Here is a 72,089-nt window from a genome sequence, read left to right as displayed (position 1 = left end):
AGCGGTCCTTGGGTTTGGGGCGTTACAGATATCATTATTTAAGATGATATCTTCCCTTCTGGCATTCTGAGGTTTTTCAATCTCGGCACAATTTCCTGAGATTCCTCACTCCCGCCTTGGATGGTCATCGTCTGCTGCCCGGGTTTTGATTTTCCCTTCATAGAAATGCTATAGCATTCCCTGGCAGCGAGCTGATCACCTCGAACAGTGCATATCCCCGTGGAAGAGGGGAATTTTAGCGCGAGGTGGCAGATGGAGGTTATGGCTTCAAAGGCTATCAATGTGGGTCGGCCCAAAATAACATTGTACGCGGTGGGACAATCGATGACCATAAACTCGAGGAGTTTTGAGACAGTTCGGGGTCCCTCTCCCAAGGTGATCACCAGCTCGATTGTTCCTATTGTTGCCGACCCTTCTCCAAAAAATCCATATAGCATCATGGAGGTGGCTTTCAACTCGGTGACAGATAAACGCATCTTTTCCAACGTAGACCGGAACAACAGGTTCACCGAGCTCCCATTATCGACCAGTATCCTCCTAACTCTCCAGTTGGCGAGCTGAGCGGCTATGACCAGAGGGTCGTTATGAGGGAACTGGACGTGACTGGCATCTTCCTCAGTGAATATGATTGGTTGCCTCTCCAGTCGTTGCGGTTGCTGTGGGACGAACTCCACTACTCCACTCCATTATGAACTTTTAGTTCGTTGACATATCTCTTATGGGCACCTCTGCTCGTGCCGGCCAAATGGGGGCCTCCGGAGATCGTGGAGATCTCTCCCCCTATCATAGGAGGAGGGGTGTCTTGATTTATCCGAGACCCGGGCTGGCTTATCGGAGCTTCTGGAGCGGGTTGACTGGCGGGAACTCTATTCCATGCATACTGAGCCAAGGGTCAGGCTCTGATGAGAGTCTCGATCTCATCCTTCAGGTGCCTACAATCATCAGTGTTGTGGCCAATGTCGTTGTGGAATCGAAAAAACTTAGAGAGGTCTCGCTTTGCCTTCTGGTGCTTCAAAGGCTCCGGCTTCTTCCAGGGGAGGCGAGTAGAGTTCTCTAGGAAAATGTTCTCCCTAGTGTTTGTGAGCTCGGTATAAGTCGCGTAGACTGGCTTAAACTTTTCTGCAAGCTTGTTCTTCTTCGGGCCGTGCTGACCGCCCTCGCTGCTCCCTTTTCTCTTGCCTCCACCAAATTGATTATTCTGTGTAACGGTTTGGGTTGCTGTCACGACATCCGTTCCCACTCCAGCGGGCTGGTAAGAGGCTTGGCTGGTTCCCGCGGCCGATGCTCGCGCCTCCTCCAAGTTTATCCATCCCTAGGCCCTATTTAGGAATTTGTTCACGGTGCTGACATGTAACGACCTCCTTTCTTAACATACATATATATTGTGAAAAAAAAAACAAATTTAACCTGAATACGACAATACTAAAATTCTGAATTTACAAAAACTTTATTAAACAATACATAAATTAATGTTCATAACTTCAAACCATACAATACCCACAAACTAAATAAAAACTTTATCTTGCATACACATCTTAATACTTTTATAAATAATTTTTCGTGGCGTTACTACACCTTAACGTAGAATTAGAGATGTATCCAGCTGATAAATTTAAAAGTTTTATGTAAATTACAACGTTTATGAAATAATTTTAAAGCTTTATGTAAATTATAAAGTTCACAAAGTACTTTTTATGAAATATAAATATAAAATCAAGTTTCTTGTTTATTTATAAAATAGCATAGCAAAACTCCACTCCCTTCAGGTCAGCCCCATATGTACAGTTATGTTGGCTCCACGTATACTCATCAATAATTTATATTTGGGGCCTCTTACCTACAATACAAAACATTATCTGATGAGCTAAGGCTCAGTAAGTAGAATAACTACCGCATATGCATTAAAATAAACGTGCAACATGCTATGTATTTTCTTTCTTTCTTTCACTTTCCTTTCTTTTGGGCCCTAGAGGATGCTGCTGCCGGCATTACATAGGGAATCACATTCCCACCTGAACATAAACATGATAATAGGGAATTTCTCCCTCATAAACATTCATTATATAGGGAAATACATCTCCCTCCTTACATTTTTGGGACGTAGGTCTCCCAAGCAGCACCTCTACTTTAACGCTTTCAATAACTTGTTTGTGAACATTAAGCGTGCTTATGCATAAGAAATATAACATTCTTAAAAATAACTTATGCATAACAACATGGCAGGATAACATATAAAGCATATAAATGCACATAAGGCACATAAATGACTTGTATTGTAGATGAGGATTCTACTTACCTTGCGCATTGATAAAACAACCGAAATTGTTAGCTTCCTGATAAAACCACAAACTATTAACTTACATATAATCTACATGATGTAATTTTAGTTTATAATTGTTGTTATTCTATTTTTTCTTTTCTTCTTATTTTATTGTTTATTTTATGTCCAGGCATATGGTCATACTATAATTGTCCATGGCAAGATCCCGGTCTAAAAGTCGTGGTCATATTCATACGGAAGTTCCTCAAATACAGTTTCCTGGTGGTACGACGTGGGGGTAGAATTCGATGTCGAGGGTCTGAATGACCGACTGGGCCTGGACCGGTTACCTCAGCGGGACTTATGAGTCCCACCATGCCTCTTTCCGACGTTAGCGTCGGTTGTAAGAGGGGGTAATCGGGCCAACACCTCTTCGATCTGCTTGTTTGCTTTCGCCAGCTGACTCCTCAACTGTGCATTTTCCATCTCTACCGCCGTGTAGAAATCCGAGTTCGGATTGGGCGGCCGGGGAGCCAAACTTCCAATGTCGTCTTGGCCCATTGGCTGCTTTCCCGGTCGCTGATGAACCTCAGGGTTTTGCTCATTGGATATGGCGGCATGGTGGGCCTCCTGCCCATCACGTTGATCCGCTTCGTTACCATGCCTTGAGCGAGTAACTACCATGATTGGGTTTCTGCAATAGCACCAATCTAAATCCTCTCAATGAAAGCACCAAACTGTTGACGCGGTTCTTCGGCAACAAATAATTATATGAATAAACGGGAAGGATTAGTGCTCGATAATGAACCATAATATGTAAATATTTATGTGTTAAACGAGTGAGAATAGTTTAGGGGGAAAGATATAACTCCTTTCCTTTTAGGTGGTTCGAAGGTTAAAATTCCTCTAGTCCACTAGTCAATATTATTGATATATCTCTGGTATACCTCACAGGGTGTTTCTTTACAAATTAGAAGCCAACCATTTGCAATGCCCAGGGTCTCCATATTTATAGGGAGAGGACACTTGCGTGTTGGCAAAGGGGGTCATCCCGTGATCTTCTTACCCAACATGTCACTTCTGTGACACTTATGATTAATTCCTAAAACCTGACAATGAAGTGTTTTTTAATCAATAGGTAAGGGGATAATGGGCCGCATGGCCCAAACCAGTCGTGGGGTGCCTGAACACGCACGTTTATGCTGCGTGTCCGATAATTCAGGATTGGAGTAAACATGTGATGTCTGATATGCGCACTTTTACATTTCGTGGTTGACTTTATAAAGGATCGGAGGTGTCAACTCCAGGTCGTACCTCGAGCTTGATGTAGTCCCAGCTCGTGGTGCCCACACTGCTGACCTGATGCCTTCGAGTATTCTTACTAAACCTTTGACCACCTCGAGCTAAAGAGGTAGAGATTCGTAACAACAGCTCCGGGTAGGTGGCTTTCACGTGGCTGATAGGATTATGCCATTTTCCAGCTCGCTAATAACCCATGGATGTTTAGGGCGTACAAGTCAAAACTTCCTGAATTTCCCCCTGATCTTACTAAACTCCCAATATATCATCAAATTCTTATTCCCATTACCCAATAACCCGGTAATGCTCTAAATACCCCTTGACTCACTCCGAGTCAAGAACAAATCCTGTTGTGACTTTCCCACTAGATTACCTCCTAGGATCGTCTCGTGCTGAGTAACCCTAGGATAACCAAATAATAATAAAGCACCATACACATATCACATATATGCCAAATATGCCTGAAATGTCCAAAATATGAAAATCACCCAATTAAGCAGAAATGGTTTCACATGCATATTTAATACACCTAAACATGCATATAATCATTTAATAACATAATAAAGCAATTATGGCCCTCCCGACCTCCTAATCAAGGTCCTAAACCTTATTAGGAAATTTGGGGCATTATAACTATCCCTTCCTTACAGAAATTTCGTACTCGAAATTTATCTGAACCGCCCGGAATATAAATTCCGCACAACTGATTCCAGTTTCCCAGGTCTTTTCCTCGACCTCATTTTCTTTATAACATTACCTTAACTCAAGGTATAACTTTGTTCCTCAAAACCTTATTCTTTCTGTCTCATCTCTGGACTAGCTATCCCTTACAAGATAACTTAGCCTCAAATCCTCAGATTCTCATAACTCAACTCATGAGTTTCTTTTAACCCATGTCCTCAGCATGGAAACACATAATACACTGTATACTTCTGACAATGCCAAAGATAAAGCCGATCCAAAAGCAAACTGACCGATCCAATTCAGGATTCAACTGTCAAAATAATCTAGGCCTCAACTTGCCCTTAACTCCTCACCCCTTTCCATGGTGATATTTTAAGGAAGATACAATCTTCTACCTAGAACTCTATGTTCATGCTTTTCAATTTAGTAAAAATTTTCCATTTACTCTGAGAAGTGAGCAACCAAGCTCTAACCTCTAATAAACTCAATGGTCCCCTGAATTGTAGCGACCCAAATTTGCTAATAAGGCTTGGGGCCTTGATTGGTGTGCCTGGAGGGCAATAATTGTTATAATGTATAAATTTATGTGAATTTAATGAATATGTGGTTAGAATGCATGTTTAGATGAGTAAATATGCATGTGGGCCCCATCTGGTTGTCAGTGGCATATTTGTAATTTTAGCTCGTTGATGGCATAAATGTGATATATGTGACATAATGGTGATTTATTTGTGATGCACGTTCTAAGACGGTCCTAGGGAGCTGTTTAGCTAAAAAGTCACAACGGGGTCAAATACCCGACTCGGGAGGAGCCTAGGGGTATTTTGGGAATATTATAAATTTAGTTTGTGAATTTTGGGTAATGGTCAATGGCACTTTGGTAACTTGGGTAACTATAGGTAACTCTTGAGGATAGTTACTTTAAGTGAGAAAGAGGTATATTTGTAAGAGGATAGGAAAGGTTTAGTTTGCCCTTAAAGATTAGCTAGAGTATAGGTTAGATGGGAGGGAAAATGGGTAATTTGGCTTTGGGAAGGGATAACTATGGCTGAGAGAAAGTCATTCACGTTTTCTACACTTTGACAAAATTCAATTCTTGCTGAAAGTTAAGGAGAAGTTAAGAAGCAAGAAGGAAGGAAGGGAATCTCTGAATTTTGTTGAATCAAGGGGGGAGTCAAGGCCAGAAAACTTAGAGGTTGTTCTACATATTGAGGTAAGGAAATCCTGAGTAATTATGTTGTAGAATTCAGCTAAGAATGTTATGGTTTGAGAATTGAAGTGTGTATTTTGCTTGATGGATTCTTGGGGTGAATTGTGGTTAGGTTCAGCTTGGATTTAGTGAGTTAAACTTGGAATTTGATTGGGAAAGTAGCTTAAGGTCGAATCTCCACTTAAGGTAAGAATTCCATGCATATCTGAAGTTTATTTCTGGTTTGGTTTAAGATTTCTGAAGGTTGGTTTAAACTTTGCAAGGACTAGTTTAAGTTTTGAGAATTTTGAACTATGAAGTGATTTTTGGGTATGATTGTGTATATAGGCTTTTTGTTGATGTTTATGAGTTGTTAGATGGTTTATTTGGGGTTTTGAATTGAATTTGGGATATAGGTATGCCTTAGTATTGATTTGGGAGTGTTTTGGCTCGGGGAAAACATTTGGAGAAACCCAGATTTCTGGGTTTGCGAAGGGGCGTCGCGACCCTGTTCTTCTGCGCCGCGGCGCTAGGCTGCATCAGGGGAAGAGAGCCACGCTGGGCGCCGCGGCCCTTAAGGGCTAGTGCCGCGGCGCTAGGCCATTTCTGGGCAGGGGAAATTTCAGTTTTTAGGTTTTTGCCCAGGGGGCTCGGGGGACGCTCCTGCCACTTTGTGTGGGGATCCGGGAGGTCCCGAGGGCTCGGGATTGGTTCCGGGAGATGCTTTTGAATTGGTTAGTAATGGGAGTGCTATTTATGTGTTGTGACTAGGTTCTCGGTGAGGCTCGGATTAGAGGATCGTGCTCAAGGGTTCAGTGCTCAAGAAGCTCAGGACACAGGTAAGAAAGCTGTTATACCCATAGAGCAGGGCGAGGCCCCATAGTTGCGTTGTAGGGCACGACCCCATATGATTATGTGTTGGGTGTAGCCCATTGATTATGTTAGTATATGTTTAATTTATGTTTTAATTATGTTGTGTATGCATATATGTGAATGATCGGCAAGGGCCGGGAACGGCGAAGGCCAGGAACGGCAAAGGGCCGGGAGTAGCGTTTAGCACGCGGAGTGCAAGCTTCCAGGGTAAGACCCTGAAGGATACCTGGGATATCCTTACGGTGTAGACCGCAACTCAGGGCCTAGTAAAGCGCCTGAGACGGCATGGCCGTATGTGTTTAGTTTGTTGACAAAATTGGTTATATGCTAAATGGTTCGTATGCGTATGTTATCTGTTTATGTGGAGTTTTCTTGCTGAGCTTCGGCTCACGGGTGCTCTGTGGTGCAGGTAAAGGCAAGGAGAAAGTCAACTGACCATGAGTATGGGGAGCGTGACGCGGTGCGTACATGTCTGGTCTGCCTGGCTGCCACGGACAGGGGTATTTTTGGAAGTTGTTTGTAAAGAACCCTATTTTGTCGTATAGTCGACTTAAAGTATATTTTGAGTTGTAAGTATTTATAAAAAGTATTTTTGGATCCCAAATGTTAAATGTTTTATGATTTTCAATAAGTGGAATTATTTTCAATGTTTATGTCTCTGTTTATGATTTGATTACAGGTTTGCCTTAAAACCTCGATTAGCGAGTTAAAAGCAATTTTTAAACTCACTTAGTAACGGCTCTAAGGAGGTAGGGTGTTACATGAACCACCTCAGGATCCGGAATCAACACCTCACCCATCTTATTCCAATGAACGGGTGATAAACATTCTCAAACATACCTCAGCTCATAAGGTACCTATCCAATACTGGATGACTCTCTTTCTCTCTCTGACTTACCATCAGTATGAGAATGATGAACTGTACTGAATTCCATCTATATATTCATCGCCTTCATTAACCCTTCCATAACCTGGAAGTAACAATAAAGTCTTCATCTAATAAGATAGACCTTGACTTCTCAAGAAGGCGCACTATCTCTTTCACAAAAAGATCTGAATACTGATCAGCTGTGTTACCTGTCCTTACTGACAGAAGTGGCTCACTTTAAATACTGGTCCATAATGACCCAATGCCAACTCATACTGGCCCACTATCCTGGGCAGCCCCACCGCGAAACCCATCGCGATGCTTTCCTATTTCCATTATAAAATACTCAAAGGCTGCAATGGCCTTACTAATTTATGACACTCTATCTTGACCTGCTAACAAGTTTAGAAGTTTACCACGCATTCCATTACATCCTTCTTCATCTCAGGCCACCACTATAAAGCTTCCATATCCTATTACATTTCCATGATGCTTGAATGAAGAGAATAAAAGAATAGGATGAGATTCATCCAACATCTCCCAATTAATCTTAGTGTCCATCGGATCCCAAGTCCGATCCTTATACCATAATAAATTCATATCTGACACTGTACAATTCTTAGCTAATCCAGCTAAGACATTCCACTCAATCTTTCTTATCTGTGGTTCACTTAATCTTCTTTCCTTTTGATCTTCTCTGAGATAGTAATCTCAAACATAAAACTGACCACCTGGCCCACCTAAAACTCTACCCTAGTTCTGGCCAAACACTCCACTGGTCGACAAGTGTTTGTATTCCAAAACTTGTAAGGGATATGTGATCATTGTTTGCTTATATGTGGATGACATGCTTATTCTAAGTAATAGCATGAAAGGGATAGAAGAAACGAAGAGGTTTCTATCATCAACCTTCAAGATGAAAGATCTTGGAGAAGTTGATACCATACTTGGTATCAAAGTAAAGAAACATGGTGGGGGTTTTGCGTTAGGGCAAGCCCACTATGTTGAGAAAGTATTGAACAAATCTAACCATCTCAAGGTTAAAGATGCCAATAATCCATTCGATCATAGTGTAAAACTAGAGAAGAATGAAGGAAGAGCGGTGGCTCAATTGGAGTACGCTAGTGTATAGGGAGTCTAATGTATGTTGCCCAGTGTACTAAACCTGATATAGCATTTGCGGTAAGTAAACTTAGTAGGTTTACAAGTAATCCAAGTGTGGATCACTGGAAGGCAATTGGAAGAGTCCTAGGTTATCTCAAGAAAACCAAAGAACAACATGGTACTAAAACCAATCAGTATAACTCAAAAATCAGAACTAAAAAAAAACTGATCTGCCACCCTTGAGGAACTAGTCTCAGACTCAAGTTCTGACTGCATTGGAACGAACACTCGAGCTGGAGTCGAGCTGTCCATCCCCTTTTTCTCATCCTTCCTTCGCATTGGGCAATCCTTCTTACGATGTCCAAACATTTACATGAGAAACATGTTCTTGCTTGGCATTCTCCTAAATGATGCCTCTTGCATCGAGCACATACTGGATAAATTTTCTTCCAGCTTTCATTCTTGTTTGCTCCAATAAGTGGAGGTACCACTATCCGAGCTCCGTGCTCCCTAGCACTCTTCTTCTCATCTCTTATGCTCTCAACAGCAAGAGCCTTTTCTACCACCTGAGCATAGGTAGAGATTTCATGCACTAGGGCAACTCTAATGCCCCGAGCTATTCTAGGATTCAATCTCTGAACAAACCTTTCCTTATGAGCTACATCTGTGGGTACCATGTCAAAAGCAAACTTGGCCAACCCATCAAATCTGTTAACATACTCGGTTACTGTTGCATTTCCTTGAACGAGATTCAGAAACTCATTCACCTTAGCAGTCTTGGCTGCATCACAGTAATACATTTTATTGAACAGTTGCCTAAATTCTTTCCATTCCATCACAACTGTGTCTCGTGTCTGGGATATCACTTCCCACCACATCCGGGCATCATCCCGCAACACATATGTAGCACAGATCACCCTATCGTGACCTACCAGCCCCATACTGTCAAGAATGGAATTGATCATGCCCATCCACTGCTCAGCTCCGAATGGATCTAGGCCTCCCTCGAAGACTGGAGGGTAATACTCCTGGAATCTTCCACAGAGCAATTCCCACCTGCTCTCAACCCTAGGCTGAGCCAAAGCTGATGCCACTCCTGGCATAACCAAGGAAGAAGTGTTTCCCGACAGGTTCCGTTGTTGCTTCAGACACCTGATCTCTTCGTCATGCCTCTGCAATCTTGATTGCAAATCTGTAAACATTTGCTGAAAATTCATAGGAGTAGATGAAGAACTAATACCCTAGCTGTAACTCCCAACCTCTGTATAACCACCACCAGGCCTCATTATCTGCCTTGAATATAAACCTGCTGATTGAATCTGCAGTCAATAACTTGATCCATTAAACATGATGAGCATATCAAGAGCTTTCCCCATGGGATCAATCTTACCACACCACATTCACAAATCACTGTAGTGCTAAAAATATGCCCATGGCATTCATACATCAATCATAATCCCTGCTCTTCCTACATTCATACCATGCCTCCAACTCCAGCATGCAAATATTACAATTATATTGTAATGCTCCAAATTCTCCGATATGGTTTAATGGCGGGATTAGTAGGTCAGGAGGGCCATACTTGTTTAATTATGCCATTAAACGAATATATGCATGTTTATGTGAATTATATTATAATACGATGTTAAATGCATGGATGTGGGTCCTCATTTTAATTATAGGGGTGTGATGGTAATTTGGCCTGTTGAGGGCATAATTGTATATTTGTATGCATGTCGGTGGTATATTGATGAGACCACATTATAATGTGGGTTTTTTCGAGCTATTCGGCATGAGATGATCTTGGATTTTTAGTTAGCGGTCTAGTCATAACAGGTTTAAGTTCGGGGCTCGGGATGAGTCTCGGGGTGATTTTGATGATTAGAGTGTTACTGGGAATTAAAGGGTAACGGGATATAAATTATTGGTGTTTGGGATTATTGAGAATAGCGAGAATTGGAGAGCATTAATTATGATTAACGAGATAGGTCGGAAAGGACAAATTTGCCCTTGGGAGCCTTTAGAAACCCTTAATTGACCTAGGGGTATAATGGTCTTTTTACCCCTAGGATAGATATAAACCCTTTATGGATGTAGAAATGAAGAGAAAACAGAGTGTGATCAAGAGCTTACCGTACCTTCCTTCTCCTTCATCTTCTTTGTGATTTTTGAGCTCTTCTTGAGGACTCTAGCTTGGGAAGTAGACCTTGGGAGATTGGGAGAATGTTCCACCATTGGAGAGCATCACAACCTGAGTTTGAGGTAAGTTTCCAGCCATTAGTTTTCTGGTATGCTCTGTTTTGGCTTTAGTTTTCAGCTTGTGATTGCCTGTTAAACGCTAGCGAATGTTGATTACTTGTATATGTACTAACTAGTCAGGGACACTGACCTAAGAGTCGGAAATGGCATAGCGTCATGAACGCAGGGCCAAATGAAGATTAGATCTAATCGATATCAGCGTTGAATGGCTCTAAGGCATTAACGCTGGACTGACCCTAAGGTCGATGAACTTATAAGCGCTTGTCTAGTCTAAGACTAGTTACTAGAGCCAGGGCTTAAGGCCCCGGTGACTGCTTATCACATGGCTAGGGAATGCTGTTCCAGGGTTATGACTCTAAGGTCATGAGGAGGGTTATGTTGGTGACCAATCACCATGCACCTATCCTGTACGAACTAATAAAAGTTCACTTATCTATAAAGCCCCAGTGACCCTATCGTCACAAGGCTAAAGGGAGCTGGACCCAATTTAGTGACTTTTGCAGCTATCACCTATTTGTTTGGACTGATGGTCCTGAATTTATTATTATGATCATTGATGATATTATATCATGCTTATTTGTGTTTTCTTGCTGGGCCTTGGCTCATGGGCGCTATGTGGTGCAGGTAAAGGGAAAAAAAAGCTCACCCAGCCTTAAGTGGAGAGCTTAGGTGGTGATGTGCACATGTGTCACCGCTTGACCACCACGGCTAAGGAGTTCTCAGAGGAACTAGGGGGTTTACCCTATTTTTGCCGCTTAGGTCGGCGGGTTTGTAATTTTGAAACTGTAATGACCATTTTGAGTTGTAAATAACTTGGGAATGTTTTTGTGGGCCCATGAACAGTTTTATGTATTTATTAAAATATATCATTTCCTTTTTATTGATTTTTCACCTTAACCTGTTAATGACACTTAGAACACGTTTTTAACCAAAGGACTCGGATAGCGGGTCAAATTTCCGGTTCACCGTAACTGTTCTGGGGTAGCCAAGGCGTTACATATATATTCATGGAGCAGGTAATCATATGATCACATTCATATATATATATATATATTCACGGAGCATATAATCATATAGTCAAGAGCCAGGCTCTATCTGAATCTCATGCTCCCTAATACAATGTGCAGGTAAAGCATTTACATTCTATTTAAGCAGTTAAGCACATAACTACAGAAATAGGTACCATCCCCTGAGTGAAGCTATCTTCAGTGACGAGTGTACATGCCCAGCTTATCTTCAGGAACCATAAACCTTGGCTCGCTCTGATACCAAGTTGTAACGGTCCCTAGAGTTTAGGACATTATAATTATCATTAGTCTAACCAATAGGATTAGAGCATTTAAAACACATCATTTGGAGCATTTTACGTAAACTGTACGACCCAAAAAGACTGCCCAGGAAACACGTCGCCTAATAGCATGCTAGGGTATTTGAAGCCCTTTGCATTTTGGCGATGCTACGCCACTTAGGGGGCAACATATCACCACCCCCTCTGACTTTGGACCCTTCCAACGGTCCTAAAATTGCTCCGAATGCTACCAAACCTTTTGGGAATGTTTGGATACCTCATTGTATCACTTTAGACCCATAAAAGTCACTTCTAGATACCTTATACACAATCTCATGTTTGCACTTCTCTTTAAGTGAAAACCATTAAGTGTTTTGCATCTTAACTTGTAAACATCTTAACCATTATATTTAACCAATCTTAACAGAAGTCAACTCATTGCACACTAACATGTTTTTTAAAAAAATTCAAAATATATCTGAAAATAACTAAACATTAATTAGACATCAACATAACAACTGAACCAATATACATAAACTTAAACAACATGGAAATAACTATACGTAAACCTAAACAACTAAAAAACAACACAAAAGACGAAAAACATACAAAACCGTAAAAATGTAAAAAATTTCCTTAAAATCGTAAAATTGAAAAGAAAAAAAACTTGTCAGTCCTTAAAAAGGTAATTTTTTAGCGAAATTACGTGTATTATGAAAATTTTCCCTATATATTATAGGAAAAATACCAGTTTGGTCCCTGTGTTTTGCCTGAATTCTCGATCGGCCCCTGTGTTTTGTTAAATGACAAAACGGGCCCTGTGTTTTGCAAAATGGAACAAATTTATACCCTGAACACGATTTTGGTTAAAAAAATTTCAATATGACTAAAATACCCTTAGGTTTTTGAATTAATGAATTTATTAAATAATTAAAAATAGATTTTAAAAAAACATATATTTAATTTTCCTTTTCTTTTTTCTCTTCTCACTCTTCTCTTCCCCTTCCTTCCCGATCTTCTCCTTCTCTTCTATTCTTCTTCTTCTTTGTTCTTATGTGTCTCTTCTTCTCTCTTCTCTTTGTTCTACTTCTTCTCAATCTTCTCTTCTTTCTCCTGTTCCTCTCTCTGTTCTTCTATTCTTTCTGATGTTCGTCTCTCTTCTCTTCTTCTTCTTATTCTTCTTCTTTAAGAGCTCGTGGCTCGTGGTGCACATGGGGAGGCTAGGTCAATGATCAAGATCTAGTTTTGCGCAACTGATTTGCAAAGGGTTGTTGCTAGGAGGAACGTTGCTTAAGATCTTGCAAGGACAACGAGTGGGCTGGGGTACGAGGATTCAAATCTTGTAAGGACGGTGGCGAATCTGGGGGTTGGACATTCGGATCTAACACAGGGAGTGCTCGCCGGACATGGGTGGTCTGATTGATGCTTGCCGGACATGGGTAGTCCGATTGGGCAGAGAAGAATGTGAGTGGCCAAACTAATACTTTCCCTTGTAATTTTGCTTGTGTAATCTGGTTGTGTTTTGTTGGACTTTTGACATTTTTGTTCATGATTTGTGTATGAAATTCAGTATAGAATAAGTGAAATGGATCGTTTTTAGTTATGGGTTTTGGATTTTGATTTGTGATGTTGATGAAGTTTTTTTTTCTTCTTAAATCTGGGTTCAAGATGAACTCAAGAACAAAAATTCAAGGGTTCAATGGTTAGAATTATTTTTTTCCCACATTGAATTGTTTTTTAGATCTGTTATTGACACATGAGTTTGACTCTTAGATTTTCTTGGAGAGTGTTATGTATTTGGTTTTTCTCTTTTGTAGTTTTGCATTTGTAGCTTTGGATGTTAATTTTTGCATTTGATTTTTATGATTTATGTTGAGAATATGAAGAACACAACAGAAGAAGGGAGGAAGAGAGAGAAAGAGAGAGGAGAGAGAGAGAAAATAAGTTTTTGATTGGATTAGTTTTTTTATTTCTTTTAAATATTTTTTTTATAGTTTAAAATTAATTTTAGTCTTAAATATTTATTTTTAAAACAATTTATAAGTGAGAATAATGAAATTATGACATGTGGCATTGTATTTTTTAAGAAATTATTATTAATTAAAAACATGAGAGTGTTTTAGTTATATTAAAAAATTATTTAAACAAAATCAGATTTAGGGTATTACATTGTTCTATTATACAAATTACACGTTTTATCATTTAATAAAAAAATAGGAGCCAAAATATTATTTTTCTAATGTTTTCTTACATGTTTTCAACACTTATCCTAATCATCAAATTGGGCTCTCCATTTTTATTTAGTTATATATAAATTTGAAAAAAAAAAAATGGAGCTGTGATCACATGATTGAGTAATCATTACTTTTTATTATGCATATCTGAATCTGATTACCCATTTTCTTAGTAAAAGTACTACATTATGTAAAAGACAAGTAAAAGTAAGGCGCCATTTTTTTTCTTTTCAAAAGCTTCGGAGAACTGAAAGTAGGTTCCTAGTTTTCAATTACAAGAGTTTGGTCCCTTATTATGACCTATTAGCAATAAACTTAGGGAAACTTGAATAACATATAGCCAATTTTGAAAACTTATTATAATTTGAGATTGATATTTTATTTTATTCAGTTTAAATTCTTGAAATCTAACATAAAACTCCTTTAAAAGCCCTTTGAATATACATAAATAATAGCAATGGAGGTGGGTACTAGTGTTTTTATTATATTTTATTTTTATTTAATTTTATTAAGGTGACAGCTATATTGGAAAAGCTGTTACATGATCTTTAAATGTCACATCTCCACCAAGCAAAATCCACTTCGATTAAAGCAAAGTGTGGACCTCATCACTTCTCCACCAACCCACACATTGCAGCAGCCAAACCTAGTGCTAAAATATTACTCATCAGATCAACTATTTTTAATCCCATAAATATAAATATTAAAACCACAAGTACTGAATCTTCTAATCCTATTATTTCTTCTACAGACCATTTAAATTTTTAACTAAAGAGGATTCGTAATCTGTACATATTAACTATGTTAAACTAGTTTCAGTATAGTGGCACTGATTGGATGTCCTGTATTTTTCATTATGTATAGTTGGAGTGGAGTTGAGTGGAGTGCAAAGACTGTAGATTAAGACCCGAAAACAATAATACTCCTTGGATTTGGAACAAGTGTAAGTAGAGCTGTACACTACAGGTCTACAGCCACGGGGTCATCAAAGCTCATCATGGCATGGGATTCAATGGAAGAAGAAACAAAAACAAAACTAGGAGAAGGGACAGAAGAGCGAAAGTAGCATTGTATGGACTCACAAGTCACAGCATGGGAACCCATCTCCATATATTGACTTTGAATTTGATAGTTTGCTCAATTTTGAAAGCTTCCCATCTCTAGATTCCAATTCTGGGATTGGAAGGATTACCAAATCAAGATGGAAAACTCAAACTATTTCTTGGAATTTGGAAGAGATCTACAGACATTAAGGGCGTTTGTCTATTCTTTTGCATTAAAAAGTGGTAAATAGACCAGGTTTCTTATGTGTGAAGCATTGTTAAAACATATAGAAGGAAAGCAGAAAAAGTAAATAACACATGGTAGGACAAATGTATATATATTTATCATTAAATTAGACAAGTCTCCGGCTTTTCGCATATCTAATAACTTGGTATTTTTTTCCAAAATGCAAAGAACAACATTTTAATAGTCATGAATGAGCAGCTTTATCTGCAGGTACATTTTGTATTAAATTTTTTGAAAGAGAATTCATTATAACTAAACACTAAAGAAAAGACGAGACAGAAGATCAGATGATATTATCAATATCACCATCACCACTTTCATATGCACGTAAGAAACAGATCAGGGAGCAAATTCAAGCCTTGGTTCGAAGCAGAAACCAGTGAAAAGCTGAAGTGGGAATCTCTTTGTGACTGGGCACTTCTGTGACCACTTCCATTGTTTCTGATTCATGTCAAAAATGAGAAGAGCAGGAGCTCCATAGCTCTGAATGTATATGAGATCATCCGTACCACTGCTAGCAAAAACATCATCAAACTCACCAAATCCTTGGAAAAACTTATGTGGCATCCGAGCAATCTCTTGCCACTCCTTCCCAATCAAAACCCAGATGCCGATTCCCTTGATTATGTCCGGTCGATCATGTTTACCAATTCCTCCCACCATTACCAGTTTCTCCTTCAAGTTCATCAAGCGACCACAAGTAAGAGCACAAGGTACTGGGACAAAACTCCTCGCCAACAAACCATGGGAATATCGGGTGGAAAGATTGTACGAAATCAGACCGTGACGGCTTTCCAGTGCAGCACCTCCGGTAGAGTAAATCAAGAAGTACAAAACCCCATCACAGATCACACTCTCGTCCCCAGCTCTCCATCCTGTCAAAACTTCGGTCAAAGAGGTCACCCACATCATTGTTTCAGAATTATATAAATGGATTGAGATATCCCATTGGAAGAAATTTTCAGGGATTTGCTTAGATTTCACAATTGAAATGGTGTAAGCAAGTGACATCCTGTTAGCTGAAATTGCAAGTGCACTGTACTCGCAAGATCTCGAACCAGGAGGCTCCTCGAGCTTCCTCCACCGCCTTGTGATTGGATTGCAGACGCATAACTCGCTTATATCGTTGTTATCCATGGAGCACACCAAACCACACGATGAAGCAATCACCCCATTGGGTGCTCGGACACAGGGGAGTTCGATCCCATACCACTTTCGAAGAATGGGATCATAGGCATAACCAAATGCTTCGTTAGAGCTTGTGAACATATAATACCAAGGCTTTTGCGATAGCACTTGCGAAAAGTTCCATAAAAATCTTTCAGAACTAACAATCTCATTCCATCTTTTGCACACAGAACCTGCTCTGAAGATGCTAGCTATAGGTAGATATGCAAGAATCCTTTCTAACAAGTCATCAGGAAGAATCAAATCCACAGAAACTCCACTAGCTTCTTTATTTCCTTCGTCACTGAGCTCTGAGTATGAATCGAGCTCCCCAATTTCTCTCGACATGTCATCGAGGCAATGGCTAATCCATGACGTCTCTCCCTCCATTATAGAAGATAAGAAAACAAACTAGAAGACCTGAGCAAAAAATGAAACATGATAGTTCAACATGCCAAAAATAAGCATATGACTAGCAAATGCACATCACAATACAAACATCACCTGAGACTATTTAGATCATGAAATGTAAGGTATGGTCCAAAACAAGAAAGAACCTGATGGCATATCAGAATTGAGGAATTAGGACCCAACAATTAAATTCAAATGTTAGAAGAAAATATCATAGTAATCAAATGATTATGAGAAACTCCCCCTCAAACACAACAAAATCAAACAACATTCTACGGCAAACATATAAGAACCTCAAGCTAATAGAGTCCCTTATCCGACAAAGATTAGCCGATAGTATCTACCCCTTTTAAGTGAAAAACATTAAACATATACCGGGTTTGTTTAGATCGACTAGTTACCTTCAACCACATAAAAGATCAACAGTAAGATGAAGTACATTATGAGTTATTTACTTCAATCTTCAGAGACCTCATATAAATGAGCAGTCTTTCCAAAGTAACATATAAATCTCTAATCACTGGTCATGTCTGAAAGAATTATCATAAAGGAATATACCTTGCAATGATTCAACAACCATGACATATAGTATCAAATATAGCAATTAATCAAAGCAGACATGAGATAACATGCAAAGCCAGAAGCAGATGGACTCATTTGTAGCCATTACCAACCAAATACGAAGATCACATGCATCTTCGAAGGATAGAATCAGAAAGAAAAAACACTTTCCCAACAATATGAGGCAGCTAGCAAAATGCAGACTTAAAAATTCTGGACCTTAAAAGGGAAGAAATGCAAACTTGTTTATTACTACAAAGAGCAAGACTGATCAGAACGAGAATAATAAACCTTTATATACCTTAAGAACCCCACAAATTTCACGAAAAGAAGACTGCTTTTTTAACACAAAAACAGCATTGCACTACCTAAAGAAAGAACCCTAAGAGTGATTAGTGAAAAAGAATAATAAAATAATGTTTGGTGGAGAGCGATTAGCGCATGAGTAACAATCTATCAAACATCAAACCCCACAAAACTTAAAATAAAAAAAGCATCAACAAGCTGAACCAATACCAAAGATTGAAGCCCAAACCAGATCAATAGTAAACAAAACCAACCAAAAAAAAAAAAAACAGAGAAAAAGTAACAGAAAATCCATAAGGACACCCATCAAGAACGAACCTCGGTGGAAGGGTTTTCCACTGTCAGTAACCAAATGGGTATGTCTAGATTTGTCAAAAGTCGCCAGATTGAGACCAATGAAGAAGAATCCGAGACAAAATTTATATATATAAAAAATGAATATGAAGAACTTTAAAACTAACCCTTGTTTAAGAAGGCATTAACGAAGCTAAAGGTGAACGAAATGTCCTTCTTGAAAATGGTAGAGAAAAGGCAACGTAGGTGGTTCTAGATTTGGCTCATATTCATGGGTAAGCAACCATTCACAGAGGAAGAGAGAGAGAGAGAGAGAGAGAGAGAGAGAGAGGGAGGCTTTTGTTTCTTTTTCCTTTCGTTTCTTTTTCGATATAACAAAAACGACAGGAAAGAATGAAGTGGGAAGGCGGTCTTTCTATAGGGAAGAGATAGAGAGAGAGAGAGAGAGAGAGAGAGAGAGAGAGGGCGCGTGTATGCGCGTGACTTGTTTTTGTAATTGTCAGGAGATGGATTTTAGTTTTTTTTTTACAAATTTTTTAGTAGGAAGGCTATTATCACTAAAACTTAAAATTCAATTAGATTAAGAATAATTATATGTGCACTAGAATAAATTTGATTGGAGAAACTAGTTAAATAAAGCAATTACAGTTGATATTATGTTTTGGTACAAATATTAATTTTAGATTAATAAACATATAACATCATTATTTAAATAAAAATATATATTACAATTCATTAAGTGTGTAATATATGCATATAGTTATGTCGATACAAATACTGTTTAGCTTAAACATTATGTCAGACCAATTATTTTCAAATTTAGTAGATTACTTCAACATGTATTAATTTATTAAGTATACCACATATTAATACAAAATTAACAACAAAATATAAATTATAGTGATGGATCGAACCGACAAAATATTGATGGAATGATGGTATTGTGTAAAATGGTGTGATTTTTTTTCTTCAGTAGAAGTCTATAGGTGTGCTATGAATTTTATTGAGATGAATAGAATTTTTATTTTTTTAAAACCACAAATAAAATATATTTTTTTAGGTATTTAGGCCACACTCCAAAAATAAATAAATAAACTTATAATGCTGTCTTACTCACCTCTCTTCCTATTTCTGACTTTTTGCCTCTTTATTTTCTCCCATTGTTATATATTATTCCACCACCTTCTTTATTTTCCAATTTACCTACTTTCTTTTCTTTTCTTTGTCTTGGGAATAAGGTATACACTACTTCAACTTTGCTAACCATAAAAAAAGGTTGTCCAAAATACTATGGAAATATGAGATGGCAATAATATAATAAAACTATGTACAGTGATGAAACAATATGCAAATATAATAATACAAAAAAGTATTCACTATGTTTTACAATTTTTATTTATTCATAGGTTTATATTTTTTTTAGACCTTATATTTTATCTCATTATCTGTTTGGATCTTTTATTTTGATTAATTATTTTTTTGGATCTTGTGTTTTATAAAATGGTTTAAATAGGTCCCTAAACCTAATTTTGATGAACAAAAAATTAAGTATAACAACACAGTTCTTAGGCAGAATAACTGTATTTTTGTTCTGAGTTATTAGTTTGATAAATTATTATTTATGATTTTAGTTTAAAAAACTTTAATCAAAATTGAGTTTAGGAGTTTATTTGAACTATTTTAGAAAATACAAAGTCCAAAAAATAATTTATCAAAATACAAAATTCAAACAAATAATAAGACAAAACACATAATCTAAAAAAGAATAAATAGCATAAACCCTTTATTTATTTGGTTAGAATGGAATGGAAATCTTTTACTTCTGTCTTGAGCTTCGAATATTGAACAACAGAGAAGAAAAAGTGGTGGGCCTCGTGTTCCTTTAGTTGGTTAGGGCAGGGGTATTATGGGCCTTTCCTCACCTAATTGAAATTTCATCACATCTTTTTAATTTTTACCCTCAAACTTTTGATAATTTGCAAAATTCCCCTGAAAAAAATTCTTTGCTCCTAATGAGATTATTATATATATTGCTATAGTTATTGCATGCCAAATCATGTTTTAGTTTAGAAAATTATGGTTGTGCTGAGTCACAATCTTTGTACGTAACTAGCTTGATAATTTTTATTTTGTTTTAAATATATGTATATTTCTTTATATAGTTTATATATATATACAAGAGATATATAGTGGCTTAGGTGAGTTGTCCCAAGAAATAATCACGTATATAATTAAATCATATATTACTTGTAATTGCTCTCAAAATATTTATATATGTATACATGTGTAGGGAATCGATCAAAAAAATAGAAGGAAACAAAAGAGAATGCATGAGAAAATATATGAAACATTTACCAAAATGATCTTTTAGATCTTAGTTTTTGTCCGATGAATTATATCTTACGTAAACAAATATCATGAATAAGACAACAATCAAATCAACGTTTAATTAATATGTAAATTATTTAAAAGTGAGTGGACACAAATATCCCGTGCATTAATGTTCATCAAAAAGAAGGAAGAAAAAAAATCAGGGGCTTAAAAGTGTCTATTTTGGAAGGTAATGAACTTTTTCATAGCTTTAATAGCATGACAAATAATACATTAATTTTTTTTCCCTTCTTAATCAATTTTCTCTTTCTGATTTCTTTATTCGTTACTTATTTCATTTAATATACACTACAAGAAACTAGTTCTTTGCCGGCGCAATTATTCCGAATTGCGCCGGCAAAAATCACTTTCACCGGCGTAATTCACGAATTGCGCCGGCAAACATCAAATCATTTGCCGGAGCAAATTAACGCCGGTAAAGATGACTTTTGCCGGCGCAAGTCAGGGTTGCGCCGGCAAAAGTAATGCCAGATTTTTCAAAATAAAACATACAAACTTTTGCCGGCGCATTTCACCTAACGCGCCGGCAAAAGTCACCGTGTTTTTAAATTTCCACACGTTTGAAATAAAGTAGGTGGGCTTACTTTTGCCGGCGCGTTTTGTTGCGCCGGCAAAAGTGAAAAAACGCGCCGGCAAAAATCGAGATAATTAAAACGACGTCGTTTTACTTTAGGGTTTACTTAAATACTTTTGCCGGCGCAGTTTTAGACTTTGCCGGCGCAACGAAACGCGCCGGCAAAAGTCTTAACGATATATCACAGCCGCAGCCTCCTTCTTCCCCATTTCAGTTCTGTGTTTGTTAAAGCTCTCTCTCTCTCTCTCTCTCCTCCTCCTCTGTGATAGTCTCCGACCACCGGTGTCCCATAATCCCACGCCGTGGCTCAAGTTATATATTGAAGCATCTCTCAAGGTTAGTAAAATGAGAAATTTTTTAACATTTTTGGATTTTTTTCTCAATATTATGTTTTGTAATTGTATTTTTTTTTGTTATTCTCTCCCTATGAACAGGTGTGTTGTAACTCTCTCGGTGAAACAAGTGCAAATGTTAGTTTATATATATATTTATATATGTTTATATATATTTCGGTTTATATATATATTTATATCTGAATATATATATGTATATATTTATATATATTAGTTATATCCGAATATATATATGTATATATTTATATATATTAGTTTATATATATGTATATATTTATATATATTAGTTATATCCGAATATATATATGTATATATTTATATATATTAGTTATATCTGAATATATATACTTAAATTTGTTTTTTTTTTATATATCTGTATATATGTTTGTATATGGATATATGTGTATGTATTTCTGTAAATGGGTGTGTATATATGTTTATTTAATGTTAATTTTTTTTAGAAATTGATTAATATAAATGTATGTGTGTGATATTTGTTATTATAATTATATTTTTCTGTTTAAAAAATAAATAAATGTGTAGTTTTAAAAAAATGATATTAATAATGAAAAAGAAAATATAATTTTAGTATTTATTAAAAAAATTTTGATTTGAGAATGTATATTTTTTTAATTTTAATGCTTAATATGTATATTAAAAAATAGATTAGATTATGTATATTAAAAAAATATATATTATATTTTTTATATTAAATATTATTTGTTTATAAATATTTACTAAATAAATTGTTTTGATGTTACTGATATAAAAACATTTGATATATGTTATTAATCTTGGTTTATGTTGTGCATGTTATGAGAATGTTCTGTATATTGCTCTGGGACTATTCTGGTTATATATGTGTTTAATTTGTAGGTTTTTCAATTTTTGGGATAGTTTGAAATATAGTCGTTATGCTACCCAATTTTTGTTGGAGTTAGTAAAATTAATAAAAGTTTAATAATTAATTAAATAAAAATTTAAGTATAATTAAAAATTCATCAAAAAAATAATTTTTAACTATAATTTAAATAAAATAAAATTACCAATCATAATAATTAATAATTAATAATTAATTTTAACATTAATATTAGATGTTTTGTAATTGAAAAAGTTAAAAATATAAATAATTTAATAAAATATAAATATAATAAAATTATTATTGATTAAGTAAATAATCCAATACAAATTAAAGAATTTAATAAAAAATTACAAAATGGAGATTAATGTATAATTAAATTAATTTTAAATTAAAAGTAATAAATAAGTAAATGTTAAAGTAGACTAGTCAACGGACACGTGGCAGTACATGATTGATAAAATTTGTTATTATTCTTAAAATATTTTTTAATTTAACAAAAAAATAAAATTTACATTTTTTTTAAAAAAATTCAAATTTTTTTTCAACTTAAGATTAAGTATGAAAAATACATTTTTTTTAAATTTAATTTTATATTGTTAATATCCTCAAATTTTTTAATTTATTATTATTATTATTATTATTATTATTATTATTATTATTCTTATTAAAATCTTCCTATTTATCATTTTGTCTACTTGTTTTCAATTAAAGATTAAGTAATTTTGTTTAAAATCTAAGCAATAATTTAAGATTAAATATTTTTTTTACTTAATCCTAAATAATTGATTAAAAGCAGCAAATTTGATTTTTTTTTTTGTAAAAAATGAAAAAAAAATTATTTTTTGTTACCTTTAAATTGGAAAACAATAAATTGGATTTTTAAAAAAAAAAATAAGAAAAATATAAAATGTTTTTTTTTTTATGAAAAATTATTTAAAATAATAATAATAATAATGTGTACCAATCATGTGGTGTCACGTGTCATTTAAGTGTTAGTAAGTTGTAAGTTTGAGTAATTTAGCCGGAAATATCTCTATAAATAATTATTTTTGCCAGAGATAGGATATTATTATCAGTTAGTGATAATTAGGGAGAAACAGTCATGAAATACTTTGACTATCATTTCCCTTATTTTAAGACAATTATTAATATTTTCTTAATTATTTCGCTTAAAGATGGCGAGCGACAGGAGCTGGATGAGTGCGAGGAATCGTTGGTCTCTGGAGTATAGAAATGGTGTTAAGGAGTTCTTCGATATTTCAAATGATATACCAATATTGCAAGAAGTTAATTCTTCTTCATTTCAGTTGTGGGTAGAACTTCCAATTTTTGATAATCTTCAGTATGATCGGGTTGATGTCAATGCCACTGAAGTGCACAACGTTGATGATTTGGTTGGCGAAGGTTCAGATGAATTTGTTGTCGATGATGACGTTCAATTTGAAGACGACACGTTGGCCGAGTATGAAGACGATGAGGATGACGATAATGCTCTAGTTGATAGTGATAGTGATAGTGATGTTCATAATGATGTTGTAGTTAGTGATGATGAGGACAGTGATATGTAATTTAAACAAGTGTATGTAACTTTTTATTTAATTCAATGAAAAGTTTATTTATTATCATTAATTAATGATAGTATCAGATATAGGTACACACGCACCTATTGGATGCTTTGGGGATAGTCAATGTATTCATGTACTGGTACTCATTTTTTCAATATATTTGATGAAATATGTTGAAAAAATGGGTAGTCGCACATGTCTGCTTACTATCTCCAAGGGATCTATTAGGTCGGAATAGGGTAGGTTGGGAAAGACAATAAGTAATAAAATGTTAATTCAATAACAAAAAATAATAGTGATGCACCTAGTGGATGCCTTGGGGATAGACAATGTATTCATGTACTGCTACTCATTTTTTCAAAATGTTTGATGAAATATTTTGAAAAAGTGTGTAGTCGCACATGTCTGCTTACTATCTCCAAGGGATCTACTAGGTCGGAATAGGGTAGGTTGGGAAAGACAATAAGTAATAAAATGTTAATTCAATAACAAAAAATAATAGTGATGCACCTAGTGGATGTCTTGGGGATAGACAATGTATTCATGTACTGCTCCTCATTTTTTTAAAATGTTTGATAAACATTTTAAAAAACTGAGGAGAAGTACATGACTCCTTACTATCTCCAAGGGATCCACTAGGTCGGAATAGGGTAGGTTTGGAAATACCATAATGAATAAATGTTAATTTTATAACAAAAAACAACAGACATACATAATTTGAATTAGTTAATTAATGAATATTTTAATGTAGAATGGCCGAAACAAGTAATGACACAGGTGGTGGCTCCAAGAGAGGCAGGGGAGCTTATTACGGTGCCAATATCGAGAAGGAGCTGGCCATCAAAAAAGTTACTCATTTGAAAGTAGAGTTTGATAAAGAAACTGGAAAAGCTATTCAAAAGTACGGCAAGTGGTTCAACAATTCTATGGCTCGTTATTTGCGTAGCACCGTACCCCCAACTACACTAGCTTGGGAACAAGTAAAACCAGCTGATATCGAAGTTATTCGAAAGAGACTATTTGTAAGCATTCTTTAAACCTTTAATAACTCATTATTAAATATTTTGTCTATCTTCATAATATTTTAACAAATTCCAATTTTAATTGTGATTTTAGGAAAAATTCATTTATCCAGAAGACAATCCAGTAATCAACGATGCCATGGTAAGACAAATGCAAAAACATCTGACTGATTGGCGCCACACGATGAAGAAACACTGGGTAGATGTTGGAGGAGAGGTGGACAATGAGAGAGCGAAGTCAAAACCTTTTGTGTCGATCACTTCTTCTGATTGGGCAGTTCTGTGTGATTTTTGGGCTTCTGATTCTCACCAGGTATGCCGTACATTTTACATTAATTTTTAATTATAAAATTACAATTTAGATTAATGAGTACTGTTTTCTTTTTGAAGCGTATATCGAAGAAAAATAAAGAAGCTCGAGCTAAAATGACCATACCAGGAGGACACGGTTCCAAATCCATCGTTGCCCATGTTTATGATCACGTAAATTATAATAACTTATATCCTTACATTTACGAAAATATTATAAATGTCACAATGTTTAAATAATTTGTTTTTTTAGATGGACCCATCTACTGGCCAGCTCCCGAGCATGATCGACACATTCGAGCACCTGCACAAGAATAAGGATAAGTGGATTAGTGATGCAGCGGCGACAAAACATGTAAGTTGCATAACCTTAACTAATTTATGATCATTTAACTTTAAAAAAGTTTAGTAAATAATTAATAAATATTAATTATTAATTGGTTGTTGTCAATTAGTAATTATTTATTAATTATTAATTAAATTTTTAACAATGAAATCTTTATAATCTATGTGCCAATATTTTTATGATCAATGATTGTGGACTAAGATAAAAAAAGAATGTAACTAATGTTGTCCCCGTATCAGGGAGCTTGCGGGCTAAAGTAAATTTGGTCATGAAAATTCATATCTGAATGAAAAACATGCAAATGTAGTTGATGTATATGCTTGGAGACGTAAATTCCCCATTAATGGAATTAACTGCACCTACCGTATATATCAACAACATTTTCATGACCAAATTTACTTTAGCCCACTTGCTCCCTGATACGGGAACAAAATTAATTACATTCTTTTTCAATCACTGGTCTGCAGTCATTAATGATAGAATGTTGGCAGATAGATAATAAAGTTATATTTTATATGTTGTTATATTAAAAATTTATAAGTTAGGTTTTCAAATAATGTTATATTGGAATTCGAAATACGTGCTTTTTATTGTGCAGAATGAGATGACCGAACGTCGAGCATCGCAGAGTACGGCCCCTGCATCATCTGCTGCTTCTTGTGTCGGCGATAATGTCGACGGTCATTTCCCACCTGATATGGATATTATCACGGATGTCCTTGGACCCCGCTCGCGTTATAAGAAAGGGTTTGGGGGGTTGCCTAGGTTGAAGGCAATTGGCGCAAAGAGGGCAGCATCTTCGTCAACTTTTCAAATGTCCGGGCAATTGCCACCTGAAGTGGACACCATTTTGCAGCAAAATCAGGACATTATGCTAGAAAATCAGAACCTAAAGAAGCATACGACTAAACTTGAGAGTCGTCAACGGCGTCAAGATCTCCTGCTCAGTGCTTTGTTGAAGCAGGTTGGTCAATTGGCTCCTGGTTTTACTGTTGACTTTACCAGACCAGGATTCGGACGAGGACGATGATGCTGACGGGGGCGGGAATGATGAGGCGGCCAGTACTCATTTGTAGAATTTTTTTTCTATTTATTTAAAATTTAATTTATGAGACATTTATTTTACTAAATTACTTTTATATTTTCATGTTTGGTGGAGACAATAAATATTAATAGTTGTAATTTTTTGTTTATTTATTTATAAAATTTTAATTTTAATTTTATTTCTAATTAAATAATATTACTAAAAAATTAAATAATTATTAATATATTAAAATTGAAAATTATTAATTAATATTAATATATTGAAAATAATATTAATAATTTAATAAAAATTATTATTTTAAAAATACTTTTATCGGCGCAAAATTACGTCGGCCAAAATTTTCAATCTTACCTTCACATATACACTTTTACCGGCGCAAAAATGCGCCACTAAAAAATTAACCTATTGCCGGCGCATTATTGCGCCGCTAAAAGTGTTTTCCACAATATCGTGACAGATTTTTTTACCGGCGCATCCATATTTTCACCGGCGTATTTTTTCGTCGCCAAAAAGGCCATTGCCGGCGCATTATATTTGCGTCGGCAAAAGTGACATTAGCGACGGAGATACAATGCGATTCTTTGCCGGCGCAAAATTACGTCGGCAAAAACTCCATGATTTTTGCCGGCGCAAAACCATACTTTTACCGGCGCAATTGCGCCGGCAAAAGTCTCATTTTTTGTAGTGATAATAAAGAAATAAAGAAGAAGATAAAACAAGCGAAGGGACAGAACATATGAACTGAGAGTATATGCAATCCCAATGCTGACCCTCTACAAAAACATGCATTACAAAACATAATGGAACATTTCTTTAACCTTTTGTTCTAATAAATTTAAATGATGCATATGCAATACAAACAAATTATTTGCCTAATTTATTAATGGGTAGAACGTGGAGCCTCATCACCCCAAAATGAATCGACCAACATTGTGCATGCCGTGAGAAAAATAAATAAAAGAAAAAGAGAAAATATTCTCTTTAAAAAATTAAAAAAAAAAGATAAAGAAATTAATAAAGAGGAACGATGGCTTAATGGGCAAACCAAGGATCCTTAACAGCGTGTTCACGGGGGCACGGGGGCTTCTTAATAATATTGTTGACAACACAAAGTGAATTTTGTATGAATTTAAACTAAATAAATAATTATCTATATGGAAGTGGCAAGACCACTATATAGAATTGTATTTCAAAATTTAACAACTTAAGTTTTGGTTTATAATTAATAATTATTGAAAAAAATTGGTGAGCGTGGGGGATTTTGTCTTATTATATATAATACACGACTTATCAATTATTAGGGTTTGATTTTGTTCACAAAAAGTGGCCAAATAATAGGATGGGATTTTGAAGTTGATCAATGAAGAAAATGGTAGCTATAAACATTGAAAGCGATGTTTGGGTGAAACTATATATACTTGGGTTTTGGTTGGTTCCAGCATTGATTCTAGCTATAACGCTAGCTGCCGTGTTTCAGAGAATATATATTATTGTTTGCAGTACTAGAAAAAGAAACTGGTACTAGCTAGTTTATTAATTATTATCAGCCAAAAAAACAAATAAACAAAAATATTAGAACTTGGATACTTAACTTGTTATTTTACCAAGTCGATTGTTCTTTTACCTGAGGCCATATTGATTCTTTTATTTCCTTTGAGGATAGATCAAAACCATTAATTCTTTCCAAATTCGATAACATTCATAAAATGTTACAACGTTTGTATGTACTTAAACATGAAGTTTATTTGGAGTACACGAGAGTTTTTGAGTTGACTATGCTAAAAAAACAATAATAATAATAATGGGGTACCAGTTAAAAGTAAAAGAACAATATAATAATATATAGGGGAGAAAGTAATAGTAAAAGAAACAGTGAATTAATGGCTCAAAAATAATTATGAGACTCATGAATTAATGCTGGTTTAAGCACAGAATTGTGTGATTGTAAAAGAAAATGGTTTTATTTATAATATATGTAAGTGATATTTGAGGCAAAAACAATTAAGCAGTTCAAAATATTATACTTAAATCACTAAATAATTTTTTTTTGTGTCAAAAGTCAGTAGGTTGTCTAAAGTATTGTGCATAAGTCATTAACTATTTTTTTTTTTATAAAAAGTAGTCTAAAATATTGCACTTAAGTCATTAATTAGTTGGTTTTGTTATAAAAGTCAAATTTTATAATAATTTTATTTTAATTTTAATTAAAAAATAAATGTCTTAAAATATACATTCATGATATCAATATAATAAAAAAAATCTCTTTTAAAAATAATTAATAATTTTAAAATTTATAATATAAAAATAACATTTAATATTAATTAAATTAAAATTTAAAAAATAATACAACTTAAATTGAATTAAAACTTAATTTATTTAAAATTAAATAATTTTTCATTTTATAACTTTTAATTTTAGATAATTTTTCAATGTTAGAATTATATATTTTTATTAATTAATTAAAATTTAGATTAAATGATTGTAAAATATGATTTTTGTAATTAAAAATAAATATGTATCGGTGGATTTTGAGTATCTGAGATGTGTACCAGAAGGTTGTTTACAATTGGTGGTTACAATTTGTGGGGTATGACTATTCTAAAAAAGAGAAAGAATAATATTGTGGGGGTTATTCTTTCAACTGAGTCATACCACAAATTTTGATATAAATCTCTCTTTTTTTTATTTCTTTTTTCATTCTTAGTTAGAAGTGTGGGAGCTTCCACTCCTCCACTACTTGCTCCACAGTCACCATATAATAATAGTAATAATTGATAATAAAATTAGTAATAAATTGTTTCTGTTAACACCCTTTGTCCTCTATTGACTTTACCAAAAAGTAAGTACGGCTATCCTCCAATTACCTCACTCACACATAGATTTAATAAAAAAATAGAAAGGTCAGATCTATTATTGAACAAGTAAAAAAAAAAGAAGTATGATGTCTAAAAAGTGATCTTACTTATGATGCCAGACATAATAATATGTAAACTTGCAATTGGTAGCTATTAAAAGTCTACTTTGGAAATCAAAGGCCATACTAATTATTTGGCACACTAGATTATATAAGTTGCCAATTTTTTAAAATGCTACTTTTTCTTACACGCGTCCCTTGTGAGATTTCTACTCAAAAGTCCAAAACTAAATTGGTGAAAAGTAAACAAATTTATCTAAATACAATATATATAAAGGGGATGGCTATAGTGAGGCATGCATTTTGTCTTAGTTATTTGAAAAAATTATAGTTGAATTTTTTTTATATGACAGTGTATATTATAATTATTTAGGATATTTTATTATTTTTTAAAAAATTTCGAATAATTTACGATACTGAAAATAAAATTCAAAATAGTTTGTTTCAGGCACATCTAAAACAAGCTTCAAAACAACCTATTTCATGTGTTTCACCACTGTAAATTTTTTAGAATTTTCTAAAAATTTGTGGGAGATTCTATATAAATATATTATACACTGTCATATAAAAAAAATTGGATTGTAATCTATCCATGTACCGAAAACACAAAAACATATTGTGTTTTAAACTTGTTTTATATACGCATTAAATAAATTATTTTGAAATTTTTTTCGAAATTGTAAATTATTTATAATTTCTTAAAAATAAGTAGAATATATATTGTAACTGCAATATACATCGACATATTAAAAAAAATTAAATTATAATTTATTGACGAGACTCCAACTAATATGGAGTTTTTTATTTTATATATGTATAAAGTTAGAAAAGTATCACCCTTTTATTTTCTAGCTATTATTGCATATAATTCCTTAACTAGAAATGAAAAAATTATTAAAAGAAAACCTAAAATAACATTGATGTGTTCGGTATTGACGTTAGTGTAGAATACACACGTTTTTAATCTTAATAATTAGCTTTAAAATTTAAAGTTATTATATTATTAATAAATTAGCTACGTAGCTAGCTTGCCTCGCCTATGTTATACGTACATTCACCTAATATAATTAGCACCAAACTATATATGCGTATTCAATACATATATTGGTTTCCCAATCAAGACCTATTTTATGTGAGTATTATTATTTGATATCTTAAAGTATCTAACACAAAGGGATGTAAATGCGGTGGGTTTGCCCCACCTTGATTAGTTTCTTGGAGTGAGGCGGGTCGCCCCGCTCTGGCTTAATCGGGGCGGGGCGGGTCTGCCCCGCCCCATTTGCCTTATTTAACTTTTTTATTTTTAAGAAACATTAAATTATAATTTTAGAATTTTCCCCAAGTTTAAATATTATTTTTTATTAAAATCTTTATATTTTACACTTGGTATCAACTACACCATCAAATATTATATTTTGTTTTTTTATTTTAAAATTTACAAAATAAATACAAGAATAAGGATGAATGATATAAAACATATTTTTCAATATTTATAATTCTTTCTAGTCTGTAAGTGTCCTACTTTGTTTATTCTGTATTTTGGCAATTTCATGACTCATCTGTTAGTTTCTTTGTTCCATCTGTTTTGTGTATCTTGACAGTATTTTGGTTCATCTTCTGTTTTGCCAGTTGCATCTGGCTGTTGGACATTGTTTTAAATTGACTGTTTGCTTACGTGGCTTTGTTTGAGTATGACTGTATCATTAGGTTTTGAGTGTTTCAGTGGTAGCGGAGTTAATTAGTTTCTCTAACGATTTTCTGTTTTGAGCATGGCTGGGTTTTTGAGTTAGTTAGATCTTAGTTTTATAAATATATGGGTTAATTGCTTTTCTCAGTCGTGGATTATGTGGTATATGTTTTTCGTATAGTTTGTTTTTTGGTTATCTTTCTTTTACAGGTTGAAGAACTGAATCTTGAGAGGTTGTTCATCTATGGCTAGCTGTGATTGTTCATCAAGCTGAGTATTGGAAGAAAGCTGGATCTGCAAGAGTTCAAGTGTGAAGATTCAACTAGTTCAAGCTAAGGATTGTTGCAAGAGAGACAAGTATAGATGATTTACTGTGTTGATTGTAAATTGAGAGATACTGTGTAAAACTTGCAATTCATATCTTAGTGGATTTCTTTCTGGACTAGGTCCTAAGGATTAGCCATTACTTTGTGTAGTGGTGAACCTTGTAAAAATTTCTTGGTGTGAATTTTTACTTGTTCTTGGTTATTTCTTTAAATCTTGTTTTTAATTCGTCAAGATTGTAGATTCTTAGGTAGTATATCACCTTCATTTTGGTATCAGAGCATTTGTAATTCTTGATTACTGTTTCCTGGGTGTTTTAGGTTGGGTGATTTGTTTGCCTGTGATTCTTTGTGTTCTGCTGATCCTCTTACCCTCTCTTAGTGTCTTCTTCGAGAGTTTCTGTTTCTTTTTCTTGTTGTGTTCACAGTCATGGATATGTTTAGAGAAGGCGGATCTACCACCAGACCTCCCATGCTTGAAGGGGCTAACTATCCTTATTGGAAAACAAAGATGAGAGCTTATCTTAACTCTGTTGACGAACGAGTTTGGATGACTGTTTCTGAGGGATGGACTCCCCAAACTGAGAAAGTGGGAGATGTTGACATTACTAAGGCTGCCAGCAAGTGGACGACTGAAGAAATTGAGAAGGCCAATTTTAACTCTAAAGCTCTCAATGCTATTTTCAATGTTGTTTCCACTAATCAGATGAAAGTGGTTGCCAATTGTGAGATTGCTAAGGAAGCATGGGATAAGTTGAAGATCAAGAATGAGGGTACTTCAGCTGTCAAGAAGTCGAGACTGAGATCTTTAGCCAGAGAATTCGAAAATCTTACCATGGATGAAGAAGATTCGATTGCTGATTTTCATGCTAAGTTGTGTGATATTTCGAATGAGTCCTATGCTCTGGGAGAGACCTACTCAAACGATAAGCTTGTAAGGAAGGTTCTTGGGTCTCTTCCAAGAAGATTCAAAGCCAAACTCACATCTATTGAGGAAGTGCATGATGTTGAAGATATGGACCTGGATGAACTGATTGGTTCCCTGCAGAATTATGAATTAACCCTAAAAAGATGGAGTAAAGGTAAGAAAGGGAAAGACAAGGAGACTAAGAAGACTGGAGGTAGCCTGGCCTTTGTGTTAAAGGAAACTTGTGACCAAGAAAGAGAAACGTTTGATACTTTAACAGAAGAGAAAGTTGCTCTCCTTACTAGGAATTATGCAAAGTTTTTAAGAAAGAATATGAGGAAGAATTCTTTTAACAACAAAGAGAATATTTTCAAGAAGAATTTTTCTACGAATCAGAAGACTAGTCAGACTCAAGACAACAAGAATAGGGGGATTCAGTGTAGAGAATGTGATGGGTATGGACACATACAGGCTGAATGTGCTAACACTCAGAAAAGGAAGAAGAAGGCCCTTGTTACTACGTGGAGTGACAGTGAAGAAGAGAAAGATGGGAGTTGCAGTGAGTTTTCAGATCATGAGAAAAATTTCATTGCTTTTCTGGCTAAAGAAGAGGAAGTTGAAAATGAAGCTGGGGATAATGAGAGCAGCTGCTCTGAAGCTGATAGTCTTGATCAGCAAACTGCTTATGAGCAAATGTATCAACAGTGGCTGACTATGGTTCAAAAAGTTAAACTCCTTGAAGAACGAAATTCCTCTCTTAACATGACCAACTCCAAGCTTGAAGCTGAGATAAAACACTTGACCGAAGAACTAGAAAAGAAGGAAGAGAAGTTGTATGTTGTTCAAGCTGATCTCGTTCGAGCCAAACAATCATTGGAATCAATACCTCCAGGAACAGCAGCCTTAAATCATCAGCTTCATCTACAGAAACCCTATGGAGACAGGACATCTATTGGTTATAAGCTGTTATACAAAAAGGGAGACAACCTTACCATTGGTGACTCTCTTGGTTCATCTGCTGCAGACAAAACTCACACTGTTATTGATGATTCTGGCAGTCAGAGGAATAGATCTAATATCACAAAATCTCCTAATGAACAGAAGCAGAAGTTCATTCCTATTTGTCATTTCTGTAATCGTCGTGGTCATATTAGGCCAAGATGTTATCTGCTTCAATCTTACCTTAGGAACTTGGTTGGGAGTCAAGTTAGTTCATCTAGATCATCTCTTGCTGAAAGAAAAGAGTATAAGGAGGTTTGGAGACCAAAGCTGTAACGCCCTGGCTACCCCAGAACAGTTACGGTGAATGGTGGACCGGAAATTTGACTCGTTACCCGAGTCCTTTGGTAAAAAACGTGCTCTAAGTGTAATTAACAGGTTAAGGTGTAAAACCAATAAAAAGGAAATGGAGATTTTATTACAAACTGCTCTGCAGAGCTAAACAAAACATTTACAAGTGGTTCTCAGTACAAAATGGTCATTACAGTTTTAAATTTACAATCCCGCCGACCTAAGCGGCAAAAATAGGGTAAACCCCCTAGTTCCTCTGAGAACACCATGACCGTGGCGGTCAAGCGGCCGCATATGTACACACCACCACATCAGCTTTCCACTCAAGGCTAGGTGAGCTTTTCTTTCCCTTTACCTGCACCACATAGCACCCATGAGCCAAGGCCCAGCAAGAAAACATAACATTTTTCAATAACATTATCAAATGATTATCATTATAATCATACTGAACATAAAGCTTTCAACAAGCAAATGAACATCACATGATTTTAGCGGGAGAGTGGCTGTTAAGTAAGCCACTAGCCTCCAAGCTCTGTTTATTCATCGACCCTCAGGGTCGGTCAGACATTAATGCTCCTTGAGTCATTCAATGCTAATGGTCGATTAGATATAATCTCCGTTGGCTTGCGTGAACCACGCTAAGTCCATCCTTGACTAATAAGTCAGCGCTAAGTGACCAGTGTCCAGTATCACCGCCGAACTTGACTAATAAGTCACAGCTTCACAGCTGACACTAACACCTTTGCCAATTCTGATTGACAAGTCAGTGCAATGTGACCAGTGCCCAGTACCACTGCCGAACCTGACTAATCAGTCACAGCTTCACAGCTGATACTAGCACCTTTGCCAAACCTGACTAATTAGTCAGTGCTATGCACAAGCGAACAACATACGCTAAGCATCCATATTCAACCCGTGTCCATATTACACAATCAACATGCCTTACAAATATCCATGCATGTCACACTTGGGGTGCAGTTTTCTTACCTCCGGTTCGAGCAGGAACAAATAAAAGAGTGACCCTGAGAACGATCGACCTTTTGGTCCTTTAGCGATTACCTGGTCATAACCAAATTATGGGATTCCATCAATAAAATGAATAATAAAAGGTTCCCAAACCAAAACCTAACCTCCGGGACCTCAAACACTACTCAACCGGGTAGTAGGTTCAATCCCGAGGCCTTAGGCTTGAATCCCCATGCTTAAAAGCTCACTTTGCCCAAAAATGCCTTAAGGGCCGCGACCCTCCTTGGCCATGCCGCGACCCGCCCCTAAGACAGAGGCGCCTAAACCCAGCAGCCCCCAAGGGCCGCGGCTCACCCCTGCCATGCCGCGGCGCAACACCCAGTTCAGCCAAAAACCCTGTTTTTCTTGCTCTACGATTTCTCTTGGAACCAACCCTTCAAACCCAACTTAAACACCACCCAAACCTCTTTCAAACACCCATTTAAACCTCCAAACATCACCCATAGTTATCCCTCATCATAACCCAAGTAAAACATCCCAAGAACTCCCCTTAATTCCAACTTTCCACACCTAAATTAAGAGCTGAAATCCATGAACGAAAACAGAGCAAAACCAGTAAAACAATGGATAAAACTCACCTCAAACCTAGAATAGAACCCTCTCCAATGGCTGAACCAAGTCTATAGCTTAAGCCCCTTGATTTCCTAGCTTAGTTCCACCCCTTGAGCTCAAAATCTCCAAAGAGGAAGCAAAGAAAATGAAGGGAAGGGAAGGTACGGGAAGGATGAAGCAAACTCTGTTTTGGGTTCTGTTTCACAGCCATCCATACATCATATATATCCAAATCACAAATGACCATAATACCCCTAGGTCTTTAAAAGTCTCTAAAGTCAACTCAAGGGCAATTTTGACATTTTCCACCTACACCGTTAATCATAATTAACGCTTCCCAATTCCCGCTAATCTCAATATTCTCAAACACCAATATTTCACATCCCGTTACCCTTTAATGCCCGGTAACACTCTAATCATTAAAACACCCCGAGACTCACCCCGAGCCCCGAGCTTAAGCCCGTTATGACCAAACCGATAATTAACATTCCTTGATCGTCTCATGCCAAATGGCTCGAACAAACCCACATCATAATGTGGTCTCAAATTATATCACCAATATGCGAACAAATAATCAATTTACCCTCAACGGGTCAAATTACCATCACACCCCTGTATAAAGAAATATGGACACATATGCATGCATTTCACATCATATCATAATATAATCAACATATACATGCATTTAATCAACTAATAGCATAATTAAACAAGTATGGCCCTCCCGGCCTACTGTTCACGCCGTTAAACACAACGGAAAATTCGGGGCACTACAAAAGCTAACGGGAAGCTCTCAGGAAGATAAAGGTATTTCTGATCTTGTAGCTCATACATCTCTTTCTGCTTTTAAGGATGATCAGTGGTACTTTGATAGCGGATGTTCCAAGCACATGACTGGTAACAAACTGCTGCTGAATAACTACAAAGAAGGTACGGAAGGTCTGGTCACGTTTGGAGATGGCAACAAGGGAGCAATTCTTGGGAGAGGAGATCTTATGCTTAAAAATCTTCCTGTGGTCAAAGATGTGCTTTATGTTAAGGGACTGAAAGCAAATCTCTTAAGCATAAGTCAGCTGTGTGATGATCACTATACAGTGAATTTTTCTAAGTCCACTTGTCTTGTAAAGTCTACTGATGGGTGTTCTATCTTGTCTGGAACAAGGTCTAATGATAACTACTACATGCTGGACAATACTGAAGTGTGCTCTAGAGTTACATTAGATAAGTCTGACTTATGGCATTATAGACTTGGTCATCTGAACTACAGAGATTTAAGGAAGTTGGTCAAACTTAAAGCGGTGAGAGGGGTTCCTGATTTCAAAGTTAGCAGAGAACGTGTGTGTGGTCCTTGCCAGCAAGGCAAATAAGTGAGATCTTCTCATCCCCCTATTAAGATGCTTCTCACAAATAGGGCTCTTGAGTTGTTACACATTGATTTGATGGGTCCTATGCAGACAGAGAGTCTTAATGGAAAAAGATATGTGATGGTGTGTGTTGATGACTTCACTAGATATACCTGGGTTCAGTTTATTTGAGAGAAGTCAGATACCTTCGGAGTGTTTTCTGCCTTGTGCTTAAGGCTTCAGAATGAAAAAGTCTTAAAGATAGCTAAAGTGTTTAGACTCAGAAGCGACCATGGCAAAGAGTTTGAAAATGCTTTATTCGCTGAATTTTGTGATCACATGGGCATTGCTCATGAATTCTCTGCTCCAAAAACTCTACAGCAAAATGGCGTTGTAGAACGCAAGAACAAAACTCTTCAAGAAATGGCAAGAGTTATGCTGAATGCCAAACGAATTTCTCAAAGATTTTGGGCAGAAGCTGTTAACACTGCATGCTACATAAGTAATCGTGTGTGTTGACGCGGTTCTTCGGCAACAGGTAATTAAGAGAAGAAGAGAAAGAGATTAGTACTTAAAAGTAGAACCGCCGCAGATATGAAATCTTTGTGAAAAGAACTAGGTGACCTTAAACACGTTTTTAAGTGGTTCGAAGGTTAAAATCCTTCTACTCCACTAGTCAATATTATTGATCTTTTCTGGGTAATTGGTTTACAAAATATATAGTTCTTACAAGACTATTTTTTTCCAACCTCTATCAATTCCCAGGGTCTCCATATTTATAGGAGAAGGCACCTGGAAATTGGTAGGGAGGTCATCCTGTGACCTTTCCATTTGTCATATCAAGTCTGTGATATTCATGATTAATTCCTAAACCTGACACACAAGTGTGGTCTAATCAGTATGGAAGGAAACAATGGGCCGCACGGCCCAACCCGTCCGTGGGTGTCTGAATACGCACGTTCCTGCTGTGTGTCCGAGAAGTCAGGGGGATATCGGACACGTGATGGCAGGATTATGCACGTTTATCTTGAGTGTTGACTTCCCATAGGGTCAGAGCTTCCTGAGAAGCTCGCTGCCGGAACAATCCATAACCCGAGCTGATCCGTCAGTGGTCGCCGGATGTTGTTCCCAGCTCCTAGAACAACAAGAGGGAGCAGGAAACTCCATCCCCTCGAGCTAGAAAGGGCCCGTCCTGAAGATAAAGCCTCTGGCCTGTGGGAGCCTCGGGCTAAATCATGTTTAGTCCGAGGATCGTCCTGCTAAACAGCCCGTGGGAAAGCCAGGGCGTACATCTGCCCCCCAAGCTCCTGCTCGTGGTCCATGACGTCAGATATGGGAGACCACAGTAAGAGCTTTTAGACTTCTCCCACAACCCTTCGCATTCCATGCTTTTCGCATGCGTCTGATACGTGGAACGCCGTGGGTGGCGACGGTACACTCTACGAGAACCGCATTAAATGGCCTAGCCTACTGTCCAGCCGTCGTTTCACATTTTGAGTGGAGGGTCTCCCAGGAGCCTTTTACACGTGATCCTCCCTTGTATAAAAAGGGGGTGGTCATCCCACGCACGGGCCACCTTACCATTCAGAACCTCTCAAATTTCCTTCTTTTCTCTCTGACCTTCCGAAGAACAAAACCCTCATTTCCATTGCTCTCATCTTCTCCGTTCACGAAGCTTAAGCGTGCGAGTTCCTTCAAGGCCTTGGAGACTACTGTGCCAACGAAGCTCCTACCAGCGCAGCAACCTCGCTCACCATCCAACCCTATACTGTAAGTCTTCTGTCCCTGTTTATTTTTGAAAGCATGCCACTGTAGCCTAGGTAAAATTTTTTACTGTAGCCACATGCAGAGGTTTTCTGGGTCGCGCGGATATGGAGGGTGATGGCCCTTCTTAGATTAGGGCACACTTGCCATGGGACATCGCCTTAGAACATGGGTTCCATGATTCTCTCTTAGGAACAATTTCTGGGTAGGATCCTTAGGAAATTTGGGTGCAAAAACCGGGTAGCTTAGGGAATACGCCTTAAAAGCGGTTTTGCCACGCCTTGCCTGTTGAAACTTTCCCCCCAAGGCAATTTTTTTACTCTGAGCCATCTGACACACGAATTCCGAGTAATCTGGGATCTGTTGAGGGCATAGGCGCGTGTTCCTTGGAACGCGTGGCACCAATCTCCACGGGCTGGGCTTACCCCAGCTCGTGTACTTAATACTTGCTTCACTCTCCTGCTTGGGTCGCCTTTTCTAAAGTGTTTTCTTTTGTTCGATAGGCGACCAGATGGCTCCAAAGAGAAATCTGCCATAGAAGAATGTGGGAAGTTCGGCCTCCCAGAAGGATAAAGGAAAGGCGGTGGTGACCAGCTCGCCAGTTCCTCACTTTGGGCCGGCGGTGGAGAAGCAGGCCGAGGTGGCTCCTGATGCGTTTTTCGAGGCGGAGAGAATCGTCTCGAAGATAACCAGCCAGGCAAAGATCACCAAAATCTTCCTTAACCACAACATTCCTCTGGGGAAGACCTCCGTGATCACCCGACCTGCTGCGGATGGGGAGAGGAGCTGCACGCCGCTCGACGAGTCGTTCGCGGCCTGGAGCAGGGAACACTTCAAGGCAGGGGCCTTCCTCCCCCTGGATCAGTATTTTGCTGATTTTCTGAACTATGTGGGGTTGGCCCCATTTCAGCTCCCCCCCAATTCCTACCGTCTGCTGGCGGGACTGAGGTATTTGTTCCAAAAGCATGAGTGGGAGGTCCCCACTCCTGCTGATATCCTATATTTCTTCTGCCTCAAAGCCAGCCCGGACCAGCGGGGGCGAGGCGAGGCGACGGGTTCTATTACTTAACCCACTTCCCTAACACAGCAGCAGTGATCGAGCTGCCGAGCCATCCAAACGACTTCAAAGACCAGTTTTTTATGTCTACTGGGTTCCGAAACTGCGATCATCATTATTTCAACCGCCCTCGTAAGTAATCCTCCATTTAGCTCGCCTTTTAACGGTTATCTTATTTTAGCTCGTCCCTTATTCCAATTCTAATTTCAACCAACCTTGCAGCTATCTACTCGAGGACCGAAAAGTCCGTGACCCTCGGGGGTCAATACGATACACTGGCGAACCTACCCCCCAGTGAGAAAGACTACCGCGTGCTCGTGACGGACGAGGCGATGGTATTCTGCAAGCTGATTTTCCTAAATCAGACTTTGAATTTGAAAAGGCCCCGGGGTCCTCCCCCAGCCCGCGACAACAGGCCGATCGTCGCGGAGGAGGTCGCAGATGACGAAGGCGAGGAAGAAGGTGAGGAAGTTCCTCTGGTGAGGAACAGGAAGAGGAGCTTGGAGGTCGCCCAGGGGATGAGCGAGGAGAGGGCCCAATCCGGAGCAGCCGCGGGTCCTTCCGGTCAAGGTAACTCTTACTTATTTAAGAACGTAGATAGGGCCACTGCAGACCCCCGGCTGGTTAAGTTCAACCCTAGGCAGCTCGTCCATCGTCACCCAAGGAATCCGAACCTGGACACGCTTCTGCTCCACTGCGTTGACCAGCTCGTGCTGGACAACCAAGAGAGTCGGCCCAAGGGTACCGTAGTAGTAGATAATACCCTAGCCTTTAGGTCGGCCATTTTTGAGGAGTACGGGACCAATTTACGCACGTGGCCTGCGCTCCAGAGGGGCGTCTACGCTCCGGGGATTAGGCAGTACGTAGAAGAGTCCAGCCCCGATTCAGAACCGGACCTAGAACCTTCGCCAGTTCGTGAGATAATCGTCCTAGGCTCTTCCAGCTCGGGGGGTAGGGCTCCCTTAGTATTTGCTTTCTTATTGCCTTTATTTCTGTATGATTGCTAATAACCGTGTTTTTTGCTCTTTGGCAGAAGAGATGTCTCAGCCCGGGAATAGTCTGCGAGGCGTTGTGTTCGGTGGGAATCCCCCAGCGGGGCCGAGGTTAAAGAGGCTTCGCGAGTCCAAGAGCTCGACCGGGGTCTCCACCAAATCCCCAGCTACGGAGAAGGAGAGAGACCCGCCATCCCAGGTCGCGGGGGCGAACCTCCCTGTCGCCAGGACAGGACTCATGCATCCGCCACCCCAACGATCTCCACTGGCCGCCCAGGACGGAGTAATAGAGGTCGGGAATCTGGCCACGGCAGCCCCGGACGTGCATATCCCGGTCGACCCCCGGGCTCTGGAGAAGATGCCCGAAGCATTCCGGGGTACGGTGTACGAGTCGGCCAGCTACGCCGTCAGCCTTTATTACAATATCAGGGAGAAGGAGCTCCGGGCCATCGAAACAACGAGCCCGGTCCGAGTTATAGAATCTGCTATGGACATGACTTTAACGGTAAAGTGCCCCCTTCTTCTAAGGCTTTGACACTCACGCACCGCCTTTCTCCTTCCAGTTTGCTAATTTATCCTTCTTTTCTTGCAGGGCATGGCTGCCGCCTATAGAGGCATCGTTAGGACCAAGTCCCAGCTCGAGGGTTTGGAAGCAGATCGCCAGACTGCCCTCCAGGAGTCTCAGGAGGCGAGAGATGCCCTGGCGGCCTCCAAAGCCGAGCTAGAGAAGGTCCGCTCGGAGAACCAAGAGCTTAAACGCTCCCTGGCCGCATCCGAGCTAGAGAAGCTTCGCTCCGAGAACCTAGAGCTTAAAAACTTCCTGGCCGCATCGCGGGCAGACCTTGAGGTGGCGAAGGCCGAAGTCCAGACCTCCCAGGCCGCCCTGAAAGACGAGCGGGTCGTGTCGGAGCAGTCCTTACAGGACCTATTCTATCACTGCTGGTCCCACAATCCGGACGCGGACTTCTCCTTCATGCCGCCGGACCTCTGGGCATTCCTGTTGCCGCGGCTTCAAGCCCGCCTGAATAAGGAGGCTCCTCCTTCGGAGACTGGAGAGGCTTCTGCCGCGGCGGAACAAGGCGAGACCGCGACCTCCAAAGGGCCAGCTGATGGGGCTTAGGATGCTCCTCGTTTACGCACTTTGAGCATTTTTTTTTTTTTTTTTTTTGTGTGGTGCGTTTCCGCCTCGAGACATCTTGCTCAGCTAGTTTTATATATATACTTGTATGCATTTGGTCACAATTTATCTTTTTATTTTTATGACTTAGTTCAAGTTAACATTATTTGTGTCCCGAGCTCTCTAAAGAAGATCCGCGTTCAACAAATTTTAGCTAACTTCTAAGTTTTCCGACCTGGTTAAGACCAGGAACTTATTTTGAAAAAACTTAGATCGCGTTAACTTTTATCCGTATCCCGGGCTCTTTAAAGAAGAACCATGGTCAACAAATTTTAGCTAACTTCTAAGTTTTATGACCTGGTTAGACCAGGAACTTATTTTGAAAAAACTTAGATCGCGTTAACTTTTATCCGTATCCCGGGCTCTTTAAAGAAGAACCACGGTCAACAAATTTTAGCTAACTTCTAAGTTTTATGACCTGGTTAAGACCAGGAACTTATTTTGAAAAAACTTAGATCGCGTTAACTTTTATCCGTATCCCGGGCTCTTTAAAGAAGAACCACGGTCAACAAATTTTTGTTAACTTCTAAGTTTTATGACCCGGTTAAGACCAGGAACTTATTTCGAAAAAAACTTAGATCGCGTTAACTTTTATACGTATCCCGGGCTCTTTAAAGAAGAACCACGGTCAACAAATTTTTGTTAACTTCTAAGTTTGATGACCCGGTTAAGACCAGGAACTTATTTCGAAAAAACTTAGATCGCGTTAACTTTTATCCGTATCCCGGGCTCTTTAAAGAAGAACCACGGTCAACAAATTTTTGTTAACTTCTAAGTTTTATGACCCGGTTAAGACCAGGAACTTATTTCGAAAAAACTTAGATCGCGTTAACTTTTATCCGTATCCCGGGCTCTTTAAAGAAGAACCACGGTCAACGAATTTTTGTTAACTTCTAAGTTTGATGACCCGGTTAAGACCAGGAACTTATTTCGAAAAAACTTAGATCGCGTTAACTTTTATCCGTATCCCGGGCTCTTTAAAGAAGAACCACGGTCAACAAATTTTTGTTAACTTCTAAGTTTGATGACCCGGTTAAGACCAGGATAGGACTTAGTTTGTGATGACTCTTATCCGTAGATAAAAATTAACACCTAAGTCGTTAAGGAGACCTGGATATATCCAGGTACCATATGCCCCCCAAGTAACTGGGAAAGGGCCTTTCGTTGTTACTTTAAAATTACACTTGCAAATAACGAGAAACATTTGATTTTTATTTATACATGGAAGGTGACCTTCTAGGTCTTACAAATGTTTATTGATAATATTTCTTTCGGTGGATTGCATTCCAAGTCCGCGGGACCGCCCCTCCACCAAGTCGAGCTAATTTATACGTCCCTTCTTTGATGACTTCGATGACCTGGTATGGTCCTTCCCAGCTTGGTCCCAAAACCCCATCTTTGGGATCTTTCCCGGCCAGGAAAACTCTCCTCAAGACCAAATCGCCGACGCTAAAGGCACGTCTTTTGACCTTAGTGTTGAAGTAGCGAGTGATTTTCTGTTGATAATGGGCGAGCTGGAGTTGTGAATCCTCTCGCCTCTCATCCATCAAGTCTAAGGAGTGGCATAGGAGCTCGTGGTTCTTGTCTTGTTCGTAGGACCGGACCCTGTGCGACAGGACCTTCACCTCCATGGGGAGGACCGCTTCACTTCCAAAGGTTAGGGAGAAAGGAGTGTGACCCGTGGGAGTCCGATGTGAGGTCCTATAGGCCCACAGAACTTGGGGGAGCTGTTCTGGCCAGATCCCCTTTGCCTCATCTAACCTCTTCTTGAGGCTTGCCTTCAGAGTTTTATTGACAGCTTCGACCTGGCCGTTCGCCTGGGGATAGGCCACGAATGAGAAACTTTTCACAATTCCGTGCTTTTCGCAAAATTCGGTGAACAGGTCGCTGTCAAATTGAGTGCCATTGTCGGAAACGATCTTTTTGGGTAGGCCGAATCGACAAACGATGCTTTTAACCACGAAGTCTAGCACCTTTTTCGATGTTATTGTCGCCAACGGCTCTGCTTCGGCCCACTTTGTGAAGTAGTCAATGGCTACCACGGCGTAACGGACCCCGCCCTTTCCGGTGGGCAGGGCGCCTATTAGATCTATGCCCCAAATGGCGAAGGGCCAGGGAGACGATATCATTTTTAGCTCGGTCGGCGGTGCTCGTGCAACCGCGGCGAACCGCTGACATTTGTCGCACTTTTTTACATATGAGATCGAGTCTTTGGACAGAGTCGGCCAGTAAAAACCCTGCCGAAGGATCTTCAAGGCCAGGCTTTGCCCCCCAGTGTGATCTCTGCAGAATCCGTCATGAACTTCCTGCAGGATGGCCTTCGCTTCACTTGGAAGAACACACCGGAGGAGAGGTAATGAATGGCCACGTCGGTACAACATCCCCTCGACTAGCGTATATCTCGGAGCTTGATAAAGGACTCGCCGTACGTCGTTGCGCCCTTCGGGTAACTTGCCCTCGACGAGGTACTCAACAATGGGAGTCATCCAGGTCGGCCTGATGTCAATCATCTCAATATCTGCTCGATCTCCGTCTATGCTTGGTTTGTCCAAGAACTCAATTGGCACCAACCCCAGGGTTTCTGCCTCCCCCGAGGTGGCGAGCTTGGCGAGAGCATCTGCATTGGCGTTCTGCTCCCGAGGTATCTGCTCGATCGACCCTTGCCCAAACGTAGACAATTCGGATTTTACCTTAGCCAAATAAGAGGCCATCTTGGGACCCCGCGCCTGATACTCGCCTAAGACCTGATTCACCACGAGCTGGGAGTCGCTGAAGCATTGGACAGAGCTTGCCTTTAGCTCGCTAGCTATCCTAAGTCCGGCTAACAAGGCCTCGCACTCTGCCTCGTTGTTGGACGCCTTGAACCCGAACCTCAGCGCCGAATGGAATCTATGTCCTTCTGGGGATATCAGAATGATTCCGGCCCCGGAGCCGTTCTCGTTAGATGAGCCATCAACGAAGATCCTCCACGATGAACCTGAGGAGGTGAGCTGCTGTGAATCTTCCGATGGGATCTCACGGAATCCCGCGCATTCTGCCACGAAGTCAGCCAAGGCTTGACTTTTTATGGTAGTTCGGGGAGTATAGAAAATCTCGAACTGACTGAGTTCGACCGCCCACTTTAGCAAGCGTCCCGAGGCTTCAGGCTTTTGCAAAACCTGCCTTAGAGGCTGATCGGTCATGACGTGTACAGAGTGGGACTGGAAGTATGGCCTGAGTTTTCGCGAGGCCGTGATTAGGCAGAACGCCAGCTTTTCCATCAACGGGTACCTTGACTCAGCTCCGAGGAGTCTCTTGCTGATGTAATAAACCGGTTTCTGAGCCTGGTCCTCTTCTCGCACCAGAACGGCACTAGCTGCGTCCTCAGTCACGGCCATGTAGAGGAAAAGAGGTTCTCCTACCCTGGGCTTTGATAGCACAGGTGGCTCAGCTAGGTGCGTTTTTAGGTCGAGGAATGCGCCCTCGCATTCTACTGTCCATTCGAACTTCTTGTTTCCGCGGAGCAGGTTGTAGAAAGGCAGGCACTTGTCGGTCGATTTGGAAATGAACCGGTTCAGTGCTGCCACCCTTCCTATGAGGCCTTGGACATCTTTCCGCGACCTGGGGGATGGAAGCTCGAGCAGTGACCTGATCTTGTCGGGATTTGCCTCGATTCCTCGGGTATTGACTATGAAACCCAAGAACTTCCCCGATGCGACACCGAAAGTGCATTTCTGAGGATTGAGCCTCATGCCATATTCTCGCAGTATGTTAAAACATTCTTCCAGGTCGGCGACGTGGTTGGTGGCAGTCTTTGACTTGACAAGCATATCATCGACGTACACTTCCATGTTTTTCCCGATCTAATCCGCGAACATCCTATTTACCAGCCTTTGGTAGGTTGCCCCGGCATTCTTAAGACCGAACGGCATGACCTTATAACAATAGACATTAGTCGGGGTCATAAAGCTGGTATGATCCTGGTCTGCTGGATTCATTGCGATCTGATTGTAGCCCGAGTACGCGTCCATGAAGGACATGAGCTCGTGCCCCGCCGTGGCATCCACCAGTTGATCGATCCTCGGCAACAGAAAGCAATCCTTGGGGCAGGCTTTATTCAGGTTGGAAAAATCGATACAGGTCCGCCACTTGCCATTGGGCTTTGGAACTAACACGGGATTGGCAACCCAAATGGGAAATCTGGCTTCGTGGATAAAGCCACATTTTTTGGGCCGGGCTACCTCTTCTTCAAGGGCCTCGGCTCGGGTTGTCCCTAAACGCCTCTGCTTTTGAGACTTTGCAGGGACGCTTTTGTCTAGGTGGAGCGTGTGCATGATTACGCTCGGACTGATCCCTATCATGTCCTCGTGCGACCATGCGAATACGTCTAGGTTCTTTTTCAGAAACGCAATCAGATCCGCCTTTCTTCTATCGCAGAGGTTCTTTCCGAGCTTCACCGTCCGTGAAGGATTTTGTTCATCGATGCCTACCTCCTCGAGATCTTCAATAGCTTGGAGCTCGGACCTGTCCTCGCCTACTCGGGGGTCAATGTCCTCGCTTAAGGCGAGCTTTTCGTCTTCGGAAACCCGAGGTTTTTCAATCTCAGGGGCCGCCTTGGGTCCCTGCGATTCCTCTTCATCCTGAATGGCCATCGCCATCTGCCCGGGTTTAGATTTTCCCTTCATGGAAATGCTGTAGCATTCCCTAGCAGCGAGCTGATCGCCCTTGATAGTGCAGACCCCTGTCGAAGTAGGGAGCTTCATGGCGAGGTGCCGGACGGATGTGATAGCTTCGAAAGCAACGAGCGTTGGTCGGCCCAAAATTGCATTGTAGGCAGCGGAGCAGTCAATGACTACGAATTTGAGCAGTTTGGACACTGTTCGGGACTCGTCGCCTAGGGTGATCACCAGCTCGATCGTTCCTATCGCTGCTGACCCTTCGCCTGAAAAACCATATAGCATCATCGAGGTTGCCTTTAGCTCGGAGACGGTCAGACCCATTTTTTCTAAGGTTGAACGGAATAGGAGATTCACCGAGCTCCCATTGTCCACTAACACCCTCCTTACTCTCCGGTTGGCGAGCTGGACTGCTACGACCAAGGGATCGTTATGAGGGAATTGGACATGGCCCGCGTCCTCCTCCGTGAAAGTGACTGGTTGTTTCTCTAATCTTTGTTGTTTTGATTGACGCTGTTCCGGGACGAACTCCCCTCCATTGTGGGCCTTCAACTCATTTATGTACCTCTTCTGGGCGCCTCTGCTCGTGCCAGCCATGTGTGGCCCTCCAGAGATGGTGGAAATCTCTCCCTCGACCACGGGGGGAGGGACGTCCTGATCTACTCGAGGTCCAGGTTGACTGGCTGGGATCTCCGGAGCGGGTCGACCTGTCGGGACCCTGTTCCGCGAGTATTGCGCCAACGGACCTGCTCGGATGAGAGTCTCGATTTCATCTTTGAGGTGCCTGCAGTCGTCGGTATTGTGCCCGACGTCGTTATGAAAACGGCAGAATTTGGAAGCGTCTCTCTTTCCCTTAGGGTGCTTTATTGTCTCCGGTCTTTTCCAGGGGACTCGCGTTGCGTTGGCCAGGAAAATATTCTCTCTGGTTTGGGTGAGCTCGGTATACGTTGTGAACACGGGCTTGAATTTATCCACGGACTTATTCTTCTTTTGACCGTGCTGGACGTTTTCACCATTCCCTTTTCTTTTGCCGCCACCGGGCTGGTTGCTCTGCGTGACGTCGGGAGTCGCTACTACGATCTCTGTTCCCGCCCCAGCGGGCTTCTCGAGGGCCTGGCTGGTCCCCGCGGCTGAAGCTTCAGCTTCCTCCAAGTTTATCCATTCTTGGGCTCTGTTAAGGAATTCACTAACTGAGCTGACCCCCCTCCTTTGAATATCCTTCCACAGATCTCCGCCTACTAGGATCCCGGTCCTCATAGCCATGAGTTTGGAGCTGTCGTCGGCGTCTCTGGCTCGAGCAGCGACATTTGCAAATCTGCTCAAGTAGGCTTTTAGCGTTTCTCCAGGTTGCTGTCTCACGTTAGCTAGGGAGTCGGCCTGGACCCTGGCGGCCTGAGAGGCGCGGAATGCCCTCTTGAAGTCTGCCGAAAAGGTCTTCCAGGAGCTGATTGACTGCCTTTTACTTTGTTTGAACCACTGCCTGGCAGGTCCAGTTAGGGTGGAAGGAAAGATCAAGCAACGAAGCTCTGGCCCGATGTTATGAGCCATCATTAGGGTGTTGAACATCCCTAAGTGGTCAGATGGGTCTCCATCCCCGTTGAACTTTGACAAGTGAGGCATACGAAAGCCAGAAGGGTATGCCATTGCTGCTATGTTGGGGGCGAAGAGCTCCATCTCATCCCCTGAATCATATTCGTCTTTTTCTTTCTCCGACAGGAGCTTCTTCATCAGCTCCTCCATTTGAGTTAAGCGCTCTAGGGTTTTGTCCTGAGATCCTGGGTTATTCCGGGGCTGTTCAACAGCTCCGGACCCGTTGTACATATTAGGCGGGTTATTGCCCCTCCTATCTGGAGATAGGTCATTTGGGGCATTCCCGCCATTACGTACTTCGGATCGGACCCCAACTGAGCGGGCCTGGCTACCATCCCTAACTGGACCCTCTCTGTGAGAGTTGAGGCGATCTCAAAGGTCGCCTCCATGGGAATTATGGTGACTTTGTGCTGAACTTAGTCGCTGTCGCAGGTCCCCTCCCGAAAGATCACTCCGTGCGCTACCGGTCCAGTGACTCCTGCTGGACAGGCTCGATGTGCGTCTTTGGCGGCTCCGACCTGCTCCTCCTCCCGGCGCCCTGCTGCGGCGGGAAGGCCCGGCCGATGGCGGGTCTCTTCTACTATTTCCGTAGGTCGGGATGTCTCGGACGGTCTGAGGAGACGGATATCTGATGGGAAAAGGAGGATGCCTGACCGGAGATGCGATCCTAGTGCCGTCTGGACGGACTAAATTTGGTGGGGGCCTCTCGGCCCTGCCAGCTTGATGGTTTCGCGCTGGGCGATCTGGACGAGGAACTGGACGTTCTTCGGGGACGGGCTGACGTCTCCGGATCTCCTCGGCCCTCCTTTGGGAATTTCCCCTATCTCTTCTGGGCGTCCTCGAGGAAGGCTGAGAGCTAGGGGTTGATGTCCTAACCGAACGGCTGTACTGCTGCGGTTCGGTCTGAGGCATTTCCCTGAAGTTCGTCTCTTGATGGCGTGATGAAGGGATGGAGTTGGCTGCAGGGAGTCTACCCGAACGGCTATGCCTGGATCGATTACTCCGGCGAGACTTAGGAGCCTCGCCTTGCCTCTCTCCAACGTTACCGTTGGTTGTGAGAGGGGGTAGTCGACTCAGAATATCCTGGATTTGCTGACCAGCTGCTGCTAGCTGGCTCCTCAGCTGAGCATTCTCCATCTCCACCGCAGTATAATAATATGGATTCGGATTAGGCGGCCGGGGCGCCGAACTACCAGTGTCGTCTTGGCCGGCCGGCTGCTTTCCTGGCCTTTGCTGGACTTCAGGAACTTGCTCCTCGGGGAGGGCAACATGGCGGGCCTCCTGCCCATCATGCTGTTCTGTCTCGTTGCCATGTTTGGATCGAGTGGTCACCATAGTTGTATTTTTGTGGTAGTACTAATTGGACTTGCTCTCAATGAAAGCACAAAACTGTTGACGCGGTTCTTCGGCAACAGGTAATTAAGAGAAGAAGAGAAAGAGATTAGTACTTAAAAGTAGAACCGCCGCAGATATGAAATCTTTGTGAAAAGAACTAGGTGACCTTAAACACGTTTTTAAGTGGTTCGAAGGTTAAAATCCTTCTACTCCACTAGTCAATATTATTGATCTTTTCTGGGTAATTGGTTTACAAAATATATAGTTCTTACAAGACTATTTTTTTCCAACCTCTATCAATTCCCAGGGTCTCCATATTTATAGGAGAAGGCACCTGGAAATTGGTAGGGAGGTCATCCCGTGACCTTTCCATTTGTCATATCAAGTCTGTGATATTCATGATTAATTCCTAAACCTGACACACAAGTGTGGTCTAATCAGTATGGAAGGAAACAATGGGCCGCACGGCCCAACCCGTCCGTGGGTGTCTGAATACGCACGTTCCTGCTGCGTGTCCGAGAAGTCAGGGGGATATCGGACACGTGATGGCAGGATTATGCACGTTTATCTTGCGTGTTGACTTCCCATAGGGTCAGAGCTTCCTGAGAAGCTCGCTGCCGGAACAATCCATAACCCGAGCTGATCCGTCAGTGGTCGCCGGATGTTGTTCCCAGCTCCTGGAACAACAAGAGGGAGCAGGAAACTCCATCCCCTCGAGCTAGAAAGGGCCCGTCCTGAAGATAAAGCCTCTGGCCTGTGGGAGCCTCGGGCTAAATCATGTTTAGTCCGAGGATCATCCTGCTAAACAGCCCGTGGGAAAGCCAGGGCGTACAGTGTGCATCTCAGAACTGGAACTACTCAAACAGCTTATGAATTGTGGAAAGGTAAAACTCCCAATCTGAATTACTTGAATATTTTTGGCTGTACCTGCTATATTTTGAATGATAGAGACTATCTTGGAAAATTTGACTCCAAGAGTGACAAAGGTATGTTTCTCGGATATTCTCCTAATAGTCGTGCTTATCGTGTGTTTAATAAACGAACTAACACTGTCATGGAGTCTGTCAATGTTCGTTTTGATGACACAGAGGATTTGTCTGATGATCTTGACAATGATGAGGATGGTTCAATATCTGCTTTAGTTCCTCATTCACAACTTCCCATGCCTAACATTTCCAGTTCACCCTCATCGCCTTCCTCTACTGATCATACTGAGCCATCTGGAGAATCTGAAGATGTGGTTGTTGATAGTCCAGCGTCTGAACAGTCAGTTGAATCTTCTCATCAACTTTCACCAGCCAGGCTGTACAAAAAGGGGCCTCCATCCTGGATTCAAAAAGCACACCCTCCTACTGTTGTCATTGGTGATCCTTCAGCTTCTATGGTTACCAGAAGAAAGGTTGCGAATGAAATCTCTCATATGTGTTATCTGTCTAACATTGAGCCAAAGAATGTCAAACAAGCTCTTTCTGATGAGCATTGGGTTGCAGCAATGCAAGAAGAACTTTTACAGTTTCAGAGAAATGAGGTATGGGATTTGGTGGACAGGCCAGAAGGGAAGAATATTGTAGGGACCAAATGGATTTTGAAGAACAAATCGGATGAGTTTGGAACTGTTACAAGAAACAAGGCTCGTCTTGTGGCTCAAGGATACAAACAGGTTGAAGGAATTGATTTTGAAGAAACTTCTGCTCCTGTTGCTCGCCTAGAATCAATTCGGTTACTTCTTGCTATAGCCTGTCAGTTACAGATCAAACTTCATCAAATGGACATGAAGAGTGCCTTTCTGAATGGATTACTTCAAGACAAACTCTATGTTGAGCAACCTCAGGGATTCATTGATCCTCATTTTCCACAACATGTTTACAAACTTAAGAAGGCCTTGTATGGTCTCAAACAAGCTCCAAGGGCCTGGTATGAAAAACTTACCTCTTATCTTCTCACACATGGTTTTATCAGGGGTAATGCTGATCAAACTCTTTTTATCAAACATCTTTCCAAAGGTATATTCATTGCTCAGATTTACGTGGATGATATCATTTTTGGTTCTACCTGTCCTATTGAAATCCCTAAATTTGTTGACATTATGAAGAATGAGTTTGAAATGAGTATGATTGGAGATTTAAGTTTCTTTCTAGGATTACAGATTCTTCAGTTAGATAATGGCATTTTCCTTTCCCAGAGCAAGTATGCTCTAAACATGTTGAAAAATTTTGGGCTGGACAATTCTAAACATGCTAAGACACCCATAGGTACCTCAACAAAGCTCTCCCGTGATGAATCTGGGAAACCTGTTGATCCAACTCTGTTCCGTAGTATGATAGGTAGCCTTCTCTATCTTACTGCTAGTCGCCCAGATCTTTGTTTCAGTGTTGGTCTGTGTGCTAGATATCAGTCTAATCCCACTGAGTCTCATTTTACTGTTGTTAAACGAATAATGAAATATGTTGCTGGTACTTTAGAGTTTGGCCTTTGGTATACGTGTGACACTAATATGTCTCTAGTTGGTTATAGTGATTCTGATTGGGCAGGGAGTCTAGATGATAGAAAGAGCACATCTGGTGGGTGTTTTTATCTTGGGAACAATCTTGTGTCTTGGTTGAGTAAAAAACAAAACTCCATTTCATTATCTACTGCTGAAGCAGAATATATAGCTGTTGGTAGTTGCTGTACTCAACTAATTTGGATGAACAAAATGCTTAGTGACTATGGCTTTCCCCAAGAAACTTTGACTATCTATTGTGATAGCACAAGTGCAATCAATATTTCTAAGAATCCTGTGCAACATTCTAGAACAAAACATATTGATATTCGTTATCATTTTATTCGAGACTTGGTTGAATCCAAAATTCTTATTTTCTCCCATGTTTCCACAGAGGCCCAATTAGCTGATTTATTTACTAAGCCACTGAGTTCACAAACTTTTGCTCATCTTAGAAAATTCATTGGAGTCTGTATGATTTGAGATAGTTTTGTCCAGAGTAGTTTTTTTTTCTCTAGTGGTTACATTGTCTTCTGAAGCAAGGTTGTTTTCTCTTATTTGATTTCCAGTTTGTTTAGTTGAGCTCTTCATTCTTCTCAGCAGAAAATGCTACCTTTGTTGGATGCAATGGGAAGAGCTATCTTGTGGTCCATTAGTCATTTAGTAGTTTGCTCCTTCTCATTTGGCTTTTCTGACTTAAGATGACGGCTACATCTCTGACAAAGAGTGAACGCCTCTGCTGGTTCTCTTCAGAAAAACCCAGAGTGTTTTAAAAAAAAAAGGGGTCTTTCTTTCAAAAAAAAAAAACATTGTAAAAAAAAAACAAAAAAAAATGATTCAATTTTTTTTGAGGGAGTGAGCTTTTTAGCTCACATGAGAACACATGCACACACTAAGGAATTCTAGCTCAACATTCTGTTGAAATCTCTTTTTCAAAATCATCTTGCTTCGTTTGAAGATTTGTCTTTGCCACTCATTTTTTTTCTATTCTCTCTGGTCTTTACTATTTTTTTTCTTTCTTCTCCTGCTTTTTCTATTTTTTTTGTGTGTGTGGCATTATCATTTTTGGCTATGTGGAATTTTTTTTCTTTTGGATTTTTGTCATTTTTTTTACGTGTTCAATATTGGTTTTGTGATATATTGTTGTACAGGCTTCCTTTATTTTTGTTACCAAACATGGTCTTGGGGATTTTCCTTTATATACATAATGTTCATCCGTTTTGTTCCCTATTCTGCCCTATTCTGTTTCTCACATTGTGTCTAATCTCTTTTTCGTGTGTCTCAGCTCTGTCCCAAGTTTCTTCAAGTATAATGGCCGAGGCTCTTCCCGTCTCTTCGTCTGGTCCTCCAGCTCAGTCGTCTGTGTCTCAGCCTCCGTTCGCCTCTTCCTCGCCAGGTATTCCCTCTTCACCTTCCATTGTTCCATCTAGTTCGTTCCGTGGGACTCGGGTCAAGTCTGTTGCCCACAAGAAAAAATCCTCTCGTCTGTCCGCTCAGGCTTCTAGACGAGTTACTCGCGCCTCCATTAATCTTGCTGGGTCTTCCTCTTCACCACCTCAGCCCACGTCTGACCATGTACCTTCTCCTCCTCCTCGTAAGAAGTCTAAGGTGTCTAGTGGTCATCCTTCAGGACTTCCGCATTCCAAATCATCCTCGGCTGGTGGTGAGTCTGATCCTAACTCTGCCTATTTTTTTGTCAGTCGTTTTGCTGAAAAGAGGTTTAAAGATTTTGTGTCATTTCGTTGTTTGCATGTTGAAACTTCTGTTGTGTTAGAAGATTTCCCTAGGCTTCTTGCTCTTCTCGAGTCTCGTCATTGGGTTAACACTGTCTCTAGTCTTGTCATGCCTTCCCAGAATCTGGTCCGGGAATTTTATTCTAATATTGAAAAATCTTTGCTTGATGCTCAACATCCAAATCGGTTTACTATATTTTGTAGGGGTAAGCGTGTTTCTTTTGCTCCATCCACTATTAGGGCTTTACTGAATATACCTTTGGTTACTGATGCTATCTATAATGCTGAGTATGCTCCTGATTTAAACCTAGTGGGTCGTGAGTTGACAGGTCAATCAGATTTTTCCTGGAATGAGGTTTCTAATGATTTTCCTACTCCATCTTTAACTAGCTTCTATCGTGTGTTGCATAAGGTTGCTCTAACAAATTGGATTCCGAATTCTCATACTTCTACAGTCACTGCTGATATTGGGCGTTTTCTTTATGCTGTGGGCACTAGTGTTACCATAGATTTGTCTGTGCTAATCTTTGACAGGGTGTATCAAGCTTTTCTGACCAAGAGTCGTCGGTTGTTTCTTCCTTATCCCTGCTTGGTTCACAAGGTTACATTGGCTGCTCATCCTAAGTTTACCTCACAAGATGTGTTCTTACCTCTTCCGGTTCTTGACAAGTCGTTTCAGCCTCTGTCCTCAAAGCCTGTTCCTCCTCCACAACCTCTGAAATATCCTCTTTTGAAGGGTTTACCTCCTGCCTCTTGGAAATACAAGTTGTTTGAACTGCTTTACTCTCAGCAATCACAGTTAGACAGTCTTCAGAGTTCTTTGCTGCAATCTCAACAACGTTCCAAGGCTTTTGAACGAAGGGTTTTGGCTCAATTGGCTGGTCTTCGATAGGTTGTTCAGACTATTTCTCCTTCTGTTGTTCAGGGGGCTGGTTCAGTGCCTTAGTCTGCTCATTCTCCGGCTAATTCCCAGGGGGAGTTGTCTCCTACTGCATCTGATAAGGCTCCGGGTCCTGTCCAGGGGGAGTTTGCTCCTGCTTCTGCTGGTCCTTCTGTCTCTGTTCCTGCTCAATCCTCGTCTCCTCCGAGAAAGCTTATGCGTGGCAGACTTCGTCGGTCGGCTCGTTTATGATCATTGAGGGGGAGATTTGGGTGGTTTTTGAGTGTTTTGTTGTTTCGTTTATTTTGATGTTCTTATTTTTTTGCACTGATCATAAAATTGCCAAGGGGGAGATTGTAAGTGTCCTACTTTGTTTATTCTGTATTTTGGCAATTTCATGACTCATCTGTTAGTTTCTCTGTTCCATCTGTTTTGTGTATCTTGACAGTATTTTGGTTCATCTTCTGTTTTGCCAGTTGCATCTGGCTGTTGGACATTGTTTTAAATTGACTGTTTGCTTACGTGGCTTTGTTTGAGTATGACTGTATCATTAGGTTTTGAGTGTTTCAGTGGTAGCGGAGTTAATTAGTTTCTCTAACGATTTTCTGTTTTGAGCATGGCTGGGTTTTTGAGTTAGTTAGATCTTAGTTTTATAAATATATGGGTTAATTGCTTTTCTCAGTCGTGGATTATGTGGTATATGTTTTTCGTATAGTTTGTTTTTTGGTTATCTTTCTTTTACAGGTTGAAGAACTGAATCTTGAGAGGTTGTTCATCCATGGCTAGCTGTGATTGTTCATCAAGCTGAGTATTGGAAGAAAGCTGGATCTGCAAGAGTTCAAGTGTGAAGATTCAACTAGTTCAAGCTAAGGATTGTTGCAAGAGAGACAAGTATAGATGATTTACTGTGTTGATTGTAAATTGAGAGATACTGTGTAAAACTTGCAATTCATATCTTAGTGGATTTCTTTTTGGACTAGGTTCCAAGGATTAGCCATTACTTTGTGTAGTGGTGAACCTTGTAAAAATTTATTGGTGTGAATTTTAACTTGTTCTTGGTTATTTCTTTAAATCTTGTTTTTAATTCGTCAAGATTGTAGATTCTTAGGTAGTATATCACCTTCATAGTCCATATAGAATTAAAAATATTATAAAACACAAATAAAATGTCAACTTTACGTACTATGTATATAAGTAGCATGAGAGAATTGAGTTAGAGTATAAAAAAAAAATTGAGGCGGGACGGCCCCGCCCCGCTTAAATTCATAGCGGGGCGCGCCCCGCCCCATTTTTACCGGGGCAAAGATGCCCCGTCGGGTCGTTGCCCCGCCCCCCCCATTTTGCCATGCGTACTAACACAGGTGATATCTAATAATTAGTTAGGTAATGTCTCATATAAATTCAAATATGTGAGACATAATATTGAATTGTACTAATAGCGACATGTCATCTCATTATAGTATTGGACGCTACTATTGACCCCTAGCAATTCTCATTATTTATATATAGATAATTGATTCTCTGGACATGAAGGTTATGTGTATTTAATCAATAAAATTAACAAAATTGTAGTTGCAAATAATTTAGATTTTATTTGCATCAACAGAATTTTGCAAATCAATTCTGTGGTTCCATTCTTTATTATTATAATCATAATAACATTAATTAATCAGTGAAAGAAAATAATTAAATATTAATTTCTTCGAAACATTCAGAAATAAAGTTATCATTATATTAGGAATAAACAAGCTTACGTTAGCCAGTCAGCTCATAGAGTTTGGTAGATAGTATAGTAAATAAGGTAACACCTTTTTTTTTTTTAAAAATACAACTACTATTTTTTTTAAACTAAAGTTTTTGAAAGATATTAATATCATAATTAATTGGAAAAATATTTACCATCACATAAAATACGGTAATTTTTTTAATTGTAAAATATTTTATGATCTAATCACAAATTACATCATACTTTTTTTTATAATGTGGAAGCAGGAACTTAAAACATCGTCTTTCACATGAAATATATAGTACAGTAGGCTATTTCTATGATCACAAATCACACCATACTTAAGTGTTGTACGGTATAGTATGGTTGAAGTATTTTTTATTAAATAAAAAAACAATATTCATCTGTTACATAAAAATTTCAAAAAATCATTAGTTGATTAAAATATAATCAATACATTGAAAGTAGAAATCAATTCAAATATAAAAGAATTTAAAATAATACAACAAAATATGACTTTGTATTTAATTAATTAAATACAACAAATAAATATATTTAACGCATATTTAATTAACAAACATCGAAAATTTATTTTTCTATAAATGCTTTCACTGAATGTGAAACTTCAAAGCAAGAGCAATGACTGAACTAGGGACCAGACGAGAACCCCTTTTTTTTAAAAAAAAAACTTTTTAATACAATGTATTTTTGAAAAATATACATGCTTGTATAAATTTTTATTGACTTCATAAAAAGCAAGTTAACAATTCTATTCATTTATATGTATAATTTTTTTATATTATTATTTTTCCCGCTTATATAATAATTTTGGCTGTGGCATTGCTTCAAAGGTCCTTGCTATGAAATATAATTAAAAATAATGTAATAATTTAAAAAAGTTGCAAAGCACTTGATACTTGATGACAGAGTGTTGTGCCACCCCTTGGGTAATACGACAATGCTATTATTGTTGTCGTTTCTTCCCTTGTGGCAAAACAGTGACAGCTATAACTACGTATTCTTCTAGTAGTGCAACTTTGTTTTTAAATGCAGTGTTGTAGTGTGTTAAAACAAAAAAAAAAAAATTCATTTATATATTATTTTCAAAAAATAGGTAAATAAAAAAATGAACTACGAAAATGACCCCTATAAAAGAAGTAGTCACATATATAATTGATAGGGATCAAAGCATTAAGATACCCAAAGATTCATATGTTACTAAAAAACAATATTAGCATGTCATTGCATCAACCTTCAATACATATATATAAATCAGAGTCAAGTAGAGGCCAATTGGTTGCTATAAGGTTGTATCAATATATCTACATAAAAACATAAAAGTGAATATAACATAAATTCTTGATTTTAATGATTTTTTCGTTAATTTTAACCAAATGTTTTTATATTTAATGATAATATAATTTATACTTAAACTTAAATAAAATAAAATAAATAAATAATTAAACAAATTAAAATATGATATTTTTGAGATATTTTACAATAATAATTATTTAAAAATAATAAAATCATATATTTAATAACTTAAATAAAATTTAATTAAACTTAAACTTAATATTATATTAAATATATAATATATAATCTTGTGTTTTCAAAAATTAGAACAAACATAAACATAAACTTAAACAAAAATAAATAAATTAATTAATTAAAATAGAATATTTTAAAGATATTTTATGATACTTTAAATAATTAAATCATTTTTATTTAAAAATAATAAAAGCATACATATCATTTTTTTTATCTTATAAATTTGTGTGATAGTTTATTTTTTTTATCAAGTGATTGGAATTCTTTTTCTTCATCAAATTCACCAATGGACATTGTGAGATATATTAGAAACTAAAAATAGTTGATGCATGTATATACTACTGTCTACACTATGACTTTTTCTATTTTTATTTTATTTCTATTATTAATTTCTTTTTAAATATTATTGTATTTTATATATATATATGTCATGTAGCCATGTAAATATATATATCTATGTCAACATTATATTTAGATGTCATATATGTAGAAATTATTGTTATAAATATTTATATGTACTATAAATCTCTAATTTATTTTATTATATATATATTTAAAAAAAATAGTAAACAAATTTTTTATTAAAATTATAGACAATATTTATAATTTTAAAACTAAACAAACATGACATTGCACGTTTTTTCTACCTAGCTAGTATATATATATATATATATATATATATATATATATGCTCTTCCTTTTTATTCATTTGTTTGTTTTATAGATTATCGACCCTTTCTATATACACATTTAACCCTTGTCTTTTGTTCCGAGTCCAACTTCGATGATACCCTTCAAGTTTTAATAATTTTATCTATTAGTTGAGAATGTGTTTACGATTTTCTAAAGATGGAGTGCTAAGTACTTTGACTTCGAATGTGTTCATCACAGTTTTATATTTTTCAACTAAGATTTAATTAATAATATATTTAATTTTATCTATTAGTGAATGGTAGGTATTCTGTCTACTCTACTTTTATATGAGGCTGATCCTGATAATACAAAAGATGTTCTCATCAACAAAGTAAAAACAGTGGTCGAAATTTATGCGAACTGATGCAATAATGTTGTTGTAATGTCCTTTTATGGATTAGGATAAGAAGAGATTTAGCTGATATATAGTACGGAGAATATGAAGCTAGTTTGATAAGTAGACAAAACCAGGCCATCACAACTAAGTGAGTCGATGAGGTGGCTCTTCACCATTAATAATATTGTCCATGGATGATCAAACATCACACTTATATGTACACATTATTATTGGCACCTAACTGGTCACATATCGTACAATAGAGTAGTGTAGTTAAATCTCATCTTCTTAAAATTTAGATTTCAATAATTCAAAGTTTTGTTCTTTTTTCATTTTTTGGTTAATTGTTTTGTTCTTGTATCTAAGAGTGTTTTGGAGTCAATAACTATTTTAACAATTGTTAGAATTAAAAAAACCTTAACAATTCCAGAAAAATACACAACACCAAAATTGCTTGATTCGGTAAAAAAAAATCACCACGTATCAATAAGAGATTACAACCAACAGCATAATAATAAAGATACAAATTACTCTAGTTATGTATCAAGAATAATTTTTAAGAAGAAAATTTTACAAACCTAGAGATTAGTTCAAAAACTCTCTTTACAAATACTCTCAAACTATAAACTGAAATGATTTCTCACTTCTCTAATGTATATTTGTAGTCTTTATCCGAGTCATAGTAGCAAACAACTTATGTTGTGATTGATGGACTGATATTATATTTCAAGACAAAGACAATAATTGCTTGCCAAGACTTTAATATGAGGAAAATATTTTAATAACAAGGAAAAGGAAATCCATTAAGCATTTCTACATAGCTTATTTTTGGTATGTGTGTTCATCAAGCTAGGTAGTCCTATACTATTTGGTGATTTTTGGGACATAACATAATCATTTTTTGGCATAATAAGAACATATAATCATTTATACTTTTACAAAAAAGGATAAGATTGAATGGACCTTTGTGTATGTAAATATTCTTGCATTCACGGGAGTGGCTTATTGATTATATATGCAATGATTAAAAACAAACATCTAAGATTTAAGTAATAGTTTCTATATTTTCTTTAAAAAAAAACTAAATAAACCCCTCCTTATTATTAAATCCTGACTTGTCAGAGTTGTTATAATAAAGTTTATATCTACAACGCTTTATAAATAAATATTTTCTTTCCTGCAAAAGGTCACTATTTATTTACAACATTTTAGGCAAAAAAAAATTACTCACTACTAAAAAGAAAATTAGTATAGCTAAAAAAACATTTATTTTTGGGAAGTTTAGCATAAATATCCTCTAAGTTTTCTCTTATTTGACAATTCGGTTTCTAAGGATTTTTTTTAGCAATCTAGTGCTTGAGTTTTATAAACAGTACAATTATATTATTATTTATTGTTTCACAAAATTCTTAATTTTTGAATGATTTTTTTTCCATTATATAGCACGATATGTAAAAATATATTGGAAGTATATAATATTTAGACAAATGTCAAAATAATACATAAAGATTTTATGATACAATGATTTAGAATTAAAAAAAATAATTTTATTATTTTTAATTTTAAAACATAAAATTAGAATATTAATTTAAATTTTATTTTCAAAAATATCTTAACAATAAGTTATTCTTGTAAGTTCTTAAAATTTTAAAATAATAAAATGAGATTCAGATATAATAACAACTGCCCTTAAATTTTGTTAAAATATTAACGAAAAAGATTTAATTAATACTTCTTTTAAAACTCAAGAATTTGATTGTTGAAAAAAAAATCAGAGAATGAATTGCCAAACAATAAAAAACTTAGGAATTAATATGCTTTTATTCACAAGCTTATATTACAAAAATAAAATTAGTTGTGATTAAAATTAAAATTGCAATGTGACTCAATACACATTTTTATTGAAATAATAGTACATACTCAGGTAAATATTGTCAACATTTAAAGTTTTTGTCTAGAGCATATTTTATCAAATGGTAAGCGATCAATTTTCTTGGAATTGAGACCACGACACTGTTACTATCATCTTATATAAAACTCTCATCGGCCAAAATAAACCAATGATTTCTTAAATATATATTGATTCAGATTTTTTTGTTGTTTTTTTTTCGTCTTTCACTTGTAAAATTTTCAAATGCTATGAAAGAACGCACGAAATTAAATGTGTAGCTAACATATGATCTTGTAATAAACTATTTGTACATATTAGAGGATAATGAATTATGTTTGTTTACGTACGTGTTAGTAAGTTAACTGCTTTCCTTTTTTTTCCCCTTTAAAATTTGAGATAGTAATTTATTTTTCATTTTTGTCGAAGTTAGTAGACATCAACGTCGAAAATATATGTAGCAGAATGGGCTCGAAACTCAAAGGCTAGCTAGCTAAATCATAATATCATTTACAGTAACAACATCAGATTTCAGAATCAGAAATTGAGTATCATCATCACTCACTCCCAACCAACCGTCCCATGAAATTATTATGGTGAGTCAAAAACTTAACAAAAATGGCTGTTTTGATTACTTTCGTAGGATTATCAAAATGAAAATGTTGTATTCATTAGTTAATAGTTTATTCAATCAATCACGGTCCTAGACCTACCCCTACTCTATGTGGAGTTGTTGTAGTAGTAGTGCTGTACAGTGTCCTGCATCACAGCATAGCATAGAACAGAACAGCCTACCTATATAATTATGGTTGAGAAACATACTCTGCTACTTTACCCCTATGGCCCATACCACCGGCCAGGGAGTAGCCTAAGATTATGGTTCATTCAGTTGTTTTCATAAATAATACTTTTTCCTCACATAGGAGTTTCGTTTATAATACCATAATGAGTTTATTTTCTTCATAATTTAGGTCTAATTTTATGAACACATTTATATATAAATACATTCTTTCTTGATGCAAAACTCTATATATTAAAAAATAGTTTATGATGACTTTATAGATTACGATAAACAGAAGCCAAAAATAATATAAATAACTAAATGATAGCCAAACTATATTGCTTCTTTATTTCTAGAAAATAACTACATTTTTTTAATCGATAAATGAATCATTATAGGCTAAAAATAAAGAGAGCAACAAAGTTCATAAAGCAGGAAAAGAACAAATGAAAAGGGAAAAATGAGAGAAATTTTGGGGTTTGGAGCATCATAAATAAGAATATCGTGAACTAGTCTATATACGTTTTTTTTTTTTTTTTTTAAAGATAGTGACTAATTATTTGTTTAGGTTCACATTTACATATATTTTTTTTGTGCCTAACAAGATATTTGGTTGCTCTTTCACGTTTTCATATTTAATTTTGACTCTTTCTAAATTTAGATATTTCTATGTGAGATATGGATTACTCATTCAAATTTTCATATTTTGATATTCTTATTAGGGTAATCGGTTACCCATTTATGTTTTTATTAGATTTTTTTTCTTTTCAGATTTAAATGTTCCCATTAGAGTAAATTGTTACCCATTTATGTTTTCATATCTAATTTTTTTATTTCTAAATTTGGATGTTACTATCATAGTTATTGGTTACCAATTCAAGCTTTCATGTCTGTTTTTTTAAACGAAATTTGGATGTTTCTACTAGGGTAACTGGTTACTCATTTACGTTTTTCATTTTTTTTTTCTTTACAGATTTAAATATTCTCGTCAGGCTAACTAGTTACCTATTTACATTTTCATATTTAATTTTTTTTTCTTTCTAAATTTGGAAGTGTTACTTTAAAAATAAAATGCTTAAAAAATTGATTTGAAGTTTTCTACCTACAGTAGAAAAAATACTAAAAAAAAGTATAATAATAAATGATAATAAATAATAAAATAATTATGTAATATTAAAATATAATTGGAAAAAATTGGAAGGAAAAAAGAGTAAGTAGAAAAAAGAAGAAAAAATAGAAGAAAAAAATGAAAAAAAAATAAAGGAAAAAGATAGAAAACTAAAAAAATATATAAAAAAACCAAATGATGAAAGAAAAAATAATAAAGTACAAAAAAGAAAGAAATCTGAAAAAAAAAAAACAAATAATGAAAGAAAAAAAAAAGAGGAAAGAAAGCTGAAAACAAGCTAGGTGTTTTGCATTGTTTTCAGAAAATAATTTTTAAAAACAAAGTTATGAAAAACAGAAAATTTTGAGAATAACAAAAAGTTGTTTTCTATTGTTGTCAAAATTTCTTTCATTACTTTCTCACTTCTTATTTTTCATTATTTTTTCTTTTAAATTATTTTATCTCATTATTTATTATAAACTTTTAAAATATTTTTCTCTTTGTAAATATATTTGCTAATTTTTTATTTAAGATATAAAAAAAATAAAACTAAAAAATTATTTTTAGAAAACATTAACCAAACACCTCTTATTTTTTGAAAACTACAAAAACAGTTTTCTGTTCTCATTTCTGAAAACACAATTTTGAAAACAAAAAACAACGCCAAACAGGCCCTTAGAGCACTCCCAATGGATACTCTACTCCATCTTTTAAAATACATCATCAAAACACACATTTTTCTATTTTATCTCTAAGTTTTACATTATATCATACATCAACTTCTCTATATATTTCTCTACATCATTTAAATATTATATATTTAAACATATTTTATTAATTAAAGTAAAATAAAATAATTGAAGAAGAAAATAATATATATATACACTAAATGGGAGAGAGAAAGCTTATAAAAAAATATTAAAATATTATATAAAAGATATGTAAATGTTATGTAAATGTAGATATGGATTAATTGGAGTTTGTGTATAACTATTATAAATATATGTATAAAGGAGCTTATGGAAAATGTTTTTGTGAGTTTTAACTAAATATTATAGAGAAAGTATATTACAAAATACACCACCAAAACATATTTTTTTTTATAATTTATCTCAAACTTTTACATTATACCACATCAACTTCTCTATTTTTTTTACATCATTTAAATATTGTATTTTTTAATAATATTTTATTCATTTTAAGAAATAAAATAATTAAATATAATAGTATCACACTCATATATATATACAAAAGTTCGTAAAAAAATAATAAAATTTTTATAGCTTGATGAATAATAATTCACTACATATAGAGAAATACTATTCATTTAGATAAATAAATATAACTTTACACCTCATTGGAAAACTATTTAACAATTTTTTCACTATATTATAAAGAATTAAATATTTTACCTCCTCCTCCGTTGGTATTCCTTTTAGTTTTGTTATATATGCACAACTTTTAGCAAGGTTATATAAGAACTCAACTTCAAAATGGAAAAGCTAGAAGAACTTTTGTTCATATATGGATGGGCTACAAGTAACATTCACTCTTGGATTTCAAAAGTAACAGTTTAAAAAACAAAAACCTTTATAATGCTTTTATATTACACAATAAGAAAGTCACACACACATATAAGGCATAAAGTGATACTTCAAAAGCCCACCAAAACGAGGGTTGCATCACACTAATTGAAATTCAAACTGAATAAACGGTCACCCCAAATAACTTTCTCCTACACACCCACATTTGAGTATTTCACACTTGAAGATCTACGAGTGCAAGCCCTGTTCTGTTTACTCAGTTTCCTCCTCAGCGACAATTTTTTCTCCAAGTTTTTCACTTTACCATTCAGGTTGGATATGACTTTCAGCTGGTTTTTTCCTGCTTGGATCAGCTTCTCCATCATCTCCCTTAGTTTCTCATTCTCTTCAATTAGTTGTTTCTCGTTTATGCTCCCCATTTTTTCACTGGGAGTTGGTGTTGCAAGAAACCCAGCTGCAATCTCTCCATCGGTGATTTCTGACTGAGACGCCTTGTCGTTCATTTTCTCAACAGTGGCATATCCTATGTGATCCCCTGATTGAACTTTCATCTCTTCCTCTTGGTTCTCTTTAATACCGTCTTCTGTGACGACTGCCTGCAAGCTCTCATTAACTTTTTCATTTTTCTCAGTCGACATTTCCTTTATGCTTACTGATATTGATGATACACTTTCATCCTCATGCAAAACATTTTGACTTCCCTCCTCCCCACTTGAGATAAACGTTTGCAATTCTTCTGGTTTGGATAAAAGTGGAGTCTCATTCATCACTGGTTCCCTGTTCTCCACAAATTCAACTTTTACCCTTTCATCTATATCAGCAATAGGCTTCCCTTCAACTACTTCCTCTGTTATCTCAACCGCATTTGGAGTCTTATCTTCAAATGAACTCGTTTCATATGTAAATTGGCATTCATTAGGATTATCCATTTCAGCAGGAGATAAAAGATCATCACCAACAATTTCCCCCGTAGGCAATTCTGCTAATTCATTCGTCTCCAAATCCTTATGTGCGGCCATCAACTCCTCAGCTTTATCATCCCCATTAGCTGTAGCATCTTTTAATTTAACTTGTTCATGGTTTTCAAACTCAGTAGGTTCGCCTTCAATTACTTCCAATGGTAACTCATTCAAAAGGTTTTCTTCTTTAACATCTAAATTTGATGCATCAACAGCTTTGGGAGAACTTACCCCTGAATTAGAATCATTCTCATCATCTTTAAGGGGGATTTCATCAGCTTGCACAAGTTCAGGAGTATTATCTACTTCTTGTGTCTTCATTGGTTCTTCTTCATCAGCTTGCACAAGCTCAGGAGCATTATCTACTTCTTGTGTCTTCATCGGCTCCTCTTCACAAACCACAGACAATTCGTCTCTAGCCTCGTCATTCTGTTCCATAATGACTTCTGAATCAGGCTCCTTCGGCTCCGGCTCACTTGCCACTGATGATTCTTGGCATTCACCTTCAGGTTCCACCACTTGGAGACGATGATCTTGGTGAGATTCTACCGCACCATGAATGTTTCCGAGGACATCATCTGCACTTTCATTGCCTCCTGCTTTGACATGCATTCATTGTTTTCCGTCTTGCAAATTTCTTGTTCCACAAGCTCAACAGGGCAAACCTCTGCTTTCGATTCTTCAGATTTTACTATCATGAGATAGTCAAGTTTTTCCTGGAGAGTAGTAAGCTCCTTCGCCAAAGATTTTCTGATATCTCTAAGACTTGGGAGAAGACCCTGTTAAGTAGGAGATTAAGAAAAAATATATAAGCATTTGATGCGACATTAAGCTATTCTAGCAATATAAAATAAGCATCATAAACTAAATTTAAAAAATCTTCCTCCTCTAGAGAAAAATATCATGAACTAAGAGCTTATGCTATAATGTGGAACTCCTTTCAAGGTGTACTCACTTCTACAGTTGCATAAACATGTTCTAAACATTCGATATCCATAACAACTAATTGAAAGCTATTACAGAATTACAATTCTAACATTATATTGTCAAAATGTGGCTTTTATATTTTATGTAAAGAGGCAGCTAAACGACATACAATTAACGAAGCCAATGCTTACCTGAATAGTATCCAATTTTAGCAGCAGTCTCATAATGATTTCTCCAATTACAATTTTCTGCTTTTCGTCAATTTGGTCATCAGAAGATGACTCCAACGCTTGGAGACGATTTCGAACATCAACCAACTGCTCACGCACCTCAGCTATTTGCTTCAGTTTCTTCAAAGGCTCCGATCTCCTTATAACGAATCCACGGTAGGAAGACTGAATACGCACAGCAGCTTCTGTATCTGATAATAATATCTTCTTTTCGAGCTTATTTGCATAACCAGATTCGACTGATTCTTTAGATTTATTTTTCTCTTCCGTTTTCTCAGTTGCTGTATCCACCTCCTTTGCTATTGCAGCTTCCTTAAATTGATGTCCATCACCATCTTTATCAGCTTTCTCACAATAAGGCTTCTCGGAAACCTCAGGATTGGTCTGAGCTGATGAATGAACAAGAACTTGAGACCCATCACTATGATGTTCTCCATTGCTTGTCTTCTCAGTCACCACAATTTCTTTTTTCTCCATTCTCTTTGGCTCCACCTTCTTGCTCTCAGTTGGAGTACTTTCATGACTCTTTGAATCTTGAGATACCTTCATCTCGTTTGAGTTCTTTTGGGAGAGTTCTTTCCCAGCAGGCGTGCTAAGAGACGGGGAATTTGCGTTTTCTTTCTTCCTTCTTGGCAAAGGATCAACTCTAAGACAAACAGGAGGTAGTTTAGGTGATTTTGGCGGAGAGGACTCTCTTTTACGATTTGTTCCAGAAGGCTTGATTGTTACGCTCTTCTTCTCATTGTCATCTGACTTCTCTACATCTTTATGTGGTTGATCAACCTGCTTCAAAGGAATGTTATTCTGAGTTACAGCATGATCCCTCACCTCTGTCTCATTCCGGCGAGCAAGATTCTCTCCATTGACCTTAGAGTTGTCTGTGTGGTTGTCATCACCAAGATGCTTCACTGGAATAAGCTTGAACTTAATTGGTTGATTACCATCAAACTTTGGCGAGCCATTAACTTCCTCAATGTCCTTCCCTCCAATTCCTTCACGTCCTTTGTCCTCAGAAGGCATCCAAACGATAGGAAAAGGAAACTGTCTCATTCTATCTATTCGGTCGTCACTCTTCTGATCCTCGTTAGCATGTGTATCCTTCTTGTCATTGTTTCCAACCTCTTCTCCCCTACCATTGTAAGGCAACACAACAACTGGTTTCTGTTGCTCCTGAGTGCCCTTACCGTCTCCGCCATAAAGTAGATACCTCAGCCTGTCTGCATCAAGTGGGTGCCATCCATTCCAGAGATTTTGTTCCTGTTCTTGAGAGTTCTTTTTCTCATTGGGCTTTGTCTCGCAAGGAACGGTTTCCTGCTCTGCCATCTTAGGTGGTTCAAGAGGCTTTGTATTATCTTGCAAATACTCTTGCGGAATCCATACAACCGGGTAAGAATAATTTCCCGTCTCAACTGGGATCAAAGACTTCTTATTCCCTCTCTTTGCCATAACATCAGGCTCCCCTTTTTCTTCAATTTTCAAACCCCTATCTTCCTTCTGTTGGCAATGATGATTATGACACCCACAACAGTGATAGGTCCCAGGCCTGTTCTTGTCGTACTCGTATCTGGGAAGATCCGTGGAATACTGTAAGGGAGGAACGTAAGAAATATGATGGGCTTCAGGATATGGAATAGGATAACCTCCACAGCTGTGAACTGGTGAAGGTGGCATTGGCGGCTGGGGATAACAAGGTCTGAAACCATAGAAACCAGGAAAGTTACCATGGTTGTAGCAGGAGTTGCAAGGTGTTGCATAGCCATAGCCGCCGTTACAGGGCCAAGGGTCGTATACCATTGAAGGCTTTGTTGGATCCACCTGTGTATAAGATGGGAAAGCCCTGCATCCATTTTGGTTGCTTTTGTGCGGAAATGAGTCCCCGTGTGTGTATACAGGCATCATTTTGAATTATCAACTCTATAAAGCAGAGCTGAAGAAGTGCTCTATAATTATAACACCTCTTCTCTTATTAATGTGAGAGAAAAACCCGCAGAGAAGACTCCTGTACAGTGATGACAAACAAGACAATGAATTACAAAATGTTAGAAAACGTAGTAAATTTAGATGATTTACGAAAAGAAAAGAATAAGGGCATTTTGAGGTTCCATTCATGAACACCGGTTAAAAAATAACAGAAAAAAGAAAAGACATAACCTTAATGAAACGACAGGAACGAAAACTGTACTTGTTTGGTATTGTTTCTGTTTTTTGTTTTCAAAATTGTTATTTTTGTAGTTTTCAAAAAATATGAAGTGTTTGGTTAATATTTTCTAAAATTAATTTTTTAGTTTTATTTTTTTTAGATCTTAAATAAAAAATTAACAAATATATTTACAAAGAGAAAAATATTTTTAAAGTTTGTAATAAATAATGAGATAAAATAATTTGAAAGAAAAAATGATCGAAAAATAAGAAGTGAGAAAATTTGAGAACAGAACACAACTTTTTCTTGTTCTCAAAATTTTCTGTTTTTTGTAACTTTGTTTTTAAAAATTATTTTATGAAAACAATGCCAAACATCCCCACTTATTTTCAAAAAACTGTTTTTAGTTTTTAAAAACAAAAAATAATTTTTTAGTTAAGGTGCCAAACACCCTCTACCCCTGTGAATAATATTAATCGACGCGAATGAAAAACGATAAGAATATTTAAAAACGACACAATTATAAAAGCAAAATTATATAGAACGACACGAATTATATAAAACGACAAAATGAGAGGACACCAGCCGGTCATAATAAGAAATGAATGACATATTGAGATATAATGGCCGGTCATAATAAGACATAACCTTAATGAAACGACACGAACAATGAAAATGAAATATCGTCAAACGACATCAAACTGAGAGGGAATGCAAAACGACACGAATATTTAACAAGGACACTCGACGGTCATAATAAGAAATGATTTACGTATGAGTATTATTATTTGGTGTGCTCAACACAGGTAATCAGAGATATCATTCAAATAAGGATAGTTATATGCCAAGTATTAGTACTCCTTAGCAATTCTTAATAAGTAATAATAGGTATACTTCTAATTAATTTGCAGACTTAAATTAGATGAGTAATATCAATCATACAATTAACCAGCCGGTCATTACTCATTTATAATATAACGACCACAACATGAAAAACGCCAGCAATCTTCATGTAATTAAGAAACACTTTCGCCTAAACTGAACTATGTTTCGGCCTCCATTTTGATCAAATGCCTACATAATTTAGTTTGAAAAACTACTATTCCAAAAGCAGATGATCTATCATTGGAAGATCCCAACAATAACATACATCGGATTAAAAATGGAAGTTTCTTTAGCTCACAAAATTAAGACTGATCGTAAACTTTAAAAAATTAATTAACGGACACCATTAACTTGAAAACGACAACAATAAGTTAACGAGATGACATAACAAATTTAAAAAAAAAAATATATCAACGTAAATTATAGAACTGATAATAAAGGAGAGCTCACAGATCAGAAGCAGTGAAACTTACAGTTCCTAATTTGTGAAGAAAACGAAGAAAAAACCAAAGCTCCCACCAAGACGGTTCCACAAATCCGAATGACTGAGTTATCAGTGCAAATCTCTCCACGAGCCCGAAAAGAAATGGTTCTCGGTTCCTCTTTGATCTGTTTCTTGGCTTCTTGAGTTTTAGAATTTTTTTTTTCCTGAAATCCAACGGTTTGGATATTAGCCTTTTATATATGGAGTTGGTCGAGAAGTGAGAAAAAAGTCCCACTCAAAAGTTCGAGAGGTTTCGCGCTTAATCTAACGATGAATTCTCTGGATCTTTCCACGTTCTTGTCCACGTGTGATGCTGACTTGGTCCGTCATTGGAAGAGGTTACCATCTGTCTGTTCAATTTCATTGGTTTTGTTCGGAAAGAGAGTGGGCCAATTTCTAGGATATTCCCATTTTTTAAAGCCATATTTTTGAAAAATTCTCATATTTCAAAGGCCTGAATAATTTTACACAATCAAAGGTTGGTATTCTTTCTCAATCTTATAGATTAAAATCATATCCGTCAAAATAATCAAATTAAAAAGATTTTATGTTACATAAATTTCCACAATAAATTTCCGAATGTTCACGTGATTACTGGTTTTTATTTCTCATTTGCAAAATTGCACATATCAATTAGTTTTTGAAGTTATCGACCTGTTAAATTCTTACTTTACTTTTAGATAAATGTTTGATGTGGTTGAATGCATGAATGAAATTAAATTCTTATAATCAAGAGTTATAATTATTTTACTTGGTCAAGCATGAGAATATAATAAATTAAAGTTTGTATTGATAAAAAAAAAACAAACATTGTTATTTAATTTATTTAAAATATTAATGATTGAATTGGTAATGTTATTATTTTACTTAATTAAATTTAAAGATTTATAGTTTCAGTATATATTTAAAAAAATATTATTTAAATTATAATAGACTTATATAATTTCACATCAATATTTTTAATGATGAATAAATACATTGTAAAAAAAAATGAAGTTGATTAGGGGCTCTTTAATTTTGGAGATGAAGACTAGAAGTAGAAGGATAACAATAAGATTTTCATTTTTTTTAAACCTATTATAGGATTTGGTTATTTCATTTCAAAGGTGATTCATGCTTACCAAATTTTGCATTGGTTAATTGGATAATTGAAGCTCATTTTCTTCTTAATAAATGCAACTTGTGACAAAATAAACTTGTTTACTCTGTTACATGTTACAGTTCAAAGAGGGAAAAGGTGTGGCTAGAAATGGAGCTCTAGGAATTGAAGCTGTCATTACTGAGGGAATTACAGCAGGCTATATATGCTATGGGAGCAGAGGCAAAAACTTTATTGAAAACAGCTCGAGTGTGCCTATAGCTCCATCAAGGATGGTTCAATGCCAACTTGTTTCTCTGATATATGATAGTCTAGAGCTGGTAAATGCCACTTATTCTAGCTAGGAAATTCCCTTTGTTGTTTTGTGGCAGATAAATGATGTGTTTACTAGCCCTTTAGATTATTATCTACACCGTTCAACAGCAACAATTTACTGGATGCCTAGGATTCTAAATACTTGAGTTCTTGCTCTTATCTTATGGGAGATGCCCCTTATGTGATATCAGTTTAGTGTAAGAAAAAAAAAATCAGAGGCCAATTGAGGAAGAAAACAAAAACCATAAAACGAGATGTGTGATATTTGAAATATAAAAAGTTTCTGTACCCCAAATTTTGATAGTATACAGATGAGACCGTGTAACTTGACTGAAGACGAGAGATTTTTATGAGCTTTTATACAAATTGTTCATAATTTAGTTTAAAACGTTTTAACATTTATAATTAGCGACTAAAACTTGAATTTTTAAGGACTAAACATATTACTAAAAGAATCTTGGTGGTACTCCTGTATATACATAAAATACATCACTAAAACTTCATTTTTTCTATTTTATATCATACTTTTATATTAACTCATATACAAACTTCTCTATATTTTATTTACATTATTTAAGTATATTATTTTTAAAAAATAGCAACTAAAATACTTAATATATTCAAATTATTGTACTTCTATTAAATATATTCAATGTCTTCAAGATATTATACTTTTATACCAATTTTTTATTATTTTGAGAATAGGAAAATGAAAGAAAAATATAGGGTTTTAATTATAATTTAAATTTTAAATTATTTTCCCTTCTTTATTCTTTCTCAAAATAATTAAAAAAATCATTTAAGATTTTAAAATTAATCAAAATAATTAAAACTTATATTTTGCCTTCACTTTTTAGAAAAACTTATATTTTAAATTAATGGAAAAATATTTTTTAATTATTTTAAATTATTTTTTAATAATTTTAATAAAATATTAGTTAATTTTTAATTTAACATAGTTATTTTGAGGAATAATATGAAAGAGAAAATAATTAAAAACATATATTTTTCCTTAACTTTCTTATTATTTATCAAAATAATTAAAAAAAAATCAGTATAAAAGTACAACATTTTAAAAACATTAAGTATATTTATTGCAAAAAAAAAAATTGATATAAAAGTGCAACATTTTGAAGACATTGAGTATATTTACCGCCGAAAAAA

General features: G+C 37.2%; 3 protein-coding genes across 9 annotated transcripts; 1 reads left to right on the top strand and 2 right to left on the bottom strand.

Annotated features, from left to right (window-relative positions):
* Positions 1–15,423: 15,423 nt before the first annotated feature.
* LOC133796898 (F-box/kelch-repeat protein At3g61590) lies at positions 15,424–18,474 on the bottom strand. Of its 7 annotated transcripts, XM_062234596.1 has the most exons (4): positions 18,255–18,474; positions 18,112–18,155; positions 17,020–17,072; positions 15,424–16,935 (listed from the first exon to the last, which is right to left on the bottom strand). In XM_062234596.1, exon 4 carries the CDS (start codon positions 16,903–16,905, stop codon positions 15,688–15,690), a length of 1,218 nt encoding a protein of 405 aa, XP_062090580.1. In that variant the 5' UTR covers positions 16,906–16,935; positions 17,020–17,072; positions 18,112–18,155; positions 18,255–18,474; the 3' UTR covers positions 15,424–15,687. The 7 variants fall into 7 exon arrangements, with proteins under 7 accessions (XP_062090580.1, XP_062090575.1, XP_062090578.1 ...); XM_062234591.1 differs by having other exon boundaries at positions 18,112–18,474; XM_062234594.1 differs by having other exon boundaries at positions 15,424–17,072.
* A 13,434-nt stretch (positions 18,475–31,908) lies between these two features.
* Positions 31,909–37,115, top strand: LOC133795284 (uncharacterized). The gene is made up of 4 exons (XM_062232739.1): positions 31,909–33,639; positions 36,105–36,590; positions 36,708–36,740; positions 36,840–37,115. The coding sequence occupies exons 1-4, from the start codon at positions 31,909–31,911 to the stop codon at positions 37,113–37,115; spliced, it is 2,526 nt and encodes an 841-aa protein (XP_062088723.1).
* A 26,750-nt stretch (positions 37,116–63,865) lies between these two features.
* On the bottom strand, positions 63,866–69,684 carry LOC133796897 (BAG family molecular chaperone regulator 6). Its single transcript, XM_062234589.1, is given in 4 exon segments — positions 63,866–65,424; positions 65,427–65,624; positions 65,964–68,001; positions 69,501–69,684. Coding segments are annotated over 3 exon segments (3,483 nt in total). The 5' UTR covers positions 67,902–68,001; positions 69,501–69,684; the 3' UTR covers positions 63,866–64,077.
* Between the last annotated feature and the right edge of the window lie 2,405 nt (positions 69,685–72,089).

The sequence above is a fragment of the Humulus lupulus genome, chromosome 8 (assembly GCF_963169125.1).
Source record: "Humulus lupulus chromosome 8, drHumLupu1.1, whole genome shotgun sequence".
NCBI lineage: Eukaryota > Viridiplantae > Streptophyta > Magnoliopsida > Rosales > Cannabaceae > Humulus > Humulus lupulus.
The sequence above is the reverse complement of the archived record's forward strand: the minus strand, read 5'-3'. Positions and strand labels throughout refer to the sequence as shown.

Excerpts from the sequence above, each read along its gene's own strand:
- LOC133796898 (XM_062234590.1), bottom strand. The coding sequence starts at position 16,905 with ATGGAGGGAGAGACGTCATGGATTAGCCATTGCCTCGATGACATGTCG.
- LOC133795284 (XM_062232739.1), top strand. The coding sequence starts at position 31,909 with ATGGATATGTTTAGAGAAGGCGGATCTACCACCAGACCTCCCATGCTT. Across the intron at positions 36,591-36,707 it reads TCAAAGTTAGCAGAGAACGT|ACAGAGAGTCTTAATGGAAA; the intron begins GTGTGTGGTCCT and ends GGTCCTATGCAG. Across the intron at positions 36,741-36,839 it reads ATGGAAAAAGATATGTGATG|AATGAAAAAGTCTTAAAGAT; the intron begins GTGTGTGTTGAT and ends TTAAGGCTTCAG.